This window comes from Silene latifolia, chromosome 11, assembly GCF_048544455.1.
Source record: "Silene latifolia isolate original U9 population chromosome 11, ASM4854445v1, whole genome shotgun sequence".
Lineage (NCBI taxonomy): Eukaryota > Viridiplantae > Streptophyta > Magnoliopsida > Caryophyllales > Caryophyllaceae > Silene > Silene latifolia.
The window spans coordinates 59,897,100-59,969,188 of NC_133536.1; the positions used below are offsets into that span (position 1 = coordinate 59,897,100).

Genomic DNA, 72,089 nt, shown 5'->3' on the forward strand with positions numbered 1-72,089 from the left:
CACCTTTCTTGTCTCTAATCTCGATATCGAACTCTTGCAACAATAGTATCCACCGAATCAAGCGGGGCTTTGACTCCTTCTTGATTAGCAAGTGTCTCAACGCCGTGTGATCGGTGTGCACAATTACCTTAGAGCCCACCAAATAAGAACGAAACTTGTTCATGGCATATATGACCGCCAAGAGCTCCTTTTCGGTGGTAGTGTAATGTGATTGAGCTTCATCCAAAGTCTTGCTTGCATAATATATGGCATGGAGTTTACCATTCTTCTTTTGTCCTAGCACCGCTCCCACCGCCACATCACTAGCATCGCACATCAACTCGAAAGGTTCTCCCCAAGTGGGAGGTTGCATGATTGGAGCGGTGATGAGAGCTTCCTTCAACCTATTGAATGCATCCAAACACTCATTAGTAAATTCAAACGGCACATCTTTTCCAAGCAACAAAGTTAAAGGTCGGGCAATCAAAGAAAAATCCTTAATGAATCTCCGTAAAAAACCGGCATGCCCAAGAAAACTCCTAATTCCTTTTACATTAGTGGGAGGGGGTAGTGTTTTGATCACTTCAATCTTGGCTTGATCAACTTCCAAGCCCTTACTTGACACTACGTGACCCAAAACAACCCCGGATGTCACCATGAAGTGACATTTCTCCCAATTCAAGACTAGACCACTCTCTTGACATCTTTTCAAGACCTTACCCAAATTAGCTAGACATCCATCAAATGAGGTGCCTACGACCGAGAAGTCGTCCATAAACACCTCCATGATATTCTCAACATATTCGGAAAATATAGCTAGCATGCATCTTTGAAATGTGGCCGGCGCATTGCAAAGCCCAAAGGGCATGCGCCTATAAGCAAAGGTGCCGAATGGGCACGTGAATGTGGTCTTTTCTTGGTCATTAGGGTGAATCGGGATTTGGAAAAACCCCGAAAACCCATCAAGGTAGCAAAAATGAGAATGTTGGGCAAGTCTTTCCAACATTTGGTCAAGGAAAGGGAGGGGGAAATGGTCTTTCCTAGTTGCCTTATTTAGGCGCCTATAGTCTATACACATTCTCCACCCGGTTGTGACTCTTGTTGGAATTAGTTCATTCTTATCATTGGTGACTACCGTGACCCCGCCCTTCTTAAGACAACATGCACCGGGCTCACCCATGCACTATCGGAGATAGGGTAAATTATGCTTGCATCATAGAGCTTCAACACCTCCTTCCTAACCACTTCTTTCATAGCGGGGTTAAGGCGGCGTTGAGGCACAATGGAAGATGCACTCTCATCCTCCAAGTGAATGCGATGGGTGCAAAAAGAAGGGCTAATCCCCTTGATATCATCAATTGAGTACCCAATGACATCTTTGTATTTTCTCACAACATCAAGTAATTTTTGAAGTTCGGTGTCATTGAGTGCACTATTGACAATAATAGGGTAAGTATCATTAGGGCCAAGGAAAGCATGTTTAAGAGTAGAGGGAAGAGGTTTCAACTCCACTTGAGGAGGCGTGGATCTCTCCTCTTTCTTATCATCTCTTCTCAAGCTTTCAAATTCTTTGTCCGGGTCTTCTTCAATTGTTGCTTCCATAGCTAAAGCATACTCCCGGTGCTCCTTGCAATCCTTTACCTTGCCCTCAAGGAACCCTTGCAAACCCTTGTCTTCATCAAATTTCTTCATATCAACCCATTCTTCTACCACATCAATTATATAACAAGACTTTTCTTCCGAAGGCTCTTTCATAGCCTTGTTCAAGGAGAATTCAACCTTATCTTCACCCACTTGCAAAGAAAGATTCCCATTCTTCACATCAATCATGGCACCCCCCGTAGCAAGGCAAGGGCGCCCCAATATGATGGGAATATTTGAGTCTTCGGGGATGTCCATTACATAGAAATCACATGGAAATGCAAGTTTCCCCACCTTGAGTGGGACATCCTCCACAAGACCAATAGGGTATCTTACCGACCTATCCGCAAGTTGGAGAGAAACCCTTGTTGGTGAAAGCTCATAACCCTTCAACTTCTTGAAAATTTTGAGGGGCATAAGACTAATGCTTGCCCCCAAATCACACAAAGCCCTCTCAATGTGCACGGTCCCAATCTTACAAGGTATGGAAAAACTCCCCGGGTCTTCAAGCTTTTGAAGAGCTTCATTCATGAGAATTGCACTACACTCCTTGGATAAGCTCACCGTAGTTGTTGGGCTCAAAGAGTTTTTGTTTGAGATGAGCTCCTTCAAGAACTTGCCATAGCTTGGAATCTCCTTTACGGCATCAATGAAAGGCATGGTAATGTTGATACCCTTCATCATGTCCATGAACTTCCCATACTTTTGTTCAAGTTTGGCCCTTGCTAACCTTTGTGGGAAGGGAACCGGTGGTACATAAGTTCTTACCACTTGTTGTTGAGGCTCTTCAACTACCCTTGTTGGGTTATCAATCACTCTTGGAGTTTCCACAACAATTTCCACAAGCTCATCTTTTCCCTCCTTTTCTTCAATTACCTTAGGAGGTTCAACCACAATTTGAGGTTCAATGACATTACCCGGTCTACTACTCTTCCTCTTCTTGACAAATTCCCGGTCTTCCAAATCTCTACCACTCCTCAAGTGGATAGCATTCATGGTTTTCGGATTTTCCTCGGTTTTACCCGGGAATTTCCCTTGGGAGGCTTGTAGTTGGCTCATTTGGGTAGCCAATTGGGAGATTTGGTTGTCCGTCATCCGTTGAGAAGCTTGCATTTGGGTCCTAAGTTGGTTGATGGATGAGGTTGTCTCGTCATGTTTTTGAGTGGAATGGTTGATGAATTGTGTTTGAGTATTGACAAGGTTGTTTTGGGAGGTCATCAATTGTTCCCTCATGAGTTCCAAACTTGACTTTGGTTGGGTGTTTTGTTGGAAAGGTTGGGTGGTTTGTTGGAAAGGCGGGTTGGTTGGTGGGTTGAGTGGTTGAAATTGTTGTTGTCTTGGTTAGAAGGTTCTTCCTTGGAAACCCGGTGGACCTTGATTGAATGTTGTGTTTTGTTTTTGAGCTTGAAAGTTTGGTTGTTGTGATTTTTGTTGGAAGGTTGGGTTTTGGACATTTTGAGAGCCATAGGAGAAGTTTGGGTGGGCTCTCATTCCGGGGTGATATTGGTTGTTGTTAAATGCTTGCTTGGCCGGACTAGACTCCCATATCCCGTTCACTTGCTCCATACAACTTCCATCTCCAACCACCAAAGGACACTCATTGGGTGGGTGTCCTTGGTCTCCACAAAGCTCACAATTATAGACTTGGTTCCTCATAGAAGAATTGCTAGGTGTTTTGCTTGAGCTCATCAAAGCAACTTGTTGCTTAAGCTCTTCTATCATCTCTTTCACTTCCACATTGTTGGCCGATTCGACCGTTGACTTCCCTTTCCTCTTGTGCCTATCATTGTTCCAATGAAAGGTACGAGAAGCCATCTCTTCAATAAGCTCTTTCGCCGTCTTGTGGTCTATCTTATCCAAAGCTCCCTTCCCCGAGCCGGAATCAAGGTTCATCTTCATCTCATTGTTTAACCCTTCATAGAAATTGTTGATGAGCTCATCATCCCCAATACCGTGGTGAGGACATAGCCTTTGGAGGCCCTTGTACCTCTCCCATGCTTCATAAAGGGTCTCATCTTCTTGTTGGGTGAACCCTTGGAGCTCACTCTTGATTCTTGCGGTTCGTTGGGGTGGGAAATACTTGTTGAGAAAAGCCTTAGAGACATCATCCCAAGTCCGAAGAGAGTCGGGTTCACAACTTTTAAGCCACTCCTTGGCACTTCCCCTCAAAGAGTAAGGGAAAAGCCTAAGGCGTACGGCATCCTCCGTCACTCCATTGGCCTTGAACATGTCACAACTATCCAAGAACTCGTTGAGATGCTCGTTGGGGTTTTCGGTGGCTCCCCCTCCGAATTGGTTCCCTTGGACAAGTTGTAGCAAGGTGGCTTTCACATCAAAATTATTAGCTTGAATAGGTGGCTTGACAATACTCGGATTCACCACCTTTTTCGGAGCCAAGTTATCTCTCATAGGAACCGCGGCCATTGTTACTTCCGTTTCCGGTGTTGCAAAAGGATTTTCGAAAGTTTCAAAGACCCGTGGTTCTTCTTGAAGGTCCTCAATTACTGGATTTTCTTGAGGAATCGGTGTTTCTATAAGCCCTCTTCTACGGAGTGAATTTAGTCTTCTCGCGGTTGCTTCGATCTCGTGGTCAATCGGACGTATTGGTTGACCTCTTCGAGCTCTCCTAACCATGCAAAAAGTCCTACACACTCAAGAGAGGGATTAGTAACAAAAGACTTAGTCTAAACAAGAACGAAAACAATTAATATCTAGCCGAACTCCCCGGCAACGGCGCCAAAAACTTGATGGTATCAAGCTATACCTCGCAAGTGCACGATTTTATCGTTGTACACTATTAAGGGTCGATCCCACAAGGAGTTGAAAAGATTACTAATTGTTTCAATCCGATCGTTTAGCTAAATCGAAAATAAAAGATGATGGTTGTTATACTAATGCTACCTAAAACAAAACGAAATTCAAACTTAACAAAAGCAAGGAAAATAAGCAAAGACGAAGGATAAGTTGTAATTCAAATAATTAAACGGCCTAAGACTCGGTTCTTCCCAAACAATTCGCAATTCCACATAGTTAAATCTCTAGGCTAATCACAAGGGTAGTTAGGTGAGGAGGTGACGGCTCTAATTCGCCTAAGACCCCCCTCTCGGGTTCGAAATAGGACACTAGCACTACCCACCAACCCCCCTCTCGGGTTCGAAGGTCGGAATCCCTAACTCAATACCCGACTACCCCAAAAGCATGCATTTTCCCAAGGTAGCCTAATATTTGCTAAGGTCATTAAGCCTCATCAATTCCCGGGTCATCCCACTCCCTCTCTCGAGGGTCGATTTCAAACGCTAGTTTAGAGGTGTCCTACCCCGGTTCTCCCTTTCGGTCTCAATCGAGGTCAACAATAGGGTCAAATCCGGGTATCCAAATCACAACCTAACCAACTCTCGTTGGTGGTCAAGGGTCGTAAGTCGACACTACCCAAAAGTCAACCCATAAACCAAGTCATTCCTCTAAACTACCCTCACCAATTTCCCCAAATAATTAGCCTTTATGAGATTCAATTAGTGAATTTACTCATGTTGGGTCAAACCGAGCCCTAGTGGAAGACTACTCACTAATCATGGTCCTAATTGCAAAATAAACAATAAAGATGGAAACTTTGGTCACGAACATGGTGGGAAGATGAATCTTACTACTAAACATGCAACAAATCAACAATAATTAAGAGGAAAAGTGATATTAATCTAATAACAAGGTTTATTAAACTAAAAGACACAATCTTTAACCAAATCCACTCAAAGATTAAGTCTTTGAGGACAACTAACCAAGGATGAACAAATGAAAGAGAATCAAAGCAAAGATGAACAATGAAAAGATGAACAATGATGAAAACAAGAACAACAAACAAACAACAACAACAATTTTAACATAAACAATCAAACAAACATAAAAGATGAACAAAATGTAAACAAATGGAAATAGGGAGAGAATTAATACCAACAAAATAGTGAAAGAGGAATTTGGATAGAAATAATAAAGAAGGAAATCCTTCAATCTTCTTACAAACCCAAATTCAATCACTAATTGATTGAAGAACTTCTCTAATTAAAGAAAGATTAACAAAGAGATTAACAAAGTTTAAAGCTTGAAAGGGTAAAAATTCTGGATCTAGGGTTGTGTGTACAAAAGGGTTTAAGAGGGGGTATTTATAGGCTTGTACAAGATTAGGAAGAAAAGAGGAAGAAAAGCCCAAATCCCGTGCTGCTGTGTTTTGCCGGTCCACCGGCAGCCGGTGATCCTACCGGCAAAACCGTGCAAAGATTTAAAAATAGCTGGCATCTGTGTTTTGCCGGTGGGCCGGTTGCCGGCCTGCCGGCAAAACACACTCTTCAGGACTTCTTCTTCTTCTTTATGGTGCGTAATGCCGGTTGACCGGCTGCAGGTGCTCTACCGCGGCGAGGCCAAGCTTGTTTTTCACCAAAATCTTCAATTAATTCCACTTGTTGTGCTTTACCGGTGGACCGGTTCGGCCCTGCCGCAGCAAAGCACATTCCTCGCCTTTTCTTCAAAATCTTAAGTGATTCTCTGGGGTGTGTTTCGCCGGTGGCTAGGCCACTTTCCGGCCTCGCAAAAACACACTCTTCAGCATTTCTTCACCTCTTCTTCATGTAAAGGCAATGGGGTGCCTTTCTTGCCCCAATTCCTCCATACTTGGGCCGTTTCCTGCAAAAGGATGCGCACAGTGACAAGTACGGGCATTGGGCACAAAACGCAAGGAAAAACACCCGAAACCGACTCGATATGAGTCGGTATGCATAAAAGAAGGAGGGAATTAGAAGTAAATTAATCGTATATCATAGAGGTAATTGGAAATTATACAACTTGATAAAAAGATTTATTTTAATGAAAACGGAAACTTTAATTAAAAGATAAAATATACCAAAATACATTATAATTACCAATTACTTATATAGTTAACACACTTAAGTGTCAATAATTTTCTTATTTAAAAAGATGTAATTTTGTTGGGAAAACTTAGTTTGCTAGTCTATTATTTTAGAAGATAGGGAATTACTCACAAGGTAGTTCTCTCCCAATTACACTCTCAAATCCATGTATGTTCCATAACGTCAACCACAACTTCAAAGCTCTAGTCTCACATATAACTCAAACTTTACGCAATCGATTGTTTAGTTAAATCACACTTATTTCAAATTAAGCATCTAAACTCTAAAATACCCAAGTACGCCAACTCACTTTCCAAGAAGTTAACCGCTCATCACAGGGGTTGGGGTTCAAAACAAAACGCTTTCCTCAAAACAAAACTCGACCAAGGTGAACATCTCACAAAGGAAAAAGGGAAGTGCCTTCAAAAGGGTATTATAAGAGGGGGAGATACAAATGCTAAGTTGGAAGGAAAGATACAAGAGTAATTAACAAGGGGCGAGAGTCGAGGTAAGGCCAACAACGATGTCAAAGATAGAGTTTTATAGGTTACCATCATCAAATTTAAAGAAGGAGCACGACGAAGTGAGGAAGAGAGGTATGAACGGTAACGCTTATGGTCAAAGAAAAAGGGAAATTAGACAACAAGGAAACGTCGGATGCTCAAAACTCAAATAACAACATCATCCTAAACGGTTCCTAAAACTTCCTAACAAAATCAATCTTACAACCACATTACCTACAAGGATTACTCAAGATAACTTACGCTACTTTACATCTAAGCTAATCTATGAAACAAAGTACTTCACCACACTTGTGATTCAACAATTCCCAATCACTAAACATTCACAACGACTTCCACAAAACAAGGTCAAAACTATTAACAAGGCTATACTCATACCCGACAAACGTCAAAAGGCAACAACAATCTATGTATGGCTATCAACATCCTAAAGGTATCTCTTTCCAAACTCAAATCATAAACATTACTCCATGTTTACTCCTAAGGTAACAACGCTCAACCTACTAAGCTTTAAAATCTCAAACATAAACAACAAAGCCAAGTTCTATAACCTTAGTATCATAGGTAACTCGCACTTAACACACAGAATCCACCAATCAATTAAACTCACTTTATCAAGGAACTAGGTATAAGAATCACTAAGTATGTCTCATCACACTACCTAATTCCTTCTAAAATCACAACCCCTAAACCAAGGTTATGGGTCAAATACAAACAAACTCCACAAAGCCAAAGTATCCAACCAAGATTAACATCCCACAAAAGAAAGAGAACTATCTAAAAGGCGTCAAGGGAGGACAAGCAAGGAACAAAGGACAAGTTAGGAGGGTACAAGAGTAGCTTCCAAGGGAAAAAAAAAAGAGTTTAGAAGAAAGATAGGCACCAAGAGGTAAAGAATAAGGCAAGGAACACAAAGAAGGAGGAATATATTCGAGAAAGAAGAAGCATTCTTCAAAGGTTGAACAAACCTTCAGTTTCCGGCACTAGGCACCAAGTCTTGATCTCCACATAGGTAAGTTCACGGTCATTGATTAAAGGGCACAACAATTATTAAATGACAATGAACAAACATGTTAGAACCTAACAAAGAGCAAACACACTACAGACTACCACCTTTGGTCCTTAAGTCTACCCATCTCTCATTCATTATTCAAGGTCAAATTCAAGTTTAAATTTGGGGTACACGTGTGTGCGTCGGGAGAAACAAAGGCTCTGATACCAACTGTGAACCCCCGCTATAACGCGGAAAATATAACTTATAAATTCAAGCGGAAATTAGGAATTTTTTTGAAACTTTTAAAGTTTAAAGCGCGGGTTCATAAAAACCTAAAACATAACTAGAGAATGCGAAAATAAATATTTAAATTATACAAACGTGGTAGTCAAGGTGAGGGAAAATATATCCCTCGAATGACAAATGATAAAAGGTGAGTATAAGCAATTCTACTAAACCGACTACTAGTCCAAGGTACTCGCTAGCTCACACGTCTAAACCCCACAAATGCATCTTCACAAACCTGTCATTCATGTAAACATGAAAGCCACAGTCAGTGGGGAGTAACTCAGGGTTCTCCCAGCCACATTATGTCAAAACGAACATAACAAAGAACATGAACAAATAATCATATTAGATAAGTTATGAGTGAATCGACTTATAACTAAACATGAGATCATACGTGTTTAAACCAACAAGGATAAAAGAAATGATGGAATAAACAAGTAAGTAAGGCATAAGCAACAATAAAATAAATGGAGAAGAAAGACAAGGAAACAGACACGACCACTTAGCCACAAGCATGTATTTCAAGGAGATATGACCAAAGTAACCATCCAAATAATGCAAGACATTTACTACTTTTAGACTACAATTTCCCCGGGTAGGACTACGATAATGATACGGTCCTAGTCTAAATCTGCAGATTCTCGGGTGTACATCCCGATTCGACGTGCGCCAGCACAGCACGCACCCAAGACTCGACTACTCATGGAGACCGAGTACCCCAATCGCCAGAACAACACGAAAGTGGCGGAAAGACTAAGATAAGACTCACTCGCCAGCACAGCATAAGTGGCCCAAAACCACACTTGCGTAACAAAGACAAGTAGGCCAAACCCGTACTTGCGTAACAAAGACAAGTAGGGCGTAAATGCATGTCAAGCACATACGATGGTATTATGGCATTTCTACAAGAATACGACTCACAAGTGTAAGACCAACACAAAGTGTAGACGGAGTATCCGACTCAGAGGCTACCTTGAAAGCATGTCCGAGATACCACACACAAGACTACATCCTAGACTCCAACCTCCTGGTAGGACGACGATCATATCGCAACTAGAGGGCTTATAGCTCACCTCTAGTATCCGATAGGACCAAGACTCAGAGACGGGATTATTAATGTCACATTCATACTTATGGCTTGCGTCTCACCATAAGTACGGATGGGAACATCAATCCCGACGATCATATCGTAACTAGAGGGCCTATGGCTCACCCCTAGTGTCCGATAGGACCAAGACTCACACAACCGAACAATACTAGACATTATTAAGAATACGACTCACTACAAGTAACTATTTATAATAAATATCTCATACTTGCATTATGTTAATAAATATTTCATTTTATAATTTAACGTGGTTAGGTTAAATACAATATAATAAGCGATAATGACTAATTTACGTTATGTGAAATCTACGGGATAAATGTGACCAACTCAAGCGACTCATTTATGAGCCCATCAAACAAGTCATAAAAACCCAATACTTGAAGTCACAGGAAATCCATCAAGTTAATCATGCAAAGTCCAACCATATAATCATGTGAAGTCCATCATTTAAAACATAACAAGCTCAAAAGAAGGAAGTATGTAAATTCCCCATATAAATTATAGTGAACCCAATCTATAAAATATAATGAGCAGTAATGAATAAACGTTTCATTTCTCATTTACATGTTACTTGAACAAAGTATAAATAACCGATAACATATGAATTAACTAATACGGAACACGAGGCAAAACGTAAACAAACCAAAATCCGAACCACCCATAAGCATATACGAGTCAACAAGGGAAAATTTTGGTCATGATACGAATAAAAAGCATAAACAACCATCATACACAAAGGATATATATATTTATAGAACTTGAAACGGTAAAACGGGCGCCATTTACTCATACGGACTCCGAATCGAGTGATTCAAGTGGCTAAACCACCTAATTTTTCGACGCCGGTCCATCTGTCATATTTTCAGTGGCATTGGAAGTCGCACCAGTCAGATACGACGGGTTCCAGGCCAACACGGGTCACCCAAAATAGTCTAAAAAATGCAATTTTAGCAAGCTAAATGGAACCGTCTCAAAACTGAAACTTTAAGAAGTAATGATACTAGTGACATATAACAACAACCACATCTAATTACCCGTCTCATAAGAAAGCCAAAGATACCATATTTACTTAATTTAAGCAAGTAAAACCTTGTATAAATCCATCTTAAACAACTACACATATAATCTCATAAGAATCACAATTACTAGCTTATAACAACAAAACATAACATATAAACATACAAATGACGTAATACCGAGTAACCCATCACCGTTACCTCATTATTTCTTCAAAATGCAAGATTCCGACTCAAAACCATGTCGGTTGCCCAAAAGGAAGCTCAAGAACCGAGTTCCCAAGTAAGACCTCGAAAATCGTTCCACAAAAGTCACGGCCAGCAGCAAGGGTGAGGGAAAGTCAAGATCTTTCTTACCTAGGAAGATGGAGGGCGAGGAGAGGAAGAGATAGGCGCAAAAATCGTTGAAAACCGATAAGAAACGAAGGTTTTATCGCCATTTTAGTGAAGGGGGTGGAAGTTGTGTAACAATGGTGTTGTAGTTGTGTGTTTGTTGCTGAAAAATGAATGGTGGAGGGAGAAGATAGGGTTTAAGCTCTTATATAGGTGGAGGGAAAAGAGTAGGATGAAGCCCAAATTTATCTTAGGCTCAAACTATCATTTTAAGTCGATTTTACCCTAAAATACAACCCGGACCTACTACAAACTTAAGACGGATATTTTTTTTATCAACATTAATATTATTTTACATGTAAAGCCGCATTTTTATAAAAACGGTTTTAAAATACAAATAAAATAATAAAATGGCTAATTAAATTATAAATGCCAACACGGAAAATTCGTGGGTGTTACAGACGGCACTATCCATTTAAGTTTAAGACGGATTAAATATATATGTATATATGATGAAAAAGACAAAATAAAAGCATTATGCATGAGGAAAGTAAAATATTTGTCCTATATACCCATGAGGTTGATATTGACTCGTTTTAAACTTAAAACGGATAATAGCCGATAAAAATACATATAGATATGATTATTTACGGTTTAAATCCTAAACTTTTTTTTTCCGGAAATCATATTTACATTTCTTTTTGGTTGTGTTCTTGTAAAATTATTATTGTGATTTTTTTAATTACCTAAAATGTCCTAATAATTAAGAATTTTTCCGCATGCAAAATAATTGTTCATAATTTTTTTTTCAGATAATTAATTTTAATGGATCTTTATTTTTTGTTTTTTTTTTTCCCATCAAGATATATATTATAATCTGAGTTTCTGTGTTAAATGGAGTACAATTTGCTTGTCTATATTTTATTGGTTTTTATTCATTCGATTTGTTATTTTTTAATTAATGATTATTTAATAAGAATACTCTAAATTATTGGGTTGCTTCTCAAAATACTCCAAACTGTATTTTAACTACCATTACACCCAACTATTACCCCCCTTTTTCTTTTACCAAACTGTAGTCGTTGAACATATGAATTTCTGTTCAGATTTTTTTTTTCCTTTTTTTGGTATAAATTTTTATCATAAACTTAACATAAGAATGAATAAATGGAAAACAAATGAAATTGGAGGAGAGAGTAATTAATTGAGAGAAATGATCGTGGAGCTTATTTGTCCAAAAATCAAACAACCAGTAAGAATCATTTAAATGTTTTGGCTTTTATAGATAATGAGATTTTTTAAAAATTATTGTGTGAGACCGTCGCACATTATGAAACGGTCCCATTATGTAAAAAGATAACTCATTATTAACAATAAATGAATTTTTTTTTGTACAATAATGACGGTCTCATATTGTAAGACCATCTATCTGCACAATTCGTGGTTTTTTATAATTTTTTTTTTATAACAAGTTTAATAAAAAAAACATGTACAATTTTGCACGAGTTTAAAAACTAGTAATGTAAAACGGCTGTCGGGTTAGATTCAGATCCTCAATTCGGATTATTCGGAGCCGGTTAGTTTAGCCGGGTTTTACTCGGGAGGAGACCAATTGATATCGCCGAATGCAGATGAACATTTGCCAAGAAATTCTGAAGTTCTCAAAATCTTTAAAGAAATCCTTCCCCCGTAAGTCCCACCAAATCCTCCCACTTCCCACCAGTCTCCCCCATTTTCCTGTCCCTCTGTTTTCATCAAGTAGAAGTAGGTATTCTCTTCACTCACATTAATACCACCATGTTTAACTCACCCAACCTTTTCTTTCAAGCAAACTTCTTTCTTACTACGACTATATTTACCCTTCCAATTTCTCCATTTCCTCAATTAAATTCCACCAATAACAACACACCCGAAAATAAACCCGACTTTCAACAATGTGGGATTGTTCCCCAGAAAACCCTTTTGCAGAAACAAGCTGTATTGCTCGAATTCACGGCGAATGCGATGAAGCAGCCGTAAAATGGGCTGCTTTGCACCGTTTACCTACTTGCATTCAAGCAACAACTGCCCTTTTTAAGAACGTTTCTGGGGATGTTTCTCAAGTTGATATTACTAAGCTTGGGAAGGATGATACGAGTTTGGTGGTTGATCGTCTTGTTGCTGCTTTTAATAATGATCCTCACTTGTTTTTTTATAGATTAAAACAGAGGTTTAATGTGTAAGTACTTCATTTATGTTTGCTTTCTTTTCATTTTCGACTTATATGAGACAGTTTTACATTTGAAACCAATCGCGTTCGGTCGTTATCTGTATTAATGTATTCCTCGTTTAATTAACAGTAATGGGTTGTTTTCAGCCAAAATATAGTAAATGGATAGTTTTCTTATGTAAGGTCGTCTCACACGTAGGAATAGATGTTTAACCATGATTTTGACATGTTTTAATGTAGTACTCCGTCCGTCTCAGTCAATTGTTTAGCCTTTTATGTTAGGGTTTTTTTTGTTAACTAAAAGTAAAATGCAAATGTTTTGTAGAATAATCATGCAGTTTTCATCTGAAATATCTGAATTGGGTGTTCAAATTGGCTTTATAGAGTAGGTTTGCAATTTCCAAAGGTTGAAATTCGGTTTGAGCATTTGGAAGTGAATGCTTTTGTACAAGTTGGAACCCGAGCATTGCCTACAATTCCCAATTTTGTCTTCAATATGAGTGAGGTTAGTTATTCAATTAATTGCCTACATATGTCTTGTATGAAACCGTCTCACAGGTAGACGACACTAATTAAGACCATTGCATAGTCAGATAGTTTCTTATGAGTACTCTCATTGGTTTTCTGAACAAACTTCTGTAGGCTTTTATGAGACGATTTGGCATTTTTCGAGGTGAAAGGATGAACATGTCGATTCTGAATGATGTTAGTGGCATTATAAGGCCTTCCAGGTAATGTTATAACCAGCTGTGCAGTCATTGCATTTGTCACCATAGTTAATGACTTAACTTCAAAAGTTTTCTTCTCTGCTTGTTGCGTAGGTTGACATTGCTTTTGGGTCCTCCTAGCTCTGGCAAGACAACTCTTCTGCTGGCACTTGCTGGGCGTCTTGGTCGTGGACTAAAGGTTTCAACCTGTAGCTTGTCTGCTTCTGGTTAAATTAGTCATACTAGTTCCTTCATGTTCACTATTTTGCCATGCTTTTGCACAACCAAATTCTTGTGCCTGCATCCTAACAAGTAATTTGAGTGATGTGTCCTTGTGAAAAAGGGCTAAAATGAGCCTTGTAGTCGTGTTGAACGAATATGAGTGATGTGGTTGAGGCTGCGCAAAAATCAACCCTCATGCCTCACCATAGGGAGGTAAGCAACACAAAAATAAAACATACTCTAGTTTGACAACTGATACACATGTTACAAAGAATTACATGTTACTTACAAAGCGACTTTTTACAAAACCAGATCATAATTTGTTGCTCTTACACTGTTTCTTATTGGTGCTGTTTTTTTATTTGAAGACATCAGGTAAAATAAGGTACAATGGCTATGAACTTAATGAGTTTGTTCCTCAAAGGACCTCTGCTTATGTTAGTCAGAGAGACTGGCACATGGCGGAGATGACTGTAAGGGAGACGATAGATTTTTCAGGATGCTGTCAAGGCGCTGGATACAAATCTGGTAAGCTGGGTTGAGACCCATTTTTTCAATTCATATGAATACAACATTATTTTGTGAAGAAAAATGAATAAAACAAAATGACCCGCTAAACTGTCTTTGCTTCTTATTTTGGAAATTAGCAGTTGCTTCATGCAATTCTTAACACAATTTCCCTCTCATAGATCACTCGTAGCCCTTGTCGAGTTGCTTAGGTTTTTATATTCGTAAAACAATATTGAACTCGGGATTGTATAATAAACATACTTTGTTTAATGAATCAAACAGATATGATCTCAGAGCTTCTTCGAAGAGAAAAGAACTGCAGGATCCAGCCTGATGAAGATCTTGATATATTAATTAAGGTCAGGGCTACTACACGGAGCTGTTATGTTCATTTTTACGTTCTTGGATGATTAATGTTATTGACAACAATGTGATGCTCTTTAGACCCTCGCGCTAGGAGAGCAGAAAACAAGTCTGTATGCTGAATTCATTATGAAGGTAGGATATTGATACATTATACATGTGACACATACATGCCCTCTTGCATCCTTTTGAGTTATCATTCAACAATCGATAATTTAAAAAAGTTAACTCATCTTATATATAATAATTAATGATGATCATTTAAATCGAGATGGCCTTAGCCAGCTAATGAGGCCTTGACATTGTCAATTTAACCCTGCTAACATATACCCATTCAACTCCGACACGAGCGAAAGCTTCGCAAAAAATGCATATCGGAGTGTCCAACACGGGTATTTTGTCGTGCAGTCAATGTGAAATGCTGAAGTAACTCAAGTTAATAGTATATCTTTAATCATCTAATGTTTCTTGTTTGTAGAGAATTATGTATGCATGAGGTTAAGATAATGTAGTAATCACCAGAACCTTCTGAGCGTCTTGGGGCTCTAGCATAGTAATCAAACTTCTATAGCAAAGAAGGCCTATCATTTTATCTGATGACATGTTTACAAAGATTTTAGGACTGGACGTTTGCGCAGACACACTGGTGGGAGATGAAATGCTTAAAGGCATATCTGGAGGTCAAAAGAAGAGACTGACAACTGGTAAAACTTCAGTCATCATAATCTTAATATCACCTCAATCCCTAGATATTGTTCTCATTAGACTTTGGTGGTTAACAATGTCAACTTTGACCGTTAATTTCTTCATATGTGATTTATTAAAACAGTTATTTTCATATTATCTTTATCAAAAAGTTTGACCTGTAGCATACTATGACAATATATCGGCAGAAGTTGACATCATTTCACGACCAAGGTATAATATAAAATGAAATGGAGGGGTTACTATTATATTTGAGTCTGAGGTTTGAGTTATTCCGAATATTGATAGTCTTGCTTATGGTCCAGGTGAGATGCTTGTAGGAGCGTCTAGAGTGCTTCTAATGGATGAGATATCAACCGGCCTGGATAGTTCAACCACTCATCAAATCATTAGATACCTCAAGCATTCTACCCATGCTTTCGAAACAACCACTGTGATTTCCTTGCTTCAGCCAGATCCCGAAACATTTGAGTTATTTGATGATGTTATTCTTCTGAGTGAAGGGCATATAGTTTATCAAGGGCCAATTCAGAGTTCTATCGAGTTTTTCAAACATATGGGATTCATATGCCCAGAAAGAAAGAATGTTGCTGATTTTTTGCAGGAAGTATGTGATGCTCTCTTTTCACTTTCTTCACCTATGCTTAAATCGCTTCTAAAAGATTTTCCTCTTTTTTTGTCATTCCTTCTGGCTTTCTTCTCTCCACACTTTTTCACCTAAATTTCTCTATATTTGTTTTTTCCCATTTACTCTCCTTTTGTCACTGTTTTACCTCAGATTCATGGGTGCGTACAATGATTCATGTTAGCCGACCCCAAATTATTTTGGGATTATGTTTTGTAGCTGTTGCTAATTAATGCTATGATTACAGTTAGCTGTTATGTACAACTCTAAAATAGCCTTCTCCCGTATATTTTGACACAGGTGACATCTAAGAAAGACCAAAAACAATATTGGTCCGGCAGGGATACTCATTACCAGTATGTGAGTGTGGCAAACTTTGCTGAAGCTTTTACTTCATTTCGTCTTGGCAATGAATTATTGCGGGAGCTTGCTAATCCTGTTGATAGGCGTTACATTCATCCGTCTGCTCTGTCAAATTCAACTTATGGTGTTAAGAGGGTTGAACTTCTGAAAATTGGTTTCTCCTGGCAAACATTACTCATGAAACGAAATTCATTTCTGTTCATTTTTAAATACATACAGGTGAAGCCTCTTTCAAATTTCTATATGTTCCATTTCTTAAGAACACCACTAGATGTGCTTTCATAGGAAATCTCATCAACAGCATCACTCTAATGCCTCAATGGCTCTCGCATGTGGCGAGGGAGTCAGCATTACTCCTGTCTCACGAACACTGAAAGGCTGAAATCGAAATTGTCCTGTAAAATGTAGACACTCTTGACTCTACTAGTTCATGATAAAAAAAAAATAGTATATAGAGTTTACTGAACCACTATGCTTTATTCCGTCATATTCCAAAGACGAATATAGTGAGTCTTTGGCCCCACAGGAAAAAGAAATCTCGTCAATAGAGATACTGAAATGATCTAACTCTATAATTGTTTTGTTGCTTTCTGTCCTCTTTATGTGAGAAGCTAACATTCCCAACAGAAATACTGATGTGATACGAAGTTGTTCTTAGAGTTAAACGAATCTCATGCAATAACACAGAATCGTCTATATTTCAGCTTCTCTTGGTTACTCTCATCATCAGTACTGTATTCTTCCGGAAAACTATGCATCACAAGACGCTCGAGGATGGAGGTGTTTATCTTGGGGCAATATACTTCTCAATTGTGATGACTTTATTCAATGGTTTCATGGAGGTTCCTATGCTGATTCAAAAGCTGCCCGTTCTTTACAAACATAGAGATCTGCGCTTCTATCCATGCTGGGTTTACACGATTCCTTCATGGATTTTAAGCATTCCATCATCATTTATTGAGAGTCTTTTATGGGTGGGAATTACATATTATGTGGTTGGATTCGATCCCGACATAACAAGGTAAAGTGCCCTCTCCTACAAAATAACAACTGACAAGCTTGAGTACTATGTTACTCAAACTCCAGTAGATATGTTAAGACACTGTTTCATATCCAAGTGTCTGACATTTTCTTAGACAAGAGGACTTTGTCCTAAAAGTGACGATACGAGTACGGAGACACTTCTTCAAAACGAAAATATAGTTATAAGAAGTTAATTAAAGTGAACTAGAGAAATATCTGAGAAATAAGGCATAAAACCATTCAAAATGCTTCACAAACAGTGTCATCCACTTTTGTCTAGTGAGCCTCTCATTAAGGCTCTTCTAGGACAAGTGTCAAGATGGTATAGGGTCAGGTAAGGATTCTATATCCATATCCTTGAGTGTCTTGTCGGACATTGGTACCGCCTTTGAATGAAATTATTATGAGTTGCATTTGTTCATGTAACAGATTGATTGTCTCTTGTCTTGTTTGCAGATGCCTGAAGCAGTTCCTTATATTTTTTCTTTTGCATCAGATGTCTATATCTCTCTTTCGTGTAATGGCATCTTTAGGAAGAAATCTGATAGTTGCTAACACTTTTGGATCCTTTGCAATGTTGGTTGTCATGGCTCTTGGAGGGTTTATCTTCTCACGAGGTGGAATCCTAAAACTTTTTTCTACTGAAATCCGTTTATAGGCTCTATTTTGCTGATATTTCTCTGTGTCACAGATAGCATTCCCAAGTGGTGGATCTGGGGTTATTGGGTTTCTCCATTAATGTATGCACAGAATGCAGCTTCTGTGAATGAATTTCTTGGCCACTCTTGGAACAAGGTACGTACGTACTCATTTTGTCTTAAGACCTACTTTACTCAGATTCAGCTGCAAGAGTTGAATGGGATTGCATGTCGTTGTGTTGGACAATGTATTTAAGTGAACGAACTTCCATTTATGTCCAACATAAACCATTTCTGAAACATTCCCTGACAGTCAACATATATGTCATAGTCTTCAAGTAGTCTGGAACATATTCTTATCAGCTGACAAAGGCAATTCACATTTGCAGAAAGTCGACAATAGTGCTTCATTATCTTTAGGTGAGATGCTTTTGAAGACAAAAAGCTTATTCCCAGACAGTTACTGGTATTGGATTGGTGCGGGTGCGCTGCTTGGATATACGATTTTGTTCAACATCCTCTTCACACTTTTCTTGACATATCTCAATCGTAAGTTGTTAATATTATCATCTGCCTTTATTGACTAGAATTTTACCAGCTGTTAAGACCTTAAGTTTGATCATTACCGCAATCACTATATTGTTAATCAATGAAATTCGCCAGAGGAAAATATGTATTCACCATAGGAATGACAAGATGAGGAATTTGATTGATATAGAAAGGGTATTTTGTTCACATGCTCTTTTAATTCTCGACTGATTTGTGATCTACTCCCTCTATTGCACTTGGTTCATTGACTGATTTGTTCACATATTTTAATTTGGGAAGTGCAAATAATCTAATGGAATGGTAGTTTTCTCAGTTCTGATTTGTCATTCTGTGAACATTAGCGTGTCAAAGGCTACCACATATCGCAGTGTTGGGGTGTACTAAACTTTACCTCTTTGGGCTTGAAAACTCAGAGTTAGTTTTCGCATGACCTGCAACAATAGTTACTTCGAGAACTGGTTGTGTGTCAGACGTTTTACACCTAACGATGAAAAGCACACCTTTAATAGAGAATTTATTTGTCTGAAGGAACCGAGTATTTCTAACACGCTCTTATAAATGTTCATTTTAGCTATTGGGACATGTAAAGCTGTTGTCTGTAAGGATACGCACTCCAACAAGAATGAGGAAGAGGCACGCGAAAATTCCATGATTGAACTTGGGGAGTTCTTAGACAAGTCATTCTCGTTCACTGGTTAGTACGGGGTTATATTTCCAACGCTACTCCCATCCTACAGTTTCTTCCTTTGATGACTTCAATTTCTCCTTAACCCTTTCTTACAGGACAAGAGAGGCAAAAGAGAGGCATGGTTCTTCCATTTCAACCTCTTTCTATGGCCTTCAACAATGTTAATTACTATGTAGATATTCCCAAGGTACGCTCAATGTTTTTCAGTTAAGTTTCCTCGCCTTCCTATTGTTGTAGTTAGCATTGTTGAATTCCTGGTTGGTGGCCCGTAGAAGCAAGGGAGACAGACTTTCTACAGGTCATCAAGTGAGGTTTCATCCTGAAACCAATTGGTGATAGGAGCAACCTGCAAACTTGTAAACTAGTCTCCTAAGTCTTACTTCTACGGATCTGCAACAATGCTTCTCTCACACACACAGAAAATCTCAACAGTCATTTAGCTGTCCACTTGTGGATGTTGTCTTTACTCCTATTCATATGACCTCAGGAACTTAAACAACACGGCGTGATGGAGGACAAGCTGCAACTTTTAGTTAATGTGACAGGGGCATTTCGACCAGGAATCCTCACTGCATTGGTTGGAGTTAGTGGTGCAGGGAAAACGACTCTTATGGATGTCCTATCAGGTAGGAAAACCGGTGGAACAATCAAAGGGAGCATATTTATTTCTGGGTACCCAAAAAAGCAGGAAACTTTCGCAAGGATCTCTGGGTACTGTGAGCAAGACGACAATCATTCCCCATGCTTAACTGTCCATGAATCACTTCTCTTTTCAGCTTGGCTTCGCTTGCCATCTAATGTTGATCTCAAAACACAGAAGGTAAGTTTCTGAAGTTTCACGCAAATGTCTAAATTTTAACATGTTCCTTTTATATGATCATTGTAGTGACTATTTCGTTTCAATTATAACATGATCTTTCAGTAATTTATTCTTAGACAACTTTTCGAGACACTTACTGACCTTTTGTATCGGATTCACAGAGTTTTGTTGATGAGGTTATGGAGCTTGTAGAGCTGACGCCATTAAGAGGAGCTTTAATTGGTATGCCAGGCATAGATGGATTATCCACGGAGCAACGAAAAAGATTGACAATTGCAGTCGAACTCGTGGCAAATCCTTCAATTGTATTCATGGATGAGCCAACTTCTGGGCTTGATGCCAGGGCAGCTGCTATTGTAATGAGAACAGTTAGAAATATTGTCAACACTGGAAGAACTATTGTTTGCACTATCCATCAGCCGAGTGTCGATATCTTTGAATCCTTTGATGAGGTAACCTTGTTGCTGTTATGTCTTCTCTCTTTGCTCATTTATAAAAAAAATAATACAGTAATAAATTCAATTTGTTGTCCTGAGAGTTGAGCTGTTTCTCGCCTCGGTGGCTTAAAGTGTAATGTCAAAAAAACTTCATCCAAACAACAAAACATTTAGCATAATAAAATATGCCTTTTTTGCAAAATTTTGTGAAATTCACCTTGATATTTACTTCAGTGTTTTTCTAAACCTTTTTGTCTTTGTCGTCACCTTTCCGCTCTACTTATGCACAGCTCTTGTTGATGAAGCGGGGAGGGAAACTGATATATGCTGGACCCCTTGGAATCAGATCTCGTGAGCTTATCAAGTATTTCGAGGTGAAAAATTACACTTGTATAACAATGAAACTTTTTTCCTTTTTAAGCATCTGAAAAACTTAACGTTTTGTCTTGCATTTTCTTCGTTACATTAGGCAATTCGAGGTGTTTCTAAAATAAAGCCCGGTTACAACCCTGCTGCCTGGATTTTGGATGTTTCATCTCCTGCTGAAGAAAGTCGTTTAGGAGTTGATTTTTCAGAAGTGTACCAAAACTCTGCTCTTTTCTGGTAATCAATCGATCTTCTTCAATTAGGCATCCCTGATAATTCACATTCGAGATTTTGACACCCTCTTCCATGTCAGGTTAAACAAACAAATGGTTGAACGTCTAAGCAAACCCGAGTTGGATTCATTGGATCTAAGCTTTCCTACTAAGTATTCTCGGTCATTCCTGTCACAGTTTATAGCTTGTCTCTGGAAACAAAATCTCTCGTATTGGCGGAACCCACAATACACAGCTGTCCGTTTTCTCTACACTGTCATCATCTCTCTCATGTTTGGAACAATGTGTTGGAAGTTTGGTTCCAAGAGGTATGTGTCATCAAAATTTCCCAGATCATCCTTTTGGCCTATGAACGGTTCTAAAGGATGATTCATGTCAGCCGACCCCAAATCATTTTGGGATTAAGGCTCTGATGTTGTTGTTGTTGTTGTTGTATCCTTCTGGCCTATATTACTCAGACTTTGCATCAAGTGTTTGAGTATCATACTCCTTGAAAAATTTCATCTTTAGGCCCAAATGAAGATATCGTTGCAACACAGGACATGCCGACAAAGTAATGTACCAAAGTAACATAGAATGGTCACATATTCCCATCAAACTTTTCCCCTTCAATAGGTTGTTGTGAAAGATACAAAATACAGAAATACTAGTGAATGAATTTAAAATCAGTTAATATTGGTTTTGACCCACAATAACAATACTTTTCCGGCATCTTGATGAATTTTTAGTGCCTACAATAGTGAACAAATTTTGTTGCAGGAGTACTCAACAAGACATATCCAATGCAATGGGATCAATGTATTCTGCAGTTCTATTCATTGGAATTACAAATGCCACAGCTGTGCAACCTGTCGTATCTGTAGAAAGATTTGTTTCATACAGAGAGAGAGCAGCAAGGATGTACTCAGCTCTAGCATTTGCCTTTGCTCAGGTGCGCACTCTTCATCTTCTGCCTGATCCTACACCTTACTCGATCACATCGGCTAATTAATTTTCTGAACAGGTGGTAGTTGAGCTGCCATATGTGTTCATTCAGTCACTCATTTACAGTGGCATTTTCTACTATATGGCATCCTTTGAAGGGAACTTGGTCAAGTTTGCTTGGTATCTGTACTTCATGTTTTTCACGTTACTGTACTTCACCTTCTTTGGGATGATGACAATCGCTGTTACACCCAACCATAATGCTGCCGCAATTGTTGCTGCTCCCTTCTATATGATGTGGAATCTTTTCAGTGGATTCATGATCGCGCAAACGGTAATATGTTAAGCTTGCTAATTTCTCTTGTTTAGGTTACTTTAGTGTTGATTGGACAGTGTTACTCAGATTCGATACTAAGTATATAACTCTAGTGCATGGTCGGACCTCAATTTGTAGTGCAAAATCTGGTTTTTTTGAGGTTAAAATGAAGCGCAAGTCTCCCAATTACCTATGTACGAGTGTTGAGTTTCAGACATGGTAGACTTTGCATTCGGGTCATTTCAGAAGTATTATGCACTTTGGGTGGAGTTGGATTAAGTTGGGTCATTTGAGGGTCGGGTGTGTAATTATTGGGTTATCTCCGGGTGGTCAATTTAGTCATGTTTATTAAGCTTGTTGTCATTTTTTTGGAAGACAAAATTTCAAAAAACAGGATTGGTTTCTTGCCGGGTCATTTTGGATAGAGTCAATAGCTGTCCACCAAAGTTTTGGCCAGCTATTGGTCGTAACTGTAGTCCAGGTTTAATTTAGGTCTTGCGTAATTTTTCCCTATGTCTAGATACTGGTACACTGGATAGTACGAAAAGTCCAGTTAACATACTTTGTGAAAATATCAGCTTGAATGAACATATTTTTGCATACTTGTGTTCATTCGACTCAGGTTGAAGTGACTACTAACGGTTTCGTCTTGCTCTACAGCGGATTCCTGTTTGGTGGAGATGGTATTATTGGACAAACCCAATAGCATGGAGTTTGTATGGACTTCTTACATCCCAATATGGGGACTTAGATGACCTGGTCAAGCTCGCTGACGGTACTCACTCGGTGCCTGTAAGGGTATTGCTTAAAGAACAGTTTGGTTACAGGCATGATTTCCTGGTTGTCGCTGCAGTTGTTGTCGCTAGTTTCTGTTTGATCTTCACAGTCACTTTCGGTTTTGCCATCAAAGCCTTGAATTTCCAAAGGAGGTGATCCGTGTTGTTGGGTTCATTGACATACTGATATTCATTACTTGGCTATTCTGTAGTCCTTTATACATACATACAGATGAACAAATCTGATTACCCAGCGATATTCATTTTACTTAGATATTCATTCAGTAATGGTTTTATACAAATGATCAAATCTGCTTTAGATTTAACAGCTTAGTTAGATTCGAAGAAAACAAGGGCTAAATATATGTCCTTTTCAAATGTAGCACTGTAAACCTCTGTATCTGAGAAATTCATACCTTGATACGGAGTATATATCATCTTGTATTTATCAAATGTTAAGGCAACATGAACATCTGCTTCCAGGGTATGATACCGTTAGAGTACTACTAAACACAGCTGCCCAGATTCGAGCATTTCCGTTGGTTTAGTTTAACTCAACCTTACATGGTTTGCGGTCTGGTCCGGTATGCTATGAAGGGTGGATTTGTAAAACTAACTATTGTGGACGACATGGTTATTCTTCTCTTAGCTCTAAACTAAGACGTGCGACTCTCCTCATTCCCTCAAATAGGTATTTCGTTGTTTTTCACCATTTCAAGTCACGACCTTCGGCGACGTAAGCCAAAAATGCACTTTGTTTCGGTATGGGTAAACTAGTTCGGACATCGGCCCACCGAATATTGAACTGTATGACACTAGTTTAATCAATAAAGTCATTGAGTAATGTTGTTCATCACCTAGATCTTTCTCAATGGCTATAAAACGTCGTCGACGCATTTCATAAAAATGACGCCTCCTACCCTTCCTCTTCCTCTCTCTACCCAATTCTCTCCCAAGCAAAAAAAAAAAAAAAAAAAAAAAAAAAAAACGTTGTTCTAACTCGACATCAACAAAACAACAACACGAAAAATCGACATCAACAAAACAACGATTCAATGTCAAACAACGAGCAATCCACATCAAATGCTAACAACGAATCTGAGGTACGTAATTACACAATCTATTTTCATTTCAATCAATTTAGTATGATAATTGAATTAGATGTTAAGTTGATATATTGAATTACATGTTAAGTTGTAGTCGTGTATATGGATGAATGTAACAAACAATTACAAGTTAAGTCTTCATAGAATTAGGATGAATGTAACAAACACGCCCAAACCCGTCGAAAATATTTGTAGTCGTCAATTAGGACGTTGAAATTCAAAGTCCCTCCTGGAGAGGGACGTGTAGATTCAAAGTCCTCAATGGAGAGGGACGTGGAGATTCAATGTCCCTCATGGACTAGGACGTGGACATTCAAAGTCCGTCATGGACAGGGACTTTGAATTTCAATGTCCACCATGGACAGACTTTGAAACTCAAAGTCCATCATGGGGATGGACGTGTACTGTTCACGTCCATGCATGGTTTGGACGTTGAGTTTGCACGTCTGTCATGGTGACGGACTTTGAGTTTCAAAGTCCGCTCCTGGTTTAGACTATGAAATTGTTTTTTCTTCATTTTATTTACTTTTTTTCGTAAGTTTTAGTAATTTTAACATATTTTAGCATGTAATCATTATTAATTTTGTGTTATAACAGGATTCATTTGAGGAATTTGGTGGAAACGATGTTAATTACAACCACCTATTTGAGACGGTTACATGTTTTGCGAGTCGGGATGAAGCGTTTGAGTGGGCTCAAAAAATAGCTTTTGATAACGGGTTTGCCTTAATAAAAGCATCAAATGGGGCCAAAAATCGTAAACAACCCGAGTTGCTAGGCTCTTACTTTCGTTGTTCAAGGTACGGCCGAACTAGAAAGAAGATCGATCCCGATATTCCCGAGAAGCCTAAGAAGAAAGGGACACCTAAGTGTGAGTGTTTGTTTCGGGTTCGAGCCGTTCAGAACCGGGCTAATGATATAAATGGAAAGGAGTTGATTGTTTGGAATATTTTGACCTCAGAGAAAGGTGGATATCACAGCCACGAAGTAACAAAGTACAAAGACGGTCATAGGCATTTTGCTGGTTTGAATGCCGAAGAGAAAGAGTTCGTGAGGCAACAAGTCCGGCCGTCGATTCCCCCGAAAGATATTAAAAATGGTCTTCATCAAAGAACTCCCGATAAACCCCAACCTACAAGCATCCAAATTTATAGTGCGGTTAACAAGTTTCGGCGTGAAGTTAGAGGAACACGCAATACCGCTCGACAAATGTTGGCTGTAGCCGTTGCTTCTAATTATGTGGAATGGCACAAAACAGATTCCGAGACAAAGGAGCTTACTCATGTTTTTATGGCTCATCCGAAAGCGGTTAAACTGTTCCGTGCTTATCCACATGTGGTTCTTATTGACTCGACATACAAGACAAATAAATACAAAATTGCTCTTGTTGAGGTTGTTGGTGTAACACCGTGTGGTTCTTCCTTCTTAATTGCTACGGTGCTCCTTCCGTCAGAGTCGGAAGACGATTATGGGTGGATGTTGTTGAGATTAGGGGAGCTACTAAGTTGTACGGGTTCATCTATTTCGCTTTGTCACCGATCGGGAGATGGGTTTGATCGCCGCTCTTGAGTCCCTTCATCCGAGTACTCCTCACCTTTTGTGTCGTTGGCACATTAACCGTGCTATGGAGAAACAAGCACTCTCAAAGCAGAATTTGATGTGGTACAAAGATATCATTTTGCACAGTCCAGAAAGCGGTTAGGACCGCGTGATCAATGCATCCACCATTGATGAGTTTAGGAGCGCTTGGGAATGTTTTAGTGAAAAGTGGGAAGAGATGACGCTTTATGTGATCAGTACATGGGGTAAATACAGGAAGAAGTTCGTGAACTGCTATACCATCCCGTACCACCTTCTTAGGTGGCAGTACGGCGGCCTCCTCGTCAAGAAAACGAGAGTCATCGTCCTCCTCTTCCTCCTCCTCCTCCTCCTCCTTCTCCTCCTCATCATCATCATCATCATCTTGCTCAACCACATGGTCAAAATGCTCTTCCTCCTCAACATCAGAATCGGCTAATGGCTGCCTAAAAAACGCACTCGGTAAATCCATCTCGGTCATAACGGGCTCGGGAGTAGCGACGGGAGTAGGGTCAACAGAAGGGCGTATTTCGATGCCCTTACCCCTACCCCTACCCCTACCCCTACCCCGACCACGACGAGGCGCTAACAGGAAAGGGATACGCCGTTTAGAGCTCGTTACTCTTCGATCTTTCGTACGACCTAGTGAAGTCATAATGTAATCTTCGCTGTTCGACATCTGCATTTACGAGATTAAAAAGTTAGTTAAATAAAATAAAAACAAGTTTTCATAAAAAATTAACATAAAATTAACAACTTCTAATAAAAAATAAATATAAATTTAACGATTATAAGTAAAATACACAACTTCTAAAACAAGAAAAATAAAAATTGCACATTAATATAAAAATTATCAACTTTAAATACAAAATAAATACAAATTACACATTTAAATACAAAATTAACAACTTGTAATTTAAAATAATATAAATTACACATTTAAATACAAAATAACAACTTCTAATACAAAACAAATATAAATTTAACCATTACAAATCAAAATAAACAACTTCTAAAACAAAAAAATATAAATTACAAATTAAAATTAAAGATATACGGTTTTTAAAAAAAAAAGGTCCACACCATAGACGGACTTTGAATATCAACGTCCTACCATGGATCAGACGTTGAATATCAAAGTCCATCACCTGGTAAGACGTTGAATATCAACGTCCCTGCCCACGACAGACATGGATATTCAACGTCCATCCATGGACGACGTTGATATTCAACGTCCATCGTCCTTTCCAACGTTAAACTTCATCGTCCATACCCCATTCAGACGTTGAGATTCAACGTCCATCCCCAACATAGACGTTGAATTTCAACGTCCGTTTCCTTCCCTGACGTGATGTTTGAACGTCCATCTCCCCATCATCGACAACAACAACAAATCGACAACAACAACAAACAAGAAACAACAACAACAAACAGCAACAACAAACAACAAACAATAACAACTACATCGACAACAACAACAAATCAATCAATCGAAAAGAACAAAACAACAATAACAAAATTGAAACGAGAAATTTAAACAAAGACAAACATTACTAGCTTATATGTCGTGGGGGAGTTGAAACAAGGATGAATTTAATCAAATTAAACAACTAAAACTAAACTAATTGAAAAAAAACGACTTACTTGATTCAAACAAGGAGGTGTTGCCGTGGGGGAGTTGTTCGCCGATATGTCGTCGTGGGTGTCTTTGCGGTGGTGGTGGAGGTGTTGCGGTGGGGGAGTTGTTGGCGGAGGTCGTGGTGTGGTGGTGGTGTGGTGGGCGGGAGGAGTGAATGTGAGAGAGTGAAAGAGAGAAAAGGGAGGAGTGAATGTGAGAGAATAAGGGTAGGAATGTCTTTTTTTTATAAAACGTCGACGATTCGTTATAAAACGTCGGCGACGTTTTGCAACCGGGTATTAAAATTACCTCTCTAACCATTAAAACAAGTTATAAAGTTTCAACTTTGATTAGATTGAAGGGTGGTTAATTCACAACAATCAATATATCTATCTATCTATATTAATAAAGGAAGCTTTTTTCGAGCGATTATAGAGAGTCCAACTTTTATTAACTACCTAAAATTAATTAAAAACTTTAATTAAGATAATTTTAAAAAATGGTCTTCTTACCTATAACCTACAATCCTACACTACCACACATACGTGAAGTTGGTTATTGATATGCATTTGAATTGTTTACAAAATTAAATTCTACGAGAATAAGAATACTAAGCAAACACTATTACCTATGTGTATATATAATTAAACCTTGCCTCCGGGCTCCATGATTTCATCAATTTTGTGTGTTAGTTGTTCTGTCTTCTTATTGTTGTTTCTCTAATTATCTACAACTTGATTTTGTTTTGTAGGTATAATACTCTATTTACTTTAAGGTATGAATACTACGCCTTATTACGCAATACTGCATACATACAGTAGTACATATACTGTGAGAGAGATGTTTAGAATTTTGGAATTGCTTTTTTTTTTTTCAATTATTATTGGAATATAGTATGCAATTTCTCATTGTTGCATATTTGGAATTACAGGTTGAAATATACTTCTAATGGATTCATGGCGTACTCTCATGACTTGGGTTGTTTCCCTAGATATCTCTTTCAGGTAATTGATTCATAATGTTTAAATTTTTAATAATATATGTATACCGCAAATACTCTCTAATGTTTCATGGATCTTTTTCCGTCCGTCATCGTTTTTGTTATTAGTTTGAGTTGTACGTCATGTTGTACTAATTTCTATATATATAAACATGCGAAGTTAGTAGAGGTCGGACTCCTCTCAACAACACGAAAATCAACCTGAATATAAAGGGAGACCAAGAGTAATGGTCGTGACTATTTTTATTGGTATGGACTATAGTAATATATATCTAGGAAAAGGTAGCAAACAGGAAGTAACTTGAATTGGGAATGTGATATATGCAGTAGAAGATGAAGTAGTTGTGAAGCGCAAAAAGCAATATCGAAGACGAAGTGCAGAAAGTTATGTGCCGAATTGCCGATACCTAAAATTTTACTTTTCTTTCTTATGTATTTTGCGACCCCGACTCTTATAATTGTATCGTTTATACAGTTATATTCTAAAAATGCCATGTCTTTTTTCTATCGGTTGTCTTACGGATTATAACTTCTGTTTGTTATAGTTGTATAACGTGTATACTCCGTGATTTAATATTATTGGATAAGCTTTGTAAATTTGTTTGCTTTTTGCTTTTTACTATTTGCCACATATAAAAAATAAAACTAAAAATAGTTTAGCAAAGATTAAAACTATATCAATTTGTTTTAATAGTAGTAGCAAAAGATATATCCAATCAAATTTATCTAATAACTTAGCAAAGATTAAAGTTCAGTTTACATGTAATTAGAATTCTATCAATATGGAGAGTTCAATTGAAATAAAAAGAGTTCAATTTACACGTAGTTTTCTTTCGGCTATATAGAAATTAGTTGGGTTGGGTGAGGATTTAGCTAATCGACCTGTTTATGTAATTGAGTCCGATACAAATTAATAGGAGAGTGACTCATCTAATATCGACACAAATATGAACACAAATAACACATGACCTGTGACAAACGTTAACCTTTAACATCAGTTCGTTCGTGATCGTTAGCAAATTGTCATAGCCATTAAATTAAGTTAGTGAACTTTTATGTGTTTATTATAGTTCAACTTAGTGAGTCCTTAACATATATATGTGATCAAATTAACCATAGAAATTAAAGAAAATTCAGTCTCTTTCATCAAACCTAGAAAGCAAAGGAGTTTAGCTCCCTTCATTCTATTATCCTATTTAAAAGAGTATATACGAAGTAAAAATAAGCAAATGGTGTTCACTATTGTTATCACTGTCAATTTGAACGGTCAAGGAATTTAAGTAATTTTAGATATGTACAATTTTACGAGATGTTCACTGATTAGTGACCACTGACTTATTGATCTATATTCTATAGACAATATGTAGGTTCAGATTCATGCCCTTTATTTTATAAGTACCTTCTTTATTTACCATAACCGATCGTTTTCTCAATGATATTATGGCCTTAAAAGGTTAGTTCCCTCCAACCACCACGCACAACCGGTCCACCACCACCAATGTCCACCACCATCACCCAAAAGAAAGGCCCCCCACTATTAAAAAGTCGTGATAAGTTCATAGGTAGTAGCGGAGCTAGCATTTACAATTAGGGGAGCAAAAAAAATTTCAAGGGATACGAATAAATAATGACATAATGTGAACTTGAAAATAGTGAAAATTTTTACTTTTGAATTTTTCCTTAATCAGCGAGGACAAGCACCCCTACTATCCCCTTAAATCTGCCACTAGATCTAAATAATTGAGTTATAACTATGAGGTTTATACGTTACAAATCGATTGTCTAGCTATGTATTTGAGCCGGTTTGCTCTATGACTCTACGAGCAAGAGTGCTCTACTTGAAACTTTAACAGTGTTATTGTCCTATAAATTTGAGCTCGAAATTTTAAGTTAACTTATGTCCTTCGGTTCGTTCACTTGCAATTAAGAATGGACTTATGAGGAAGAATGGACTTATGAGGTGAGGTTGATTCAAATAAAATAAGTTTAAATTTAACGATTTAAATAATTAGTGGCAAAATTCATAAAATTCACTTAATTGAGTTAATTAGTTATTTTAGTGATGCCGAAACTCGCCATGGCCACATAACACAAATAACTATTTTTGTAAAACTCTTTATGTTTATTGGTACTCAAGAGTATTATTGGCTCATTTATCATAGCACACTACAAAAAGGCCCGTGCATCGCACGGGCATTAAATCTAGTATATATATATAAAAGAGGCTTTTTTTCAGGCAATTCTAGAGACTCCAAGTTTTTTAAAACACTCTAATTATAATAATAATATTGATCTAAAAAAATAACAGACTATTTAAATATTAATCTAAAAAGATAACTTTCTTTCATGGAAACTTTATCTCTTAAATTAAAAAAAAATATTGGTATTGTAAGGCAAAGCATATAGGTATTTAATACTATTTTAATATAATTGTACTTATCTCATTATCAAAACATCTATTAAATAGCTAATTTAATTATATATATACATATATACAAATATTATAATCAATATATATATATAAAAGTGGCTTTTTTCAGGCAATTCTAGAGATTCCAACTTTCTAAAATTACCTAATTAATTTTTATTTAAAATAATTTTATGTATAGTTAGTTATCCCCAATATTTGTGCAAATTCTATCTAATATTTGTGCAAATTCTATCTAATAGAGTTTTTAGGTTATGTCTCACCTGGAAAATCATAAACTTATATTTATATATATACCATCAAAAGATGGAATTCATATTTGCAACCAATTGTCCTGAAATTCCGGTTCATCAAAACCACCTAGGTAATCCAGGTCAGGAAATGAAGGCGCATTAACTAAGGCATTCATATCGCTTATCACTTATACATACATCTGGCTCATAAATTGGAGTTTTCCAATCATAATGCTCCAATGGCATGTAACACTGCAATCGAACATTTTGAGACGGTTAGTGGATTCGTTTGAATTTCGCCACTTCAGCTACTGTTTCAAGGGCTTTAATAAATACATGTTCGTCAATAGCACTCTCAATTGATTTTTCAATTCAGATAAAGATAAATTAAGGTTTCGAAAGGAAACATATTTGTCCGTTTCAACTGTCAGATATCAATTTAAATATTTTGAAGTAATTGCTGTTTTGGCTGTATAATAGTAACAATTTCTCCCTGTATTTCGATGGCCAGACGCCCAAACACCATCTTAGTCTCATATTATTGTAATCTTCCAAAACAAACGCCACTTCATTGGCAATCTTCTTCTTATATTCACCATCCAATCAAATACTTCAGAATTTTGTGTCAAATTTAACAAATATTTTGGAATTTCTTATACCTCATTTGAAGGGAAGTTCCTCAAGTTAGTGTCGCATAGTGAAAATTTTGCAAGAAATAATTGAAGAAAATACAGTAACACATAAAATCCTTTGGAAAAATTCATTTTTTTGGTGGTATACTTCCTGGTACTGATGTTTAGACTAAAGATTGAGGTAAAATATTTGTTAAATTTATTTCTATGTTTAAGAGAACCATACTAATAGTGAACCATATTGCAGCCTTTGTAACATAGGTTCTTTTATCTCGGTCCCATGTACCGACAATTTATCCTTTCTTAGGTCTATGTTGCGGATAATTATTCGATTATTTGACCTCTTTACATACGCCATTCTATATACAAATCTATTGCTTTAGTAGGTTGGAGTAATGAAAATAGTGGGATCTTCTTCTAATATGTATAGAAAAGATATTTGTAAATTGATTGAGAGAATACAAATAGAATTGAAATTGGTTTTTTTTGTAGATATATAAGACGGAAAACGGCCTTCGTTTATATAAGCCGATATGCGGCTTAGTTGCATATAAAGGAGTACAAAGGAGGTTAAGCAGCTAGCAAGAATAAATATGAAGTTATATGCCTATATTATTCTCCTCGAAAATTATCCAAATATTCGTGTTTTATTATTCTGTAGTATGGTTATTTTGTACGGAGTATTGTTTTGAAGATTACAATGGCCGTATTATACGAGACTTTAAAGTGATATTGGTCGTATTAAGCTAGATTAACTTGAGACGGTTTGTTCGTGATCACTACCATGATCGTAACCAATATTGTAGCTTAATACTCTACTATCATTGATCTAGTAGAAAGACCAAAAAATTACACTAACACAATCACACAAAGTTCACAGGGTAATCATTTGGATACTTTTCTTTGAAGTAATATTACTAGAAGTTAGGAATATTCAACGTTTGCAGGGACATGAAACTTGCGACAGGAACAATTTTTTTTATGATTACTTATACAATAAGAAAATTGTATATGCTATTATTTAAGATTCAAATTGGTGTTGTAGATATATATAAACCCACACATTTTTTTCAAGAATAACAAAGTATTCAATGAAAGTTTCATTTAATATAACTATGTAGTGTTTTACGTACGGATAACTAACTTAATTTACAAATTACTAAATTATATTCCGTTAAAAAATTTATCTATAAATTTGAAAAGTGAAAAGTTAAAGGATACAACTTTAAAATAATTTTGTAATTATCCTTTTATTCTAACACATTGTAATTACTATTCCTAGAATCCTTACATAAACGTACTTCTTAATCTTATATAAAATTAATAAGATAAATTTCTGGAAAAAAAAAGAAACTTCATTGAAAGGTGTTCAAATTAATAAGATAAGAAGATTTATACGGAGTACCTTATTTGAGTAATTGAAATATAACTTTTACGTATAATTCAAGATGATATTAAAAGGTCTAAACAATTAGAGGAAAGACAAATTTGAAACCCGTGCAACGCACAGACACAAAATCTAGTAATCCAACATATGGATCATCTTCTTATAATAATCCAAACATCATTTAATCTCATAGTAAATGTTGGGTTCATATACCCATCTAATTAGACTCCTCTAATTAGATATATAAATCTATATCTATATCTTATACTTCCTCCCATCCAGACCAAAGGTTACAGTTGCTTTTTGACACTATTCATGGTCGTATGGAATCTTTGATATTATTCTTAATCTATAAGACAAAATATAGTCATGTGAGATCTTGTTTGATTTATCGTCATGAATGCTATAAGAATATCAATTTTTTATAATTTTTAATAATGTGTAACTAAAGATATGCAAGTTATAAAACGTGTCTCGGCAAGTGTGATAAAGCAACTGTAACCTTTGGTCTGGATGGGAGGAAGTATGAGTTATATCTATCTATGTATCTATATTAATAAAGGAAGTTTTTTTCGAGCGATTACAGAGAGTCCAACCTTCGCAAAATACCTATGATTAATAAATAACGATTCTTAAATTCTAAAAAATAAAAAGTATTGTAAAAATAAAAATACATGACGTGCAGTGTAACAAATCCTATAAACTGCCCACTTAAATATGAATAGAATCCTTTAATAAACCCATCTCTACAGCCAATAAAACTTCAACTTTCAGTAAAAGTTGTACGGAAATCTATGATACATTGAAATTTTATGTAATTGATAATTATAAGTTTAATGTCATAATAATATGACTTCTATACACACTCTAACACAGCTATTTACTATTTACATCATTAGAATATGTATATTTTAATATAAATAGAATCCCATCCAAACTTCTTCCTCCGGCTAATTCCATCAGTCCAGCTAATTCCCACGTTCCTGTAGAACATAATATTTGATTCAAATTAGGAGTATTGTACAAACTATAAATACAAGTCTTTTGGTATCTCAGTTTCCACACAACTTTTATTCCATAATTCATATATCTTGAGAACTACCTGCGACAATGGCACCATCCTATTATCTTGCTTTCCTAATATTCAATCACATTGATATTAAGTCTTTGATATTAACTGTATTTTTATTTTCTGTTTCAGTGCTTACTCAACGATTAACGAGCTGAACGAAAGCAATAAAAGTGGAAAAATAAAGGCCCGTGTTTCTCGACTTTGGGAAGTAATGAATTCTTATGTTTCAGGCCAGCTACCAAGGCAGATCAGAATGACACGGAAGAGACATGGATAGAAATACCAGAACAATACATTGGTAGTGAAGGAGCATTAAACATTGAGGTAGTCGTTAACCAGATGTACCCAAATTTTGAGACCAACCATAAAAACGAAGACTATCTAAGAGAAAGAGCAATACTCACACCTTTTAATGAAACCGCCGACTTGATAAACAAACAGCCACATGGCAAAATTGGTGCCAAATGAGGAGGTGCTATACCGGAGTTGTGATGAGGTCTGCACGGCATCAACTGAATCCAAAGACTAGTTTACATCTTATCTAACAGAGTACTTAAACAGCCTAAACTTACAGGGGTTGCCACACCATGAGTTAAGGCTTAAGGTAGGGATGTCAGTAATGCTCCTTATAAACATAAACCCGTCACATGGGTTATGTAATGGTACACGTCTGATTATAACTCATCTTGGAAAATTTATAGTCGAAGGGAACATAATAACGGGTTCAAAGCTGGGTGAAAAGGTTCTTATACGGTTATACCAAGGATAATAATGACTACAACGGACATAAAAATACCGTTCGTGAATACCCCCTGAAACCATGTTATGCAATGACAATTAACAAGAGTCAAGGACAAACCCTAACGCATTTAGGGATCTATTTGCCAAAACCCGTATTTAGTCATGGACAGTTATATGTAGCAGCTTCAAGGACGACGTCACCAGAAGGTATAAAATTCTTCATAGACGATTCAGCCCAAGAGTTCAAAGGCCACACGAGAAATATCGTCTATAAAGAAGTTTTTAACAATCTACACTCCCTCCCGTAAACAATCCGTTATATGCAGGTTTATTATTTGGACAGTTCAGTAGACTTCTGAACACACAAGTAATAATTAAAGCTTCAAATTTGCGAAGTCTAACCATGACTGACGTATATTTTAAGGAAATAATCTTTCCATTATTTATGCTTTATATTTACATTCGTAAGTTGAAATTTGTTTAGTTATTTATGTGAGCAATTACAGTAATACGATGATGTTGACAAATACTCAACTTGAATCTAATCTTCCTTTTTTTTTCTGAAAGGAAAAGCTTCTTATATTAATTAGAAATACCGACACAGTCAAAAACAACTACAAGCTCAATGCACTCGGGAACCGTCCTCACACAAAACTGCGTCAAGTATGAAAGCAGTACTAGGTCAGCCAGACCGTGAGCCATAACATTCAACAAAAATAACGGGTCAAATAGCAAATTAAATAGAAAATAAAGTATGTCATGAGTAGCAAGTAACAACACCATGAAAAATTGAGATGGTATTCATCCAGCCATATGCTTATTTAAAATCAAACAAATAATATAGAATGCTAATAAGAAACAAGAAAGCCAGAACCTTTGAAGGATGATACCAGACCAGCGGATCAGGGACAATAGTAGATGCCATAAATTGCATCTTATCACCATTTCACAGTTGTTGGTGTTGTTGTTAACCAATGAAACCAGCAGCAAATAAACAACCCTATCCACCAATCTCATCCGATGAATTGAAAATCGTGATTTGGTTTTTTGCATGTCGTTCCGCTAATTGGATGAGAGGATGACAACAAATAACAAGAGAATTTCAGTCACACATCAAGATTAGCCATGGTTTGGGTAGAAGATAGACGTGCGATAAATCGGAATCGGACAAGAGTAATTGTCAGATAGGTATTCAATAGTTGACGATTGAAGGGGGAATGATAAAGGCATAGGAAGTAAGCAGATATGAGAATGGGGAAGCGATTGGTGGTGGTTGAACTGATAGCTGCGGTGTTCGATTGGGGTAGGTAGGTGGTGGTGCGCGGTTCAGTAGATGGTAGACACGTATGAGTTTTGGGAGTGTTGGGTATGGTACATATCCAAAACAAAAAGGCTGAATTGTTGTGCATAGAGTTGGCATAAAGGGCCGCGGGCCGGTCGGCGGCACGGCCAGGCACGACCCACAGCATGGCACGACACGGCCCGACGAGAAAATCGAGGAAGCACGGGCACGGCACGAATGTGCTTTGGACGGGCTCCGACGCGATTTTCATCAAAAATCCGTCTTTTAAAAGCACGACACGGCCTAAAAGACGGTGGAGCGACAAGACGCACCAGGGCGACGGGCTTGGCACGGCCCGATACGAAGAGTGGCCCGTTTATTATTATTTATTAAATAAAAAGTACAGTAACATTTAACAAAATATATATTTAAGCCATTAATCATCATTTATTAAACTAAAAGTACACTAATATTTAATAAAATATATATTTAAACCATTAATCATCATTTATTAAACAAAAAGTACTAAAAATATATCAATTATATAACGTTTTTTATTTAAATAAAAAAAATATTAAAGCACATGGGCCGGCCCACGGACAAGGCACGAAAAGCCCATGGGCCAGGCACGGCTCGAGCACGAAAATGGCCGTGCCTTGAGCGGGCCGCGGCGTAGGTTTGGATCAGTGGGCCTGGCACGGCACGGCCCGAGGAGCCCAATATCCGTGCCTGGGCCGGGCCAATTTTTGGGGAAGGCCCGGCGCGTGCCGGCCCAGCACGGCCCATTGCCTACTCTAGTTGTGCATATCAATTACGGTAATTGTCTTTTCGCAAATTCTTATTTGTGACGGAGGGTCTCCGTCACAAACAAGAGACGGGTACCATATTGTCTCACAAAAAACCCATAGGGGGTGAGAGAAGGAGCACATGGGGTGGGTGCCCACCTTGTCCCCTCTACCCATTTCCACTCACAAAATACCCGTCGTAAGATCCGACCCGTCACAAGGGAGACCTACAGTTGTCTTTTAACTTTGATTTCCTCCAAAAATGAAACACATTAACATAAGCACCCAGCAAAAGTACTTACTTAAGTCGGTCTAATAAAATTTAAAGTGACATGTTAACATATCACGGAGCATGCGGTAATTTAATGAATATATAATCATGTATCACACATTTACACTGGTATTTCTCCGTATAGTTCGACTGCTATAAGATTAACTGCTTTTTATAGGAGTCTTACTCACTTCTTAATTTTTGTTAGAATATGCATACCGTCTTAGAGAAGAATTACACACATAGAAAAACCGAGTTCCTTAAAGCGCTTAATAATAAATGGTCTTTTAAAATAGCGAGATTGTGTCACAACGTAATGAAAAAAATAACTCAAACGGCCGCATGCAGAGACGAAGTAAATGTATATGCTTTTACGCAAAATTCATGACAGTATAAGCATGGTTAACGTGTTTCCGTTCTTATTAAAGCACCAAATAATAGGCCCGTGCATCGCACGGGTATTAAATCTAGTATATATATAAAACTGGGTTGAAGCGCTGTGGATGCGCCACGTGTCAACCCAGCTTTAAATACAAGTATTAATTACAGTTAAACATTAAATATAAACATAATAAATGCTATATAAATCTCAGCAAAATATTAATTATTGCTTAATAAATTTTATTATAAAATTACATTAAATAATTATGGGGATTTGATTCTAAATTTATTAAAAAAAATATTTTGATAAAAATCCTAAAATGTAAATAATTACGTTTATTGCGAAAAATGCTTCAAATTGAGTATAATTTTCATTATATTTATTGAAATATTTTGATCTGTAGAGATGATTAAAGTGAGTGTCTCAAAATATTTTATGTTTACGTAAAAAGACATTTTGAGAAAGTTATAAAACTTAGACCATTAAATCCTAAGAAAAATATATTTGGAAGAGTCATTGTATTTCTTAAAAACATAACTTAAAAAAATCTACTAAGAGATAAGTTTTTATGTGGGAATGAAAAAAATTATATTGCGAGAAATTGAATACATATGAGATTTTGATAGGTTTAAGTAATGTGATAACAAGTATGTGTACGAGTATGTATGTACACAGTGATCGCGAATGCATTTGAATAATCAAAACAAAAGTAATGATTATTAAATAATATACTATTATAAAAGACATGAAAAAGTAGAAAAAAAAGTTATATTTTTATTTAATATTTTCAATTAAAATACGTATACGTCAAGTATAAATATTGATTATGACTAGCTAAATATTACTTTTAGTTAAATATTTTATATGTTATATTTTAAATACTTTGAAGTTAAACCTCGAAAAATATTATTTGAGAAAGTTAACCTATTTTATTTACAGGTAAACTCTTAAACATCATTTATATATAGTTATTTAAAAATACAAAAGGTGCAATTTTTATAGATATGTTTCATAAGTAACAGATGCAAAACACAATCAAAATATTTGAATAAGTTGAGTTTGAACTCTATATGTTTGATACATAAATATCACACGTTATATATAAAAAAAATTAAAAATTATATAAAATTATACTCACATCATTTTGAACAAATATTAATTGATTTGGAACATAACGTATTCTGAAATGATATAATTTGAGAACTTAATGTTGATTGTTGCATTATTCGAATAAACTTTATTTTAATTAATATGATATTTGATCAGTCACAAAATAATTTATAAAACATTGATCAGCATAATTAATTATTGCTTATTAGTTTTAATTAAAATTGTATGTATTTTATTTTAAAATATTGAAAATAAACCTAAAAAAAATTAATTTGAGAAAAATTAATTTATTTTTATTTATAAGTAAAAATATTAAAGGTTATATATAAATTATGTTATTTTTCTTCAATTATAATAATTAAATTTTAAAACAGGCCGCGCGAAGCGCGAGATACTACCTAGTATATATATAAAAGAGAGTTTTTTCGAGCGATCTGAGAGCGTCCACATCATCAAAAATTAATTTAGGAAAGTATCATAAATAATAATTTTTGATGTAAAAAATAAAGTGGAGAATCTTTTAATTATTATAATATATATATTTCCTAAATTATATTCAAGTGATATTTCCAATGTTTATATCAAACTTTTACATTTCACTTGGCAAAAAAGTATCGTTAAAAAAATTATTAAAATAATATAATTAGCTTCGTGGTAAAAAATGCTATCATTATAGTATAGATTTCATATTATTTGCACATATTAAAACTTCTTAGTATGTAAAAGTGTGTAATTTTTAGTATGTTTTGTCCCACATTGGAAAATAACGTAGGTGTGGTGAATATACTACATATAAATAGTAGAATTGTCCCACATCGAAAGATTAGTATAAGGTGATGTGATCCTATGATTATAAATAGGAGGCATATTTGGAACTTATGTATCCACCCAAAAATTTTTGAGTCTCATAAATATTGTTTTAAAGAGCTCTTAAGATTTTCTATCATTATCTACGATAAACTGAAAATCGTTGGGAACTACCCGGGAAAGAGTTAAGTTCATGAACAAGAAAATCAAAAAATACAAAACTAAAAGTTTTACTAATGGTAGTCTCCTGACACAGTACAAAACTAAAGATTTTACTAATGGTTGTCTTCTGAATGCACTAATAGAGCGTTAATGAGTCATTATATGTACGATGTAAAGATCTCTATCTAATGATTGAGACTAAGTGATTTTACCTTCAAAGAAAAATAATATGTATACAATAGTGGGTTTTTTAGGAAGAGACATGTACTTCCTGGTATGTTATATCTTTCACATTGAAAAATAATGTAGGCATGATGAACATACAACGTCTAAATAATTAAATTATGTATCTCACATCAAAAGAATAGTATACGGTAGGGTGATTCTAAAATATAAATAGGAGGCATCCTTAAAACTTAGGTATAAACCAAATTTTTTTGATATAAAAGATATGTACTTTTTAGTATGTTATATGTCCCACATTGAAAAATAATGTAGGCGCGGTGAATATATTATGTATAAATAATAGAACTGTCCCATATATATACATTTTCTATATTATATTAAAGTGATGTTTATAACTTTGATATAAAAACTTTATATCAAAATAATGGTGAATATACTATGCAAGTGTACTTAGTATGGTGAATATACTATGTATAAATATTAGAATTGTCCCACATCGGAAGATTACCTTAAGACAGAGTGATCCTATGATTATAAATAGAAGTCATAACCCAAAAGCTTTTGATTCTCTTAAGTATTGTTGGAGAGAGCTCTTAAAATAAAGAGTTTGTATTACTATCTCTACAGTAATGATTTCTAACCTAAGTTAATCTTTGGAAAATCTTTTAGTTATTATAATATATACTCTGTATTTCTTATTTTATATTCAAGTGATGTTTCTAATTTTTATATAAAAACTTTTACATTTCATTTGGCAAAATAATGTCGGTAAAAAAATTATGAAAATAATATTACTAGATTCATGGTAAGAAATGTTATCATTAGAGTATATATATAGATTTCATATAATTTGCACATATTAAAGATGGTGTATTTCATAGTATGTTATATGTCCCACATTGAAAAATAATATAGGTGTGACAAATATACTACATATAAAAAATAGAATTTTCCCACATCGAAATATAGCATAAGGTGGGTGATTCTATGATTATAAATACGAGGCATCCTTGGAACTTAGGCATCAACCCAAAATCTTTTGAGTCTCTTAAGTATTGTTTTGGAGAGCTCTTAAAAGTTTATATCATTATATTTTCTACCTATAGATTTTATATGTCCCACATTGAAAAATAATGTAGGTGTGGTAAATATACTACGTTCAAATAATATAATTAGAATTGTGTTAAAAAAAATTTTATCATTAGAGTATAGATTCATATCATTTGCACATATTTTAATTATGATAAAAAAAATAGAAAACAAACGTATGAATATTAATAGATAATATAGTATTTGCTTATTATTAAATCGGGTTGGATGTCGAATTAGGTTCAAAAAATATTGTGTACTTTTAAATATGTTATTCGTCTCACATTGAAAAATAATGTAAGTGTGATAAATATATAGTACGTATAAATAGTTGAATTGTCCCGCATCAGAAGATTATCATAAGGTGGGGTGATGCTATGATTATAAATAGGATTTATCCTTAGAACTTAGGTATCACCCCAAATATATTGAATCTCTTAAAGTATACTTATTATATAAGAGACTTTAAATATAATCTTGAATTAAATGTTAAATTTTTAAAGTTGTAACATTTTTTTAGGTGGGAGAAAGAGCGATAAAATGGTCAATATTATAACGGAAAATTTTTATGGTACCCTCGAATTTTGGTAGATTACACATAATACCCCTAATTTTAAGTTTCTACATATAATACCCTTGTGTTTACTTTTTTTTTCATAACGCCGTTACTCCTATGAGTAACTAGATGAGTAATTGAGCATGCCATGTTATTTGTGTTTTGTTATTTAGATATTAAATGTTAGTTTATTAAATAAAATATGGATTTAGGAATTAGATGATGTTTGTGTAATAGATAACAAAAGAAAAAGGCGTTACAAGTCATAGGAGTAAAGGCGTTATGACGGAAGTTGTCAAATGGTATTCTGGGAAAGAAAAAGGTGAACACAGGGGTACCATTTGTAGAAACTTAAAATTAGGGGTACCATGTGTAATATATCAAAGTTCAAGGTTACAATGAGAAATTTCCAATATTATAATGATATAGTTAATTAAATTTTCATTTAAATTATAATATGTATCTAATAACACACAAAATTCTACAGCGATGAAAACCCTAATGCGAATTTAATGCAATTTAATTCTGATTTTTGATTTGATTTTCGGGCCAATGGCTAGGAAATCAATTCAACAGAAGCAGCGTGAGATGACACTAAGAGGAAGAAGTATTCAGGTCACTGCTGAGGCATCTTCGTCTGCTGAGACAATAGAGGAAAATGAAGAAACTGCAAACCCTAATGTATTGCAAACTGGACCAGATGTTGAGGCTGAAGGGAAAACAAAGAATATTAATGAGATAACAGGCATCCCTGAATTGGAGGTTGAAACTGAGGACGAAGTAGAAGATGTGGATGACATAGAGGATGATGTGGAAATTGTGAGAGATACTGCAGAACAGGGGACTAAAACACCTGATGAGGATCCAAAAACAGAGTGTGATGATATGTTGCAGATTGAGCAAGATGATGTGGAGGAGGAGATTGAATATTGGAGTCAGGCTATTGTATGCTATATTTTAGGAGCTAATCCACCTTGGGAGGTTATAGAAGGGTTTATTAGGCGGATTTGGACAAAGTTCAACATTGACAAAATCTCGTTTATGCCTAATGGAGTCTTTTTGGTTCGTTTCAAATCATTAGAAATGAAAGATAAAGTTTTAAATTCTGGTTATTATATGTTTGACAATAAGCCAATGATTGTGAAATGATGGACACGAGACTTAGAGATGAAAAAAAAGGAGGTAAGTTCAGTACCTGCTTAGATTAAGTTGCATAACCTTCCATTGAAATTTTGGGGAAATGGGTTACCAAAGATTACTTCCCTGGTAGGCAAATTCATTAAATGAGATGTAGCTACTGAGGAAAAAACCCGTTTAGGATATGCAAGGGTGATGGTAGTGTTAATGGTTGATCAAGAACTGCCAGAAAAGATAAAATTCAAAGATGAAAAGGGTTCTGTAATCCAAATTGAGGTAGACTATGAGTGGAAGCCGATTAAGTGCAAAAAATGCATGGGAATGGGACATGAAGAGGAGAATTGCTGGAGGGGAGATCAGAAGAAAACGGGTCAGAAACCTGTTCAGATGGTCTGGAGACCAGTGATGAAAAAGGCCACAATAGTACCTATATCTAATCCTCAAGATAGTATTCAAAGACCAATTCTGAACACAGGTTCTAGGACTGTCACACCAGTTAAAAAGCTGGTACAGCTGCAGAGGCAGGAGCATAGTGCAGATGGTTATAGTTCTGAATCTTTTGGAGCACATTCATACAAGGAGGTTGTCTCGTCTCCTCCTAGAAGAAGTGGTGGTGCAAATGGTCACATTCTAAAACCTACAATTTCCAATGGATAAAATAGGATTTTGGAATGTGAGAGGTATGAATAGAGTAGGAAAACAAAAAGCAATAAATTATTTCTTACACAATAAAGATATTAGGTTATTTGGTTTGCTGGAAACAAAAATAAAGAGCAAATCTTTGAAGAAAGCTGTAAATAATTTCAATAATTGGTGCATTTCAACTAATAATAGGCATCATAATGGTGGTAGGATATGGATAGTGTGGCAACCACAGGCAGACAAGGTTCAATTCTTAGAATATAATGCACAATTCATCCATATGAGAGTTGAATCCTTAGAGAATAGAAGTGTTTTTTACATGACAATGGTCTATGCTTTCAATTCAATACATGAGAGGGCTCCTTTGTGGGATCATTTGAGGAGACTTGCTAGTCATGTTAGTGGTCCTTGGGCTATTGCAGGAGACTTTAACTGTGTTTTATCAGCTACTAAGAGGGTAGGTGGTAATACTTCTTTTGTTGAGATTGAACCTTTTAGACAGTGTGTGGCAGATTGTGGAGTCATTGATATTGCTGCTACATGATCCCTATTTACTTGGAACAATAAACAAAAACCCGAGGAAAGGATATACAGTAGGATTGATAGGTTCCTGATCAATAAGGATTGGTGTGATCATATGCCTGACCTGTATGCTCATTTCTTGCCCGAGGGCTTGCTGGATCACACTCCTTACATTGTAAGTAGCTCAAAAAGTACCCAGGGGAAACGATGTTTCAAATACTTCAACACGTGGGGTGATGCAAAGGAGTTCTTACCTACTGTTAGAAGCAATTGGGACAAAAGTCTTGTTGGCACACATATGTTCAAGCTGGCTAAAAATCTAAAGAACTTGAAGCCTGCATTTAAAAGATTGAATAGGGAGGGGTATAATGATATTGAACATACTACTAGCAGACTCCAAAAACAGGTACATGACCCGCATGAGCAGATTGGAAGGAATCCTTCTGATGTGCAGCTTATCACTGCAGAATATGAGGCTTCTTAGGAGTTAAAAAAGCTAAGCATAGCTAGGGACAGCTACCTGGCACAAAAGGCAAAGCAGACTTGGATGAAAGAGGGAGATACAAATAGTTCATATTTTCATAGACTACTTAAAAAGAGAAGGAATGGGAATAGGGTGATCATGATAGAGGACATGAATGGCAATATGTGTGACAATCCTGAGCTAGTTCAGGCAGCATTCCTAGATTATTATATGAAACTTCTTGGGACTAAGCAAGATACATCCAAGATACACAAGAAAATTATTGATCAGGGACATAGGTGTAGGGAGGAGCACCATGCTATTTTACTGAGACCTGTCACTGGGGAGGATATTAGGGCAACTGTGTTTAGTATCCCTGATATCAAATCTCTAGGACCTGATGGATACACAATCAAATTCTTTAAGGATGCTTAGAATGAGGTAGGAGGGGAGGTAATCAATGCAGTCCATGATTTTTTTCAAAAAGGCAGCTGTTGAAGAAGTTGAATGCAACAAACTTGACTTTGATTCCAAAGTGTGATATGAAGGAAATGTAGATCTTTATACATATTAACATACTCATATATGTCTAAACTAATTTGTCATAAAATTAAAACGGATCTTATGCATGCAAACAATAAAATAAATAGAGGAGAAATCATGTCCTTACATTGTAGATTTCGGCTATTAGGGCACAAGAGAGATCACCTATCTCCCTTGTTCTTGAGCTTTTCCAATGGAAGAATAAAGATCTAAGTGTAAGATCTCTCCCTATGTTTTATACCCAAGGCTCCTCTTAATATAATTAATATTACAAATACTAGTTATAATATTAATCAAGGTAGGAAAAAGGAACCAAAATATTTATAAACTCTTATATATTTCGGTTTTTAGAGAGATAAAGAGGAGGATTTTATTCTCTCTAAAACTATATATTTTGGATGAGTGAATAATTGAATGAATACTCTACACTTAGAAGTGAAGTGTTAAGCAAAAATCTAAGGCAAAAAACCCTTGCCTTTCCTTGGTAAAACCGGGTAGGAGGGAGTAATTAGGGGAGCCAATGCATGAAATTGTTGCTCTTAACAATGTTCATAGGCTTGCATGGCTAGACTACTTTTTAATCATTATGTTTTCTTATTAAAATATAAACACAATATTAAGTCTATTCCTCCTCTTATTTTCGGCACTTTACATAATATGGTGTCCATATTATTTTTGTCAATTGTCTATATGTTACATGTCACATGTCACATATATTTGTTATGTATTTTTAACTTATTAAAAATCAACGTATTAATAAAAATACGTCATATACAAAATCGACTTAGTAATATCATAATTACTTGTACCAAAATATTTTACCAATTATAAATTACAACTGATTGCATTTATAACAATTCATTCAATTTAATTGTTACATTAAACAATTATTTCATCCGAGTAATGATACAATTCAATTACTCGGACCGTATCTTATTTAATCACATTTCAATATGATACGTAAATTTTACTTCCAAAATCGTCCGTCAATTTCCAAGTAATTTAATTAACTCGTAACATTATACGATTAATTAAATAATCAATTAAGAGTGATGCCCTATAGGTATGACCTAGGGGGTCAACTGATCACCACCGTCACACGACAGTAATGTCAAACTCTAGTCACTCAATCATTACCGATATATGTTGACCAGTTGACAAGAATAATATTACTTCCCAATTGTATTCATTTTAATGAGACTTAAACATGTGATCATCATGATCAACAATCGTGATCGCATTATTGTCGGAGGACACATATTCCAACAATCTCCCACTTGTCCTCGATAAGTGTGCGTCACCAATTCTCTTGTCCTATTACTATCTCCCACTCAATGCAAGGTGTCTTTCGGTCGTACTTGCAAGTGATCATATCGAGAGTGGTTTCCTCGATCCGGAGAATAACCGATCGACCGGATTTATCCACTCGGATGCCATCCGAGCGTGGCCACGCATTTCCGATTCATTACTCCTCGAGTGGCCCCGAGATATTGTTATAACCCTGACTAGGGGTGGACAATTCCTATCGCACTCATTCCCTTCCTAGCCAGCCACACCATCATAACCCAAAATATGCCCATTTGACCCCATTTACGAAGGTCGTAGTAACACAAATCAAAGTTAATCAAATCGTGCCATCTTAGGCGAATAGTCTTTAGTCAAAAGAATCGACTCATTTGAATACTATAGTAGCTCTCGCCACGACCAGGCTATATAAATTTGCCAGAACTCTATAAGCGGTCATTAGGCCCGACAAAATGTTCCCAACAGTCTGCCTATGTGATCGACTAGTCATCTCACATGACTGTATGGCACTTGAACTTGTCATCAATCGCCTCACACTCTAGTCACTTCGAGACGTCACCTCATATAAGTAACTATGGGCAAAAACAATGTTAATCCATGTTCACTTTAACGGGGTTCAATTGTCTCTACAACCCGTTTGGATATAACAATGTTCAAGGTGAGTTAATAATAACTCAAACGACAAGTGTCGACATCACACCCGGGTAGTCAATATCATATTACAACCTTGTGATGTTTATCATAAGTGTAAACACTTATTGATTGCAATAGAAGTTTAACATCCCATGTGTCCACGTGTTCAAACTTCTTACACTTGCATTTTCCTTCACATTCATGTTCTCACTCATAGCATGAATCTTACCAAGTACACATCAAGGTTCTCGACCTTGGTTTTGGTTCTTTAACTTGAAAGAACTTTCTTAACGACTATCACATAACGAACGAATTTGTGATGAATGATACAATCTTGTACCGATCAAGTATTCCATCCACACACAATGCACTAGGTATATGTTTTGTAGAATCTTTCAACAATTGACAAGGTTATTAGCCTAGCACTTCTAACAAGTCCTAGCTTATTGGGAAAAATTAGTTTCAAGCAACTTCTTGTTCAACTAAGTGTCTTCCCACAACTTCTTGTTTCTCTTTCTAGCTCGAAAGTTTTAGGATTCTCATAAATCCTTACATGTGTTCGGATTTCATATATATGTGCAACCTATTGTCACATAATCGAGTATTCCGTCAAACACCGAAATCGCTCATCGGATTCTACTCGAGAATTCATGACGTTTCTATTATGGCTCACCAACCAATCATCATGCTCTTATGCATATGATTCAAAATTGGACATGTACATGATTATTCTAATGGCGGAAACATTAGTTACTAATAATCATGAGATCAACCGTTCTCGGGTTCAATGAACTACCATGATCGCTAATGGTAATCCCATTTTCATTCATATGAATAACCTATGTGTATGTTGATGTGATGTGTATCTCTTAATACTAATCCAACATCCCTGATGCAATTGGATTCATCATTGTCCATTTTCATCCAGAATTGAAAACTCAAAGGCTTCTTTATGAAAGAAGGCATTAGCTCGTCATTCTTTAATGAGTTATGAGTCGTAAAATTCAAAAGATGATAACTCCCACTAAATTCCATGTCTTCACATGAGAATTTCCTAACTCCCACTTAATTCTACATATTTCGAAATTGACTTCTCAATCGGAATATGTCAAGAATTGAAATATAAATTGCACTGCCAAGTTATTAGGATAAAACCATATATGTTCCCATCATATCTTTTCAAAATACCTATTTTGAAGTGGTCTCTTCTTAACCTTACGGAAAGAGGTTTTGAATCTCCAACACACTCATGTCATAATGATGTGTAACAATGTCATTATTCAAATATAAACAATATCTAGAATACGTCCTTCACAAATACCCTTTTGGAAGGAAATTTAACCATTTCTTAGGGAGGTTAAGCAATGACATTTGTATGGTTTAACTTTTAGCAATTGAGGATATCGGTATATCAAATCTTTGCAACTTAATCTTGATTATAACTAGTATGTTACTTTGATTCATTTAGGCTCTTAAGTAAAACTCATGATTGAAACTATTTGGTCAAAATTCATCATATAGAACTTAGTCAAAACTTGTTAAGACTTTACATTAGTCATTTTCATCCAAAATTTCTTTTGGTCTCCTCGTGTAGTTATCTTGAGAATATACTCTTATGATTACTACATTTGGTCTCTTTAGTTATATAGAATTAACTTGAGATCATAGATCTCATCTATTCGGTATACTATGTAATTAGATATACCTTCATTCAAATCATTCTCTCTTGCGTAGATCTTCATTTACACAAGTACACAATTTTAATCTTGTCTTGTGTGTTGTGTTCCTCATTTTTCTCCCACTCTATCTTTAGAATAAATACACTAATCATTCAAAGATAGCATATGAGACACAAATTAATGATGTTGAATTATAAGGAGAACTACCTCATAGGTAGACTAATTGTTATTTAATTCATATGTGTACTTGGTGATTGACATACCTTAAGAGAGTTCATAGACTCAAAATCACTTTATAAATGATCATACACAAGCCTTAAGCATGTGGACATATAATGAAACCCGTCATTATAATTGTCTATTGGATCACTTTTAAGTGAATAATCTTATGTTTCAAAACGCAAGCATTTAAAGATGAAATTTTAGAACTTAAAGGATAAATGATAAAACGGGTGACTTGGGTTGCAAACCAAGTCACTATCATCCAAAATACAAACCATTATCCAAAATACCTTTCCATGTCGAACACGGAAACTTAAAGTTCTAAAAATTTAAAACATAACTTAAAATAAGACAATGAAAAACAAAGCTCCACAAGAGCTATCCTTAGCTTCTCCATGGTTTATCATGCTTGTTTTTCTTTTCCTTTGTCTTTGCTTGGTGGAGGCCCTATTTACAATAAAAAGGGAGATACATTATCACAACTTTGCATCATAATACCATAGTTGAATTAGAAACATAAAAGAAGGTTAGTCATTTACCTACTGGAGTGATCTTTCCAGCTTTGATATCACCAAGGTATTTGGAACAATTCCTTTTCCAATGTCCCATGCCATTACAATAATGGCATTTGTCAAGAGGACCCTTCTTGACTTTGGATGTGCTAGCTTCACAAGACTTAGCTTTGGTGAATGTGGGAGCTAGCTTCTTGCCCTTTCTCCCATTCTTCTTGAACTTCCCCTTACTCTTTGTGCTTATGTTAAGCACATCCTTGGGAGGGTTCATATTTAACCCCATGTCCCTCTCGGCTTGCACAAGTAACTTGTGCAACTCCTCAAGAGACACATCCTTGTCTTGCATGTTGAAATTCACCCGGAATTGCACATATGCCTTAACCTTAGACAAGGAGTGTAGAATCCTATCTACGATGAGTTCTTTGGGGATTTCAACCTTTTGAATCTTCAAGGTCTCGACAAGCTCCATGAGTTTGAGCACATGAGGGCTAACCTTTTGGCCCTCTTTGAAGTCGAGATCAAAGAATGCCGCGGCCGCCTCATATTGGACGATCCGCGGAGTTTGTGAAAACATGGTCACAAGTTTGGAGTAAATCTCATTAGCATTGCCCATTTTAAAGGCTCTCCTTTGGAGTTCCGCCTCCATCGCAAATATTAAGACATTTTTCATTGCGGCGGACTCCTTTTGGTAAGTCTCATAGGCTTCCCTTGTGGCCGCGGTGGACCTAGTGGAGGGTTCGGGTGGAGAGGCCTCGGTAAGGTAACGAAGCTTGTCGTCACCTTCGGCGGCTAATTTGAGTTGGGCATCCCATTCGGAGAAATTTGACCCATTCTTTTCAAGTTTACATCGATCCATAAAGGATCGGAGCCAAGATGAAGTAGCGAGTGGTGTAGCATTAGGAGTTGGTGTTGCCATTTGTTATGAAAAAGAAGTGGTCTACAAAACAAAATATAAGGAGTAAAACAATTGTCGTTTTAATCATACTCGTAAAAATGAATGATTTAAACAAGTTTTATGCATTTTTCTAGTGACCTCTACCCAACTAGAATAAATGATTCCAAGACCCAAATTCATATCGACTTAGGCACGGGGTAGCCGATGAAACCCTCATCAATATAACTCGGTGGATTAACCTTTTAATCGATTCTACTTCTAGAACTCTTGGTCGATAAAATTACTCTAATATTTATCTATAGCCCAAAACACATCAATAAGGGCACGGGGTAGCCGATGAAACCCTTATCAATTACTTTTGTTGAGTTCAATCCAAATTTCGAATAAATGTGTCTATTGTCCAAACCCACATTAACTTAGGCACGGGGTAGCCGATGAAACCCTCATCAACATGAATTCGGTGGATTAGACATTTATCACCCACTTCCCCTACGTAACAAGGTTTGTACCCCGGGGTAGCCGAGTGCACTCCCTCGCGAAATAGGTTTTCATGGTTTCTACTATTTGGTAAGGCTATGTCTCAATTGTTTGTTTTAGCGAGAGGTCATGTCAATTTATTATCTATCACGTTTTAAGTGAACTAAAGCGGTGAACTACGATAATTCGAATTGACACGGTCGATAAACTCGATAAAATAACAATGCATGTTTAGTTATGTCGATTTAGCGATGCATGTGACATAAAATAAAATGCAAGCATAAAGATAAATAAATCCTAGTATGGCCTTTCCTAAAAAATAGAAAAACTATTAATCTATTACATATTCGGAAACCAACTCCATTGGTCCCTTGAACTTCGGTTGTGGCACGCATCTCGAGGTAACACCGTCTTTATGTATCGCCATTCTTGAAGAAATCCGTCTTTAGGAACTCCGGAATGAATAAAATTACATAATAAATTACATAATTTCCTATTATACATTTGTAACTAAAATAAAATAAATCTATTAAATTACAAAACGGTGATACGAGATCACAATAAAATTACAACCGAATCGATATTCCCATACATTTCGGGAAATATCAATTAAAATCTAAGGCCATACTAAGTAAAATTACATAATTCAAAATTACATAAATTAAAATTATGACAATCATAAAGAAAAATGCAGCATTATAATATGTATGAACATGCTCAATTTTTATGCTAAATCGCCTTTTAATTAGCCAATATCGTATATTACTCGGTTTTTACGGATTTGCGTGATTTCAACATTTTAAAATCACAAAAATACATAAACTCATATTTATGCATAAGTTAATTACCCTAACCTCTTAGGACTCAAAATATAGTCTTCACTAATAATTTGACCATAATTAACTTTTATTTACAAAATTGTTCATAAATGGACCAAAATTACAAAAATAAGCTATTAAACTTCAAATAAATCACAAAATTTCAAATAAATTCAAAATTTGAAATTTAAACTCATGAACATTCTGGAAAAATCCATGACACTCATAATGTTCAAAATATTAGGTTAAAAATTTCGAAATTTTTCCGGAAAAACAATGTTGCGGTTTATCGATTTTTAATTAAAATAATCATAAAAATATGGAAAAATTATTTTCATTAACTTTTCAATTTTAGATCTGAAAAATATAATAAAATGCAACATTAGACGTTTTTCCTAAGTCATAGATTATGTTTTATTAATTTTTCACTAATAATGTCACTATTTATGCTATTTTTCTTCAAAAATTCATAAATCATGCTAAAAGACTTCTTTATAGCCAATTATTTTACACACATCTTGTAAAATTGCATGTGACAACATATTAATTTTCTATGACCAGATTCGAAATTTAACTCATATTAACCTATTTTTCTCTTAAATCCGTATTTAATAATGAAAAATTCATTTTTCGAGCATAACAAGTCCAAAAATTATGAAAATTTACAGGTTATCTCAAAATAATATATGTAACAACATATCCAAAAACCAACTTAAAATTCGAAGTATAGCTAATTTTCGACCAAAAATGACATTTTTACTCATAAAATCACATTTAAATGTCATTATAGAGAAATATGAACAATAAAAATCCGTAAAATTAACCAAAATATCCTAAAACATTTTAGGACCAGAAATATTAACATGCATGGATTAATTTAGTGATATCTCATAATAACACAAATTTTACAAGTTTTATTTGTTATTCATATAACTCGGAAAAACTTTTAACCGATTTGCATGCAAACAACCGTGGCTCTTGATACCGATTGAAGGAAATGTAGATCTTTATACATATTAACATACTCATATATGTCTAAACTAATTTGTCATAAAATTAAAACGGATCTTATGCATGCAAACAATAAAATAAATAGAGGAGAAATCATGTCCTTACATTGTAGATTTCGGCTATTAGGGCACAAGAGAGATCACCTATCTCCCTTGTTCTTGAGCTTTTCCAATGGAAGAATAAAGATCTAAGTGTAAGATCTCTCCCTATGTTTTATACCCAAGGCTCCTCTTAATATAATTAATATTACAAATACTAGTTATAATATTAATCAAGGTAGGAAAAAGGAACCAAAATATTTATAAACTCTTATATATTTCGGTTTTTAGAGAGATAAAGAGGAGGATTTTATTCTCTCTAAAACTATATATTTTGGATGAGTGAATAATTGAATGAATACTCTACACTTAGAAGTGAAGTGTTAAGCAAAAATCTAAGGCAAAAAACCCTTGCCTTTCCTTGGTAAAACCGGGTAGGAGGGAGTAATTAGGGGAGCCAATGCATGAAATTGTTGCTCTTAACAATGTTCATAGGCTTGCATGGCTAGACTACTTTTTAATCATTATGGTTTCTTATTAAAATATAAACACAATATTAAGTCTATTCCTCCTCTTATTTTCGGCACTTTACATAATATGGTGTCCATATTATTTTTGTCAATTGTCTATATGTTACATGTCACATGTCACATATATTTGTTATGTATTTTTAACTTATTAAAAATCAACGTATTAATAAAAATACGTCATATACAAAATCGACTTAGTAATATCATAATTACTTGTACCAAAATATTTTACCAATTATAAATTACAACTGATTGCATTTATAACAATTCATTCAATTTAATTGTTACATTAAACAATTATTTCATCCGAGTAATGATACAATTCAATTACTCAGACCGTACCTTATTTAATCACATTTCAATATGATACGTAAATTTTACTTCCAAAATCGTCCGTCAATTTCCAAGTAATTTAATTAACTCGTAACATTATACGATTAATTAAATAATCAATTAAGAGTGATGCCCTATAGGTATGACCTAGGGGGTCAACTGATCACCACCGTCACACGACAGTAATGTCAAACTCTAGTCAGCCAATCATTACCGATATATGTTGACCAGTTGACAGTAACAATATTACTTCCCAATTGTATTCATTTTAATGAGACTTAAACATGTGATCATCATGATCAACAGTCGTGATCGCATTATTGTCGGAGGACACATATTCCAACATGATAGGCCTCAAACTGTGCTACAATTTCGTCCTATAGCCTGCTGTAATATAGTTTATAAGATTATATCTAAGTTGCTGTGTGCCAGACTAGCTGAAGTACTGCCATTCCTAATTGATCATAACCAGGGGGCATTCATCCAGAATAGGAGCATACAGGAAAATATTCTTATTTGTCAGGATCTAATTAGATGTTATGAACGTCCTAATGCATCTCCAAGATGTTTGTTTAAGATAGATCTGCAAAAAGCATATGATACTGTGGAGTGGACATTTGTAGAGAAGCTTATTGATGAGCTTAAGTTCCCTGTGGAGTTTAAGGAGATGGTTTTGCAGTGCATAACTACTGCCTCATTTTCCTTGTCCATTAATGGGGAAATGTTTGGCTATTTTCAAGGCAAAAGAGGACTCAGACAGGGGGATCTTTTATCTCCTTTAATCTTCACACTCTGCATGGAATACTTGACAAGAACCATCAAATATGCTACTGCTAAATATGATTTCAGGTACCATCCAATGTGTAAGCAACTGTAATTGGCCAATCTGATGTTTGCAGATGATGTACTTTTATTCTGCAATGGGGATGCTAAATCTATGATGCTTTTACTCCAATCCTATTCGACCTTTTCCAAAGCAACTGGTTTAAAAATTAGTGCCTCAAAGTCTAATGCCTACTTCGGGGGGTACCAGATCAGCTCAAATAAGACATTCTGAGTGTGCCTGGTTTTGCAGAGGGTAGGCTGCCCTTTAAATATCTGGGTATGCCAATCCAGACTACCAGATTGAAGAAACAGGACTGTGAATGCCTAGTAGAGAAGATTTATAGCAGAATACACAGCTATGGAGCTAGGAAATTCTCTTATGCTGGGAGACTTGTCCTAGTGAAAGCTGTACTGACTTCTTTACACTCTTATTGGGCTTCTATGTTTGTGATACCAAAGGGAATCCTAGCAAAGGTTGAGGCAACCTGTAGAAACTTTCTATGGGATAATAGTGCTGATTACAGAAGGGTTCCCTTAGTGGCTTGGGACATTGTTTGCAGGCCTAAAGAAGAGGGTGGTCTAGGGATTAAAAACCAGGAAATGATGAACAAAACTATGATAGGTAAGCTGGTAAACTGGATTGCTGAAAGAAAGGACTCTATTTGGGTTAAATGGGTGCAGCATAATCATCTAAAAGGAAAGGAGTGGATGCAGTATAAGCCTAGTGCCAATACTAGTTGGGTGTGGAGGAGAATATGTAGTGTGAAACAGGATCTGTCAGTTGCATATACCAATGGAAGCTGGGATATACAAGGGGCAGGCTTCTCTACTGCTTGCTGTTATGAATGGCTCCATGGATCCAGAACTAAGAATAACTGGTTCAGAGTGGTCTGGAATAAGTGGGTAGTGCCAAAAAATCAATTTTTGGGCTGGCTACTTGCCCATGGAGCTTTCAGAACCAAAGCAAAACTGGTCAGTTATGGGATGGACATAGATGACTGCTGTTACTTATGTGGGCAGGCAACTGAAGATTTGGATCATGTATTCTTTAGGTGTGCTTACAGTAAAAAGGTAGTACAATGTCTGCATCAGAAGACTAGACTACCTATTCCAACTGTTAATGTGCTTAACTGGTGTATCCAAGCTCAGGGATCAAAATTGCAGAAAGGGGTGCAGGCAGGTCTGGTTGTGGGAGCTGTGTATTATGTTTGGCATCACAGAAATCAGTGCAGGAATGAAGGTGTTCTGTTGAGGCCTGAGAAGGTTGCAGATCAGGTTGTTGATGACATGAGGAGGAGAGCTCGAGGAAGAGACATTAAGCTTATGACTTTATCAGATTTAGATTGGCTTAAGCAAGTTGGGGTCATGTAGTTTGTTTTTGAATGCCTTGAACTATGTATCTTGACATTTAATTTTTGATATATATATATATATATATACATCTCACATTTCACCAAAAAAAAAAAAATTTCATTTAAAAGAGAGAGATATCCATACCAATAAAACAATAAAAGGGGTATTATTTTTAATTGTTATTTTATTGTCACGCCATAAAACTTAACGTCCATTTAACGGCCTTTACATTAGGGGGTATCATGGGCAAAAAAATGGAACCTCAAGGGCCATAGGCAGATTCTTAAAAGTAGGGGTAACCTGAAAAATCTGACAAAATTAAAGGGGTACCACGGGAAATTTCCGTATCTCAATTATGATAAAAAAAAATTGAAGAAAAACAACGTACAAATATTATTGGAGAGTACTTGATCATATTATTAAATTTAAATATAACTATTAGATATAATGAGTAGCAATTGTCCGTATTCGGTATTCGGGATCTGGTTGGATGTCGAACTAAGTGCAAAAAATATGGTGTAATTCTGAGTATGCAATTTGTCCCACATTGAAAAACAATGCAAGTTTGATGAATATATACTACGTATAAATAGTAGAATTGTCCCACATCACAAAAATAATCCAAGTTTGGTGAATATATTACTTATAAATAGTAGAATTGTCCCACATCGAAAGATTAGTATAAGGTGGGGGTGATTATATGATTATAAATAAGAGTTAAACCACGTATATATTAATCTTTTATTTTTTTTTAAAAGAGATATTTTAATAATATGTAAACAAATTATTAGACATAGAATGTAAACATTAAACCCTTATAACGTTTTTTTTGCATTATAAATAAGTTAATTATCCCGTTGCAACGCACGGGCATTCAAACTAGTTACTCATTAATTTATTTTATAGATCTAGTGCATGCAAGAAGTTAATAATCAAAATAAGGAGAAAATGATTTTTCTTACATTGGTGAGACGGAATATTGGGCACAAGTTGTGGACATGGCCCACCTGCGTATGCCCAGCCGATCTGTGGACAATGGCAGCGGTCTTTTTGAAAGCCACGCTCGGCGGCGTAAAGATGCTTTCGACCGGATCGTTTTAGATCGGTCGGTTTCGTCTCGGTAAGGGTCTCGAAACGATTAGAGATATTCGGAGTCGCCACCAAGCATTTGTGGGATGCCTGGAACCCGTTCGAATTCCACTTTATACCTCGGTCAAATCGAAGCACAAAGCAGCGTTTTGACATAGGTACTAAAGATAAGGAAATCGTCCCTCTTTAGCATCCTATCTCTAGAATGACTCTCGTACGCCCTGGATAAGGTCGTCCACTATCCAAAGTTTCTGAGTAAGAGGTGAAGGTACGTATTGGGAAGCCCTTTAATCAGACACCCAATCCCGCCCGCGTTTAGCGGCCTCTACTGATCGATCTTGGTTGGTTGAATGCAAAAGTTGATAAAACGGTTTAAATGCATGAATGCGCATCCAATGATTTAAACCTAACATGTGAGAGCTTTCTAAGTCGGTTGATTTAATCCAAGTATCAAGTATAAGATGTCGAGTTGGATTAATGGTTGATTTGCATGCAAGACGGAAATTAAACATTCATTTACCGTATTAGGTTTAGGGTGCATAACATGATCCATTTGTCTTAGTAAGGCATTTTGCAAATATAGTTTTGAATAATCGAATAGTCATCTGATCCGTCCTATATCCGGGTTAACCGGAGTCGGGATCGTCCTAGACTAATGCTGGAAGGGAACAGGCCCTGTACCAGGACGGCTATAAGAGGCGCGAGCCAGCCGGCGGTGTAAGGGGCCTCTCCCTGGTTTTGAAAATGAGAAATAAAAGGCCTGCTTGAGGCGCGGGTTAGCCAACGGCTGTATGCCATGTTCTGACTGTTTAGAAAACGTTATGAAACGTATTGAAAATGGGTATTTGAACCCGGTTTGATTTTGAAAGGGTCGTTTAGACCGCATTTGTTGATTTGAAGGACTAGACTCGAATAATCATCATTATTTGATAATATTCGGTGTCGGGTCCGATTTGACAAGCTTGACATGGTTTTGAAAATGATTATGGACTAATTGTTCTAAGTCCATTTTGAATGTAATTAGTCGGTACTCATCATCGTACCCGGGTTAAAATCCGGCATGGTATATAGAACCAAGGATGATTTCGTGTTGGTGACTAATATGTTTGTTTGAAAATGTAAAGAAATAAAATAAAAGGCTTTAAAATACCTCTTAAATGTCATTAACCAAATATTATCACCGAAACACGGATTTAACCGTCATGGTATGAAGAACCAAGGGTGAAAAATGCTTTATGGTTAAAACATGTGAAATGAAACAAAAAAGGGTTTCGAAAATACTTGAAATGGTAAAAACCGATTACAAATATGACAATGGATTAAGGGAAATGACGAGAACAAACACGGTTGATCTCTGGTCTGAGCACCCCATTTAGGCGCGAGCCTGTAGGCGACATAAGAGGCTTCTGCCTCAGACCAAAAATCAGTTTTGGCTCGTTTATTCCATGTTTTGGTTCATGTTATGCATGTTTTAGCATGTTAAAGTCATGAAACAAATAAAAACATAATAAAAGAGGATTTTTACACCCTCATACTTACATGCTTGGTTATGGCGAGTGACCGACGTAAGTGTAAAAACTCGTTTGATCGGAAAAAACTCGGTTTAAAACCGTTTTGGTAAGTAAAGAGTGTTTTAAAAGTTTAGTGATGGTGTAGTGGTCAAAGTGGTCGGACAAGTGATTTAATGCACGATGACGGTACCAAACAATGTGTAAGGCTCGTATTTACGATCGGTAGGTCGTAAACACGCGTCGGATTGTGACTTTAGAAGTCGAGTCTAGAATTTTAAGGGAGAAAAGAGGGGGCGGACACTCGCGTAAGTCTCAAATGGGTGGCATTTGAGGGGTATTTATAGGAGAATGAGTGGTTGTGTGAGTTTTGAGCGACGTGGCCACCTGGGCTGCTCAAAGAGGCGCGAGCCAAATCGCGGCACTTCGAGTTGTGTTGTCACTATCACAACAAACGCAATCATGATTTGTTCTATCCTAGGTTTTGTAGTCACATGTTTGGTACTTGACCAACATGAATCCGGGAAAACTTAGTATAGAAGGCTTGAGATATTTTTGGTTTTTGTGTTTGACTCGGTTTGACTCGTTGTTGGAGTCGGGATTTGAATTTTCGAGTCGGTTTTTGGTCCGGTGTCGGTTTTGACTCTAGTTAGTGTCGTCGCGACCTCGTCGCCGTGCATTAAACACTCCAGGTATTTTTGAAATTTTTTCAAATGTTTTGTTTTAGAAATCGTTTTAAGTTTTCCGACGTAAAGTTGTACACAAACTGTCGATCAAACGCTGCGATCCCAAAACATGTTGTAGTCCGATAATCATCGGGTGTTTGTTGGAGTCTTAGCAGATACTGGGTATCTACAGAGCCCCCACTTTGACTGAGGCTTGGACAGGGCAAAAGTCAAAGTAGAGTCCCCAGGTCAATCGAAAATTACAACCTGAAGACCCAAGCGACGTCGAGGAGGCTCGAAAGGATTCGGGCCAAGGACCTGCCGTCGGAAAGGGCGACGTCGAGGCGGCTCGAGGGTACGAGTCCATGACCTGTCGTTGGGAACAGTTTAGAGTCTGTCGACTGTCTGTGCGGGTCGTTTAAAGTTTATTAGACTACGTACGAAGGCCCGCCAGCCATAAGAAGGAGTCATACCTGAGGCATCTTCTGATATGTCCTTGCATGGTTGCGGATAAAGGCTCGCCAACCGAGACAAGGAAATGTACCAGAGGCATCTTCGGGATGTATCCTTGAAAGGGTTGCGGACAAATGCTCGCAAGCTGCGGTGCGTATGTGAGGAGGGCTCGCCAGCCACGGTGCATTGTAAGGCTCGCCAGCCGAGACAAGGAAATGTACCCGAGGCATCTTCGGGATGTATCCTCGAAAGGTGTGCGGACAAATGCTCGCCAGCCATGGTGCGTATGTGAGGAGGGCTCGCCAGCCGCGATGCGTTGTAAGGCTCGCCAGCCGTGATGCGTTGTAAGGCTCGCCAGCCAAGGTGCGTTGTAACTCTTGTAAGGCTCGCCAGCCGAGGTGCGTTGTAAGGCTCGCCAGCCGTGGTGCGTTGTAAGGCTCGCCAGCCGTGACAAGGAAATGTACCCGAGGCATCTTCGGGATTTGTCCTTGAAAAAGGTAAGGAAACGTACCCGAGGCATCTTCGGGATGTATCCTTGAAAAAGGTAAGGAAATGTACCCGAGGCATCTTCGGGATGTATCCTTGAAAAGGTTGCGGACAAAGGCTTGCCAGCCAATGGGGTGGTCGATTAATGGACCATGGGGATAGCCGCGTCAAATGAGCTTGTTTTGAAAGTAGCGAACTCGTGATGTCGCTGGGGAAATAGCGAGTATGGATTCTCACTATCACTATTTTTGGAATGAGCGGGTTCCGCGAGGAAGCCCCCTGCTGGCATTTGAAGGAATAGTGAATTTGGAATTTTCACCATTCGGTTTGAATTTGCAGTGGCGGTCTTGATCGCCGTTTGTCTTAATTTTGAAAGGAAATAGCAAATTTTAAATCTGCTATTACGTTTGAAGTGACGGTTTATGTGCCGCCGTTGACATTTGGAAGAAATAGCGAATTTGGAATCTTCACTATTGATTGAGGTGACGGTTTATTTGCCGTCGTTGACATTTGATGGAAATAGTGAATTTGGAATCTTCACTATTGATTGAAGTGACGGTTTATGTGCCGCCGTTGCTCGAAAAAGCGATTTTGAATTTTCGCCATTATTTTGGGAATTGGCGGTTTTGATCGCCGTTTGCTTGAAAATAACGAGTTTTAAATTTTCACTATTTGTTTTTGTTTATTATCGAAGAAATGACAATATTTAATATTGTCAACGAAAATTTTGAAGTCTGTTGTGGGAAATTGGGCCAAAGCCCAAATTTCGCTGAAAAAGAAAAGGGGAGGCCTGGTTTAGGCGCGAGCCACCTGGCGATGCAAGTCGGCTTCCCTATTTTTTGTTAAAAAGACGCGAGGTTGAGTTGCGGATGAATGTTCATCTTCAACCTCGAAATTTCGCCCAAAATCGCCATTGACGGACTTTCAAGCTTGCTTTCATCCATGCCATTGTCAACAAATGTCATCTCAAGGTAAGTATTTCCTCTTGAATCCTTTCAAATTTGTTGATTGTAAGCTAGATTGAACTAGGGCGGATTTTGCCCTAAAAATCGACTTGGGCGTTTTTGATTGAGCCAATTTCGAGTGAAATTGATGTTTGCATTAGGTTAGAAACCTGTTTAGGAGTATAGGGGTGCTTTTAGTTTGCATTTTGGTCCCTGTTCCCGCTCCCGCTCCCTAGGCTCGAAAAACGTGATTGAGGCGAGAAACCGTCTCATTTCACAATGCGGAGTTTATTTGCTTGGGTAGTGGGTCCCACTAGGTTGCATTGTAGTTGGGAAAACCCGTGTTTGCCATTTAAGGACCTTTATTGGATGTTTGTGGGCAAAATTGAATTTTTGCCTTTTGCGACGGTCTTACGCCTGACAAAATAAGCGTCTGTTTGGGCTTGTATTGAGTCAGTTTGCCTTGAAATGGACCTTATTGGTATTTTAGGTCACCTTGAGGCGTGATAAAATCACGTTTGCCTTTTTACGGTCGTTTTTGAATTTTTGACCGGTTTGGGCTCAAATTAGCGTATGCGTTGCCTTTTTGAACCGTAGAAAAATCCTCATTGTGTCGGGAATGTATTTTGGGTTGTTGGCAGACCTTGTGTGGGTCTTGAAATGCCGTTTTTTTTGGGGTTTTGACGCGTCTTTTCCTTGAAAAGAGGGGCGAGTCGTTTTTGTTTGGTTGTTGTGAATGGTTTGGGGCGGGGTTGCCCCTTGTTTTTTGTATTGCAGGTTATTTTTGTTGTTTTTGGATTTGTCCATTTCATGCCGTCGTAATGCCGAAATTTCGGCTGACGTTTTTTGTTTGCAGAAGAGTGTTCAGAGCAGGCCGGGTTCATGGCTGCGACTTTCGAGGAGTTGTTTGGGCCGGCCCCGGGTAGTACTCCGGTTAGCACGCCGCCGTGGTCGTGGAGGACGTTGCGAGGAGAGAGAGACCTCCGAGCGGACGCCGGGACCTCGGGGCCGTTGAGGAGCGTGCGAGCCCGTTGTTGGGGGCATTAGTCTTTGGTAGAGCTTAGACTGGGGCTGAGGCGGGTACCTCCGGGAGGAGGGTTTCTTCGAGGGAGCGGCGTCCTCGAGGAACTAGGCGGACGTTGCGGGACGTCAACAGGGTTGTTGACTTGGGCCCTGTCCACCACGTTGAGTCTCGCGGTCATAAGAGGCGGAGAGCAGAGACAGCCCAGGATGACGCTGACGTCGCGAGTTTCCGAGCCAGGCGAGTTACGGCCCTGCGGGGGTTGCTTTTACGGGCGGCGCCAGAGTGGGCCGAGGGTTTTGACGGCAGCCAGTTGTTGCTTCGACTGGACCGACACCTTTCCTACCGTGCTCACGAGGGCATGGTGAGTCACGTTCCCCTGTTGAAATTTGTCATTCATTTTTGAAGTGTCGAGCCTAAATAGGCATTCTGACGTTGTTTGTTTTTGATTTCAGGAGATCGGCACCATGAGGACTTTATCGGGCTTTTCTACCTGCTTGGGCCTCTACGACGTTCTCCGAGCTGGGTCGAAGGTGTTGATAGAGAGGTCGGCTTTTGGGCCGTTGGTGGCCGCTTGGCGGGACATTCACGGGTCCTCGATTAGGTCGAACCTGTGTTTGATCCGCGCCATGTTGGACCGGTACTGGGATACGACGTCGTCGTTCCACATGGAGTTTGGGGAGGTCGGTGTGACTCTAGAGGACTTTGCCATGGTGTCCGGCCTTCCCTGTGGCGAGCTGCCCATTGAGTTTACCGCGACTCCGGAGAGAGTGTCCTCTCCTGCGGTCACTGCTTTGATCGGTACTGGTTTGCCGGAGCCTTCCGACGTCACTTGATGCGTGTCATTTATATGATGTTTTACACCCTATTTTACACGCATTTCAGAGCTCAATTGAGTAGTTTATGCTACTATTTCCCTTGTTTCGTGTATTTCTTCCTTTTCTTGTGATTTTGTAGGAATGTGAAGAATATGGCGAAAAATGGACCAAATCCGTCCCTCAGTACTAAGCATTGCATTTGACATGGAGTAAAGACTCGGGAAGTGAGCTTGGTGCGCATTTCAAGGCCTTAAAGGTGTATTTGCGTGAGTTTTAGAAGCGGATTGCCAGCTACAGTGGTCTATAGACTGACCTACATGGTCTATAGACCGTCATAATGCTTCTCGACATTGCAGGCTGATTCAGATGGCTATATCTCGAGTTCTAGAGCAGATAATCGAGTGATTCAAATTGGAGGTGTAAGCTTATCCTCTTAGCTTTCCAACGCCGTGTAGAACGCCTGATTTGACCAAGTAACGAAGAAATGGCAGCTGTTTTAAGATCGGTGCGCGCTGCAGAATCGTCGAATGCAGTGCATGCGGCCCGTGGTCGATCGATCGACCTCAGTGGTCGATCGACCACCACGCGAGCTGATACGCAAATTAAAATACGAGGAAGCCCATATTGTAATTAGGTTTTGGTTTAGGTTACGTTATTCTTCTATATAACGTAACTCTTCCTGTTTCTTGAGGGATCTATTCATTAGCTTAGTATCATACAGTTCCTTTCATACATTAATATCTTTAGTTTAGAATTTTCAATAAAGTTCGCATCTTTGCTTTCGGATTCATCTTGTTCCTTTGCATCGGTAATTTTAATCTTTAATTTCAGTACTGTTTTATTCGTTTCGTAGTATTAATTCTTGCTAGTTAGGATTCCCAAAGCCGTATTATTGATTCATGCTAGTTATTTGTTTAATTATTTCGATTATGAATTCTATTGTTATATTTGTTAATTTTATTGCCGTAATTACTTTCAGTATGTCTAGCTAAATCACCCTTGCTAGGATGTAGGCGAATTATAGCGTAGATGGCATTAGAATAGGTGACCTTGCATTAGGGCTTGGTCGATCGACTGGCTTAACTAGTCGGTCGACTGAGCCGGTTGGTCGATCGACTGGGGTAGTTGGTCGATCGACTGACTTCGTGTTTGATTAGCATTGTTTGATTCGTTAAGTGCAATATTTAGCAATGAGACCGAGAGAAGATTTGTTAGATGCTTAGTTTTGACCAATTCGTAGATCGAAAGATAGGGAAGGGCATTAATTAACGAATTAAGACGGCTAAATTGCTAGATCGAAAGATAATGTAATTTAGGCATTAGGATCACTAGTCAAGAACGAAAGTTAGTATTAGTGACACCTAGGGACTAATAGCATAGACCGAGAGGGGCTATTAGTTGACTTGGACCGAGAGGACTTGTCATACCCATCACCCATGACTGTATTTCGAGACCTACCTAGACTTTTGTGCCATCGAAGCTGTAGTGACCCGATCATCCTAGCTCCTTTTTATCATTAGTTTACATTTATATTTATTATTTGCTCATTTATTTTCGCATTTAGACTTAGACATAATCCAATCAAAACCCCCCTTATTTGTTACCTTGGACTGAAATATAAAGCGACTATTATCTCCCTACCTCCCTGCGGATCGACCCTTACTACCGCTTGCTAGTTGTAGTTCGGAATTTATAAATATTATTTTTGGTACTCACTTCGACAGGTATCAAATTTTGGCGCCGTTGCCGGGGAGGCAGTGCTAGTTTTAGTTGTTTTTATTATTTTAGTCTGTGTTTCGCCTCAAGGGAAGACTGAGTACCTTGAGGCAGTTCTTACGATTTCCTCTAGTGTTGTTTTGTTAGGTCCTACAGGTCCTATCTACAAGATTTCGAAGGGTGCACCCATGTTCCATTCTCGGGAGCAAAGAGTGCCGTTTTTGTGAGAGATGCGGCGGAGCGGACACACATCTGAGGCATGCAGGCACCCTAAGGAGAAGATGTTTGCTTTTCATCAACTTCAGCTCGACAATTCGTATAATTACGCTCCTACTTCACCGCATCAACCATATGTGCCTCCTTATGAAGCCCCACCACCATCCACTCCGTCACAGCAAGAGTCAAATAACGAAGTTGCAGAGTTGACGAGTCTAGTGCAGGTGCGTATGGTGGAGGTACAGAAAAGCAATGCGGCGAATCAGGCCTTAATCACGAAGCTGATATCTCAAATTGCCACATTAGACAAGAATGCAGCTGAGATACCGAGTCAAGTTCACTCTCTGAATCAACGTATTGAGACCGTACATGCAATGACGCTGAGGAGCGGGTCTGCTCTCGATGGACCCGAGAAAGCTGCTGAAAAAGGGAAGAAGAAAAAAGGCGAGAAAAAGACGATCGGCGGTAATCACGGTCGATCGACCACATCACCAAGTCGATCGACCAGTCCGCGAAATGACACACGTATCAGTGGAAACCAATCGATCGACCGACAAACATGGTCGTCAATCGAGGAAGCGGTGATGACGAACCATTTCGCCCTCCAATGCCAGATAATTTGAGGGACTACTTATTTCGGGGTATGACGGCTCCGAAATTATCAAGGCAAAATTCAGATGTTGATGGGTCCGTTCCAATTCCAAAGTACGACCCCACATCGGTCAATGGTTCATTCCTGAGGCGGACTGAAGAAGGTTCAAGCTATAACAAGGATAAAGTGGTGGATTTTCAGCCTAAGTCCACCGATGCCGGTATGAGAGACCTAGAGGTGAGGGCTAAGCTACTTCGACGTGACCCCATATCCGAAAAGGTGGTACCAACGAAGGATGAGGTATACTTTAAAAAATTTAAAAATGTCATTCATGGTCTTAATGTGCAAGTACCTTTTCTTGAGTTGGTAAATCAAGTTCCCGCTTACATGAAATTCATGAAACAGCTTTTAAATAAGAAGCGGAAACTTGATAGGGTCGAGTATGTTAATTTAACTGAAGAATCTAGCTCTTATTTGACTCGCACTGCTCCACACAAGTTAGCTGACCCGGGTAGCTTTTCAGTCCCTTGTAATATTGGTACCTTCTCAATTGAGAAGGCATTATGTAACTTAGGAGCCAGCATTAGCGTTATGCCTTTGAGTCTAGCTAGAAAATTGAAATTGACTAGGTTTGCAGTTACTAGCATGACATTACAGATGGCTGATCGTTCTGCGGTCCAGCCTATAGGAGTCTTAGAAGACATTCCTGTGCAAATATTAAAGTTTTTCTTCCCTGTTGACTTCGTTTTACTGGATATACCCGAGGATGCTCATATTCCTATCATTTTGGGTAGACCATTTTTGCACACTGCTGGTGCAGTTATAGATGTTGGCTCAGGGACATTGACCTTTAAAGTAGGGAAGCAGTCCATTAGTTTTGCCCAGACTTATAGGAAGAAAGATGCAATGTCTCCTGTGACTTGTAATGCGATTTCTACTCGTAAGTCTTATGTTGTCATTACTGACGCTCCTACTCCCTTGCCTGTACCTATTCCTGTTATGACACCTCCGCCCCAGAGTGGGAGCAAATTGGAGGAAGATTCTTTTATTTTAGATATTGCAGGAAATGGTTTGGGGAAGGAGGAGCCGCTCAATGCTCCAGTTGTGAAGGAGCCCATTGTTCAGAGAGGCGGTCTGGGATGTCTGAGCTATGCAACTGACAAGGAGCTTGATGAGGAGCCCAAGAAGAAGGAGCCAGTCAAAATTTCGGAGTCGGATCTTGAGTGTGAGGAGCTAGAAGATGATGGCCATGCTTGGGAAGATGCTAGAGATGACCCGTTGAGTATTCCAGGCGGAGTAGAGTGGAGTCCAGCTTCTGAGATAAGCACTGCGGAGGCTACTTCATGTAGACAGAAGCCTTGGTCGGAGATTTTTCGCAGTTTTCGTTGATTCGTTTCTTAGACCTTTTTAAGACAATTTATTGCTTTAGACTATTTATCGTTTTTCGTGTGCGCGAAACTTCGCTTAGTTTGGTTTGCTTAGGATTTTTATAAACTTTAGACTGTTACTTTGGGTTTTGTGCAATTTTGGGCGCGTTATTATGTGTATTTGCAGGTTTATAGACCTTGTCAGCTCAATTTATTGAGCTAATTCAAAGAAATCAGGAAGTTACAGCAGCTATTTGAGTCGATCGACTGGCCATCTTGGTCGATCGACTGAGCGCTACAGTTCCAGGAGCTTCTGTTCCCGTCATTTTGGTCGATCGACTGGGTAAGGTGGTCGATCGACCACTGTCCGCTGTTGTACCTGTTTTCGGTCATTCCCCTGCTGTGTTTGATCGATTTGCGGAGTCGAGGGAGTCTTTCCTCCACTTTATTCTCCGATTAATTTCTGTTTTCTTCTGTTTTATCATTTTAGCACATAATTTTACCGTCCTAAATTTGCTTTCTCGGAATTATGCGCGGTACTTTTGTTTGTCTTTTCAGGTACTTGTTGGTAGCACTGCTGGCTACTGAAACCTCCTAGCTCACGCTGGTTTGGGGAGGTTTCCTTTTTGCTGCGCTTAAAGTCTTGTGAGTTTCCGAGTCCTTCTTCTATGTCAATTTTAATTATAATTCCGCAACTCCCATTTCCTTTGCTTATTTTCTTGTATGATTTTGCACAATGGGGACATTGTGCGATTTGGTTTGGGGAAGGGTTTTGCGTTGCATTTCATTTGCTTGCATTCACGTTTACATTTTGTCTTGCATTGTTGTTTATTTTCCCTTATATATACAAAAATTCAAAAAATTGATTGAAAAAATTTATAAAATTTCAAACAAATGCATGTTTATTTTAGCATATAGGTTGAGTCGGAACGGTAGTATTTCAATGATGACATTGCATTTGCATCTGTTTATGCCTAAGCCTTGCTAATTGACATGTTATTAGTAGAATCATTTGCATAGTCTACGAGTTTTCGTTAATATCTTGCTGAACTTGATAACTTGACTTAGAATTTTGGCAAACTACATCATATTCTGAGGTTTAGAGCTTATAACTGGTGTCATCTATGACCAGTTCATTTAGGAATGTGAGTAGTTACTCCTTATGAGACATGTTACATTAATTTGCATAAATATGAACTTAATCTGCTTAATACCTGTATGCATTCGGTTTGTGGTTTGTTGACACATGTGGTAGAGGTTCCCCTTTATTCATTTTACCCATGAGCCCCTCAAAGCCAAATTGCCTTTTTGTCGCATAAACTACATCCTATATTCAACCTGCCTTTGTCAAGCTAGTAGTATTAGTTTTTGGGAATGTGTTTATTGCGGTTTGGTTATTATGCTCTTATTGAGATGATGTTGGATGAAAGAATGAAGGAGGAAAAGGATTTGAGAAAGTTGAAAAGAAAGAAAAAAAAATAGAAAAGAAAAGAGAAGAAAAATGATTCGAAAAAAAAAGAGAAACAAGTTCGATACATGGTCGATCGACTGGACTCATTGGTCGATCGACTGAAGCCCGAGAAAAGAAAATAAATCACATGGTTGGAGTTTTGATTAGTTGGTGATTTTATTCCCATGCTTTATTATCATCATTTGGGGAATTACAATTATATCGGAGTTTGTGAGATTTGTGCTACATTTGCACCGTTTCATCGATTTAATTTTGAGTAAGGAAGTGGATGTTGTCATATGGTTTTGTTTGGGTACTAGCTTGGCCGCCTATACCCCAACATTTCCATAAATTTTTTGCCTCTTCTTACCCATTACCTCACATATCCATATTTACCTCGGCATGTGTCATGGTCATCTGTTTGGTTGGAATGCATATGTACGGTTGTAGAGATTATTTTCATATTAGACTTCAGGCATGTTCTTATAGGTCATAGTCAGGTGAGAGTCATTACAAAATTACTTCTTTCTATCTTTACATATATTCACCTGTGCTTATTTGAGTGATTTGAGCGACCCGTGAGAGTCCAATTTGATAAGTTGATGCGGTCGTTTCTACACCAAAAATAAATTACCTAAGTACTACTAACAGAAGTCAGCGGTAAGTAGGGTCGATCTCCACAGGGAGGCGGTGTACTATCTATTTGTCTATTTATCTGTCTAAATGTCACTAATGGGGATTTGAGAGGTTTGTGTTAACTAGACTAAAGACTAAGCGAGAGAAATTAACAAGAGAAATTAACAAAAGAAAAGGGAGTATGCTAGGAGTCGGTCCACCGTGGCAGCTATCAGATCTTATATATCAGGAATATTAAGGTGATTAGACTATTGATAAGAAGAGCTATGGTCGTCACCTTTCGGTCCTTAAACCGCCCTAGAGCGTAAACAGCTTAACTTTCGCCCTCACTGCAATACCCTATTGTAATTAAGCAAGCCTTCCCTTCCAATCTTTCGATCTAGGTCGGGGTTAACTAGAATTATTGGTCTCCTGCATGCATACATTCGACTGGATAACAATTAAATTGCCTAATACAATTCTTATCGCAGGGCTAATCTATTTAATACAGTTAAAGCGTCGCTGCCACGGCTTCCCTAATCCTAACATACTAAGGGGATTTAGCTAGACATGGAGATGGGGGAAACAAGAATAAAATAAATAATAACAATAAACATTAAAAGAAAGAGAAAAAGGAAAGAAGAAATTACTAGATTAAAGGATTCGGAAATGAAGCAATAGAAAGTAACAGTGTATAGAGAAAAGAGAAGAGCAACGTGATCCTCAGATTCTTGGATGATTACAAATGACAACCTTTACTCCTATTTATAAGAAATTAGGAGTAGGATTAAACCTAATGACGGAAAATAACTAAAAAGCCCAGCCCGTCATCAATATCCACTCGATCGACCACTTAAATCACTCGATCGAGTGAACTTGACTCAGAAACAGCTCGATCGACCAAGAAGGGTGCTCGATCGAGTAAGGCTATACAGGAACTGGTCGATCGAGTAGGAACACAACTCGATCGACTGATTATTCAACCTAAAACCACTCGATCGACCAAGAATGTCTTCGATCGAGTGATAATTGACTTCAGCAGCTTGTATTTCATGCTAGTTTGACTTTGACTTGTCCTTTTAGCTCCTGGAACACCTTCACGCATCCCAAGACAGCAACATTTCCCGCTCCAAATCTACTCTTTCTCCAAATGCATGCAAAACGAGCGGTAAATGGCTTGATTTCACCATTTTTGGGTCCATACCTGCAAATAAGACATAATAACCCAAAGTAGCATATTCGGGGCATTTCGTAGCATAAAACTACGATAAAAGCATAGAAATACGTGCATAAAATAGGCTAAAAAGACTATATAAAATGCACGTATCAAATCTCCCCAAACCAAACCTTTACTCGTCCTCGAGTAAACTCAAAACTATACGCTAATGGAACGGAAAAAGATAACTCAGAGCCAGCTACAAATGCCCACTTAAACCAATTTAATGCAAGCAAACTAACACTTATAGCAAAACAGTCGAATGCAAACGAGTTGTAAGATGTTTATAAATAAAGCTGAACCGTCGACCTTGCAAGACCTTTAATAATGGACTCTCACGGGTCACTCTTTCTCTCATGAAGCAAAGGGTGAACATATATGTATAAGAGAGAAAGAAAAATAGTCGCTCACCTAAACTACGACCTACATAGCATGCATGCAACTAATATGATAGACAATTCTAACTACCGTACACACATTCCAACCGAACAAGGTCCTGTCACAGCCGAGGGCTTACAAAGATATGGTAAAGTGAGGCAATGGGTAAGAAAAGGCAAAACATTTATGGGAATGTGGAGGTATAGGTGATCAAGCTAGTACCTAAACAGAACCATATATCAACATCCAATTCTTAAGCAATTATGAAATAAGCACAATGCCCTTCATTTGGCATAAAACTCACCAAACCAAACCAAACATACTCCTCAAATGATATAAGATAGAATATAGGAGTAGAAACCGTCAACCAAACAACATCTTTCTCCGAATTTTTTCTTTTTCTATTCCTTTCGGTTTCTTCTTTTTCATTCTTTTTTTTCATCTTTCATCTTCTTTTTTCGATTCTTTTTTTTTTTTTCTTTTTTTTTTCATCACGTTTTTTTTTTTCTTTTCATCATCCTCCCTTTCTTCATAGATTACCAACTCCGATTCAATAGAATATGCGCCAACATTTGATACAATGAAATATATACCGCAAAAACAATCTAAACTAGCTTGACAAGGCAGGCTAAATTTGGATGTAGCTAAAGGGTCAGCTGGCAAATTTGGCTAATGTGGAGTTTATGGGTAAAATGAAAGAAAGGGAATTTGTAAGCACCTCCCTGCATGTGACACCAACCACTAACCCGAATGTATGACGGCAAAAAGCAATTGAATTTCATATACGTGCAAATTAATGTACATGTTATGCAAGGAGTAACTACTCACAATCCTACATGAAACTGGTCACAAATGACACCAGTTTATAAGGCTCTAAATCTTAGAAATTATAAGTAGGTTGCCAAAATTTCAGGTCAAGTCTATTCGTTCAGCTAAATTAAACATTAACTCGTAGACATGCAAAAGACAAAGCTAAAAGATAACAGTTCAATGCAAGGCTTAAGCAAAAAGACAGTTATAGTGCAATATCATCATTGAAATCTGCCGTTCCGACTCAACCTATATGCTAAAATAAACGTGAAATTTTTTGAATTTCAATAATTTTTAAATTTTTATGGAATTTTTGATTTTAAAGAAATAAAAACAATGCAAACATAAAATTAAACGTGATAACAGAAATGCAATAAAAACAAAATGCAGACACAGATATGGATGCATAACCTCCCCAAACCAAACCGTACAATGCCCCCATTGTACCAAAACAAGGAAAGGAAATGCAAACTAAAGGAAGAAGAGAGAGTAAGAGCGGAAAACTTACAAGATAGCGCGAATAAGGGGACCTCCCCAAACCGACCATGAAATGGGAGGTTGCTAAGGTCCGGAAAACCGTCTCAGGAAGCTAATCCAAGTCAAAAACACTCGATATCCGTCCAACAGTGGTCGATCGAGTGAGTGGGCATCCAAGAACAACTCGATCGAATGGTGATGTGGTCGATCGAGTGGTTTTGTTTCTGCAGGTGGTCGATCGAGAGGATTGACTGCTCGATCGAGAAGATCTCTCAGCTAAAGTGCTCGATCGAGTAGAATGACTACTCGATCGACTGGTCCTCGATGTAATTCCTGCAAAATGGAATTAAAACAGCCCGCAAACTAACAAAAACAAGCTTACTGAGATAGTTTTATGGTATAAGAACCATTTATTACAACTGAAATTGAATAAAAACAAAATAAAATCTCCGGGTTGCCTCCCGGGTAGCGCTAGCTTTAGTCAGGTCCCAGCTCGACCTTCTTTTTCTTCGAGCCTTCTAATTAATCACGATCAAAACAAATTTCAAAGCGCGCAAAGCATCAAATCATACATCTGCGCATGTGCTACACAAAAGCATAAGTAGCACAAAAGTGGAATAGCAAGGTAGGAAATAAAGATATGTAGACATTTA

At 37.3% G+C, this 72,089-nt stretch overlaps 2 protein-coding genes, 2 long non-coding RNA genes and 1 other non-coding gene across 5 annotated transcripts; 4 read left to right on the forward strand and 1 right to left on the reverse strand.

Moving 5' to 3' along the window:
* The first annotated feature begins 3,568 nt into the window (after positions 1–3,568).
* LOC141615460 (small nucleolar RNA R71) lies at positions 3,569–3,675 on the forward strand. Its single transcript, XR_012529882.1, has one exon. It is a non-coding gene; the product is annotated as a small nucleolar RNA R71 (small nucleolar RNA).
* An 8,726-nt stretch (positions 3,676–12,401) lies between these two features.
* Positions 12,402–23,705, forward strand: LOC141611682 (ABC transporter G family member 32-like). The gene is made up of 24 exons (XM_074430269.1): positions 12,402–12,996; positions 13,372–13,492; positions 13,630–13,718; positions 13,809–13,893; positions 14,285–14,444; positions 14,709–14,785; positions 14,871–14,924; positions 15,403–15,493; positions 15,800–16,101; positions 16,420–16,701; positions 17,187–17,503; positions 17,962–18,122; positions 18,197–18,300; positions 18,533–18,692; positions 19,264–19,386; positions 19,476–19,567; positions 19,868–20,200; positions 20,362–20,652; positions 20,928–21,011; positions 21,107–21,240; positions 21,317–21,544; positions 21,996–22,167; positions 22,240–22,494; positions 23,137–23,705. The coding sequence occupies exons 1-24, from the start codon at positions 12,713–12,715 to the stop codon at positions 23,407–23,409; spliced, it is 4,272 nt and encodes a 1,423-aa protein (XP_074286370.1). The 5' UTR covers positions 12,402–12,712; the 3' UTR covers positions 23,410–23,705.
* Positions 23,706–24,307: 602 nt separating this feature from the next.
* On the forward strand, positions 24,308–25,927 carry LOC141613478 (uncharacterized). The gene is made up of 2 exons (XM_074432217.1): positions 24,308–24,355; positions 24,956–25,927. Exons 1-2 carry the CDS (start codon positions 24,308–24,310, stop codon positions 25,925–25,927), a joined length of 1,020 nt encoding a protein of 339 aa, XP_074288318.1.
* A 2,238-nt stretch (positions 25,928–28,165) lies between these two features.
* On the forward strand, positions 28,166–29,127 carry LOC141614885 (uncharacterized). Its single transcript, XR_012529440.1, has 3 exons — positions 28,166–28,329; positions 28,486–28,558; positions 28,882–29,127. It is a non-coding gene; the product is annotated as an uncharacterized LOC141614885 (long non-coding RNA).
* A 4,787-nt stretch (positions 29,128–33,914) lies between these two features.
* On the reverse strand, positions 33,915–36,417 carry LOC141611683 (uncharacterized). The gene is made up of 3 exons (XR_012528691.1): positions 35,922–36,417; positions 34,713–34,818; positions 33,915–34,217 (listed from the first exon to the last, which is right to left on the reverse strand). It is a non-coding gene; the product is annotated as an uncharacterized LOC141611683 (long non-coding RNA).
* Between the last annotated feature and the right edge of the window lie 35,672 nt (positions 36,418–72,089).

Coding starts and splice junctions, on each gene's coding strand:
- LOC141613478 (XM_074432217.1), top strand. CDS start 24,308: ATGTCAAACAACGAGCAATCCACATCAAATGCTAACAACGAATCTGAG. Junction 24,356..24,955: donor ATGCTAACAACGAATCTGAG/GTACGTAATTAC, acceptor GTGTTATAACAG/GATTCATTTGAGGAATTTGG.
- LOC141611682 (XM_074430269.1), top strand. CDS start 12,713: ATGTGGGATTGTTCCCCAGAAAACCCTTTTGCAGAAACAAGCTGTATT. Junction 18,123..18,196: donor AGGGTTTATCTTCTCACGAG/GTGGAATCCTAA, acceptor TCTGTGTCACAG/ATAGCATTCCCAAGTGGTGG. Junction 18,301..18,532: donor TTGGCCACTCTTGGAACAAG/GTACGTACGTAC, acceptor TCACATTTGCAG/AAAGTCGACAATAGTGCTTC.